We start from the raw sequence: 72,089 nt of genomic DNA, 5'->3' as shown, positions 1-72,089 counted from the left end.
TTCGAGATTTTCGGTAAGAATTACTTCTTGCTTCTTATTCCTTTGAATCAGGTTCTTATTCGAACTTGAATCATCTTATGTTATAAAGTTTACAGATGAAAAGTATGAATGAAAATATTAAGTGATTACATGCATTATGGATGGTTAATTGATTTAGTGAATCTTTATTACTATGTGTTATGTGATTGAAAACATTGTATGTCAATACTATATGATTTAAATTAAAACGAAAAGAGAATAGCAGAGAACAAAAAATAGACACTGTTATATGCATATATATTCATCTGATAATTTACACGTACACAGATTCAAATTCATGCACACAGTAATTCATATACACAGTAGACAAAATCAGATCAGAAATAAGAAAAAAAAATCACCAAAAATTGATCTATTTTCGAGTCGACTCCGATTGGTTCTCGCCGACGTCATTAACGTCACTCTTTTGCACCTCCCATCGCCGGAATTTCAAGACCAGCGCCACTCCCCCTTTTCCTTTTTCCGGCGTAACTCCCTTCCCCCTTTCCTTTTCCGTCGCGAACAGCCCATCAACGGGCCGGATCTGACCGGCGCTGTCATCTCCTCCCTTTTCCACGGCCGGATCTGGTCGGAGTTCAATGCCACAGCGGCGACAGCAACTCCAACTGGCTTACGCGTCTTCTCCGGTGAACCAACCGTCCCCGCACCGCCGACTTCCTTTCCCTCTTATCCCATGCGCCGGTACCAACTCCAGTCAGTGGCCATCACTAGTGAATAAACATAGCTATTGAAAAAAAACGCTGCTTGTTTTCGTTTATTCTTAAACATATGGAAGAGATTTAAATATTTACATATGTTCTTCCTTTACAGTGACTTTAAAGTGGCCTTAATAATATTAAATTTCATATGATGTCATACAACTTGACTATTTAAATATTATTTTTAGATAGCTTTAAGAAATTTGTGTTTTGCTTTCATTAAAAATTATTTTAATCCCTATCACTATGACATTAGTTTGAATTCTTATCATTTTAAATAATGATATTTTATTAAGATTTATGTATCATTACTTTTTTTTTCTTTTTCTACATTAATTTGTGTCCAAATTAAATTACTGGATTTTTTTTTATGTCTAATTTTATTTGATAAAAATATAATTTGGGTTAGAATAAATTTAAAGAGATTAAAACTTTTGAGGTGATATTCAATTTAGTATAATGTAGATAGATTTGTTTATTTTATTTATTTTATTATTTTATTATATAAAATTTGACAACTATTTATTAAATTAATTAATTTTTTTTTATTTTTATTATTAAGAATAAATAGTGTTTCGAATAAATAAAATTATTTTGAGTTTACAAAAGACAATTTAATACCTTTAACATTAGGTAAATTTTTAGGTTTTAAAATGTTCGTCTCAATTAAGAATGCGCTATACACATCTTTTTGGGACATTTAAAATCCAAGGATGCAATAATGCACCTTGACAAATTCTTTTCTAAAATTAATTTTCATTGATTTATTTAATGTAAGAGGCATAAACAAATGATTTTAGATATTTAAAATGAGCGATTTTAGGCCTTAACATAATTTATTAAATAATTTAAGTCAGGATAAGTCAATAAAAGCGACCGTGCTAGAACCACGGGACTCGAGGGGTGCCTAACACCTTCCCCTCGATCAACAGAATTCCTTATCCGGATTCCTAGTTCGTAGACCAAAAAATAAAAAAAAAAATAAAGAGTCATTTCCTTTTGAATAAGGATTCAATAAGGTGACTTGGAACATCCAAACTCAATTCCAAGTGGCGACTCTGTAAATAAAATAATCCCTTTTCAAAACGTCACTTTAATTGGAAAAATCCATTTTCTCTAAAACCAACTCCCTAGCGGGGTCGGATGCGGTGAAAAACAGGGGTGTGACAATATATGAACTAAACTGATATGTTTAGTTCATATACATATCAGAATGTAATATACATAAGTAATTATGTATAAGTAATAACTGTATATGTATATCTCATAAAGTTTTTATGATATTTTAGTATTTTTCTGTAGGATTTTATATGATTTTATTTCAGGCTATATTCATATAGTCAACCACCTGGACATTATTAGTATTGTGAGGTTATTTGATTTTTTATTTTTGAATATGACTGTTAGTTTGTGCAACATTTGTGTGATTTTTTTCAGGAATGTGATGATTTAGTAGTTGTTGACAGTTCATCATATACATAAGATTATTTATGTATATGATAAACATATACATAAATAATATTATGTGTATGAACTAAACAAATATGTTTAGTTCATATACATATCAAAATGTAATATACATAAGTAATTTATGTATATGTGTTATACTGATATGTATAGTCAACATATATCACATAAATTTTTTAATAATTTTTTTGTATGTTTCTGTAGAATTTTATTTGGTTCAATTCAAGCTATATAGATATTGTCAACCACCTGGACATTATGATGTTTTTATTTTTTTTCAGGATTTGAAATACAGGATAAAACAAGTCTCGGCGCATTCATTGCATTTCGACAATTCATGCAATCGTGATTTTAGAGAAGATATCAAAAACTATTTGGCGAAGATGTATAAAATTTATTCCGGCAATCAATTTTTGGAAAGTTTCTCGACATGCCTAATTGCAATTTTCCGGGACAAATTTTAAAATATTTGCTCATGCTTAAGATAGAGCGAGATAACCCCAATGAAATACATGTTTATGTGAAGGGGACTATTCTCAAATTTTTTATTTTTGAGTTTGCTCTCATAACCGGTCTTAAATGTATTAGTAATATAGAGGATTAAATGTATTCTGAATCATCCAAGTCCGTTTCGGTTGATAAGTAGTTTTCAAATGCGAAGAATTCGGTAAAAAATAAATGTTTGTCCAGCACTTTAAGATGAAAAACTTTGATAACATTACATATGCTTTGCACATGTCTATTTTGTATTTCATTCATATCTTTTTGTATTCACAAATACATGATGCTACTATTAGCAGAGCAGATTTCTTGATGGTGGAGGACGGATGATTTGATTTTGATGCGGAATCACATCGAATGAGATATACATTATCTTTCAAAATTACGATCTACGCAAGGCACATAAGCGCTATCTTAGTGATAACGATGACCCTCCAAGACCAAGGCCAATTTATGTGTTTCATACATATACGTATTTCATATACTTACTAATGTAATTTAGATTGTATAAGAAAAAAATTATGTATTCAACATATACATAACAAATAATGCATATGTATTTTAAATACACATCAGTTCGAATACACATAACAATATAAATGTATACAAAGCTTTGTATATGACAGTTAATGCACACAATGTATAATAGATTTGCATTTTCAACATTTTTAGGTATCCAACATATACATAACATAGCTTTGTATATACATACAATATGCATATATACAAACTACCTACGTAACTAACATATAATATAACTACGTACCTAACATATTTGATAGCTATGTATCTAACGTTGTTATGTATATCACAGAACATGTAATATACATAACAAATTAGTACTTATGTATGCATATTAAAAGCACAGTCGATGAAAAACATATAATAGTATGTCTATAAAAAGCTTTGTATATGACAGTTAATACAGAGAATAGATATATAAATATCTAGATGTCTAAGTGGTTCAAATGCATAACATATATATATATGTATATATATATATATAAATATCTAGATGTCTAAGTGGTTCAAATGCATAACATATATATATGTATATATGTATATATATATATAGACACACACACACACACACACACACACATACACACACACGTACATACATACATACATACATACATATAAACATCAGTTACAACAGTTAAATACATAATATATTATTTTCAAACACAATATAACCAGTTACATAATAAAATTTTCATATACATAACTAATCTTTACATTTTCACATAATAATCAATAAATTATTAGTTGAAGTCACTTTTTTTTTTCAAAAACATATTTACTTATAAATTATTGCCATTAGCATAGTTATACAATTACATGATTTTGATGCTCCATAAGTATTTAATAACATCAAAAATAAGTATTAATCACCAAAATATACATAACAATGCAAATAATTATATGCCATCATGATAATTAAGTTTGTAAATGAAAAAATCAAATTAAATTGTTCAAAAAACATTACATAAAAAGTAGAAAATGATAAACAAGTGATTAATCATCATAAGTAGAGGAAATTATAAGTCATTTCTCCTTCGAAAAAAAGTTACAGGAACGCATATGGTGACCCTCATGTCCGTATCATCCACAATAATTTGTGCTTGATGACAACGTTTTGCTTGATTTCTTTTTTCTCTCTTTCTTAGGTCTTCCTGGTTGTCTTTTATATATTGGTGACAACACTTCTTCCTCTTCTACACTTTTAGGAACATTTCAGTCCTTCTTATCTAGCATTGAAATAATTGAAAGTTTATAAATCTTCACCAAAGTGCTTGGCTTGTAGTAATCTGGGCAATATGACCCAAATTCTTCTACATGTTTAGCCTTTAAGACGACAATAGCATGAGGACAAGATATCTGGTCTATTTGAAACCTCCCATAATTGCACAAATCACTTTCAAGGTTGACAATGTATCTTATTTCAGTTTCATAAATCGAGTAAATATAGTTCGAGGAAGCCTTGACCTAAAATTTGTTTCAAACAGTCTAACATTTGAAGATAGAAAGGAATACAAAACCATAAGATAATACAAAGTGAATAAAATACAACAATTAAATTAAAAATAAAAAATATAAAATATTTTAGTACATATACTAAACAAATTAACTTGTATACATTACAGAACAGATTAGTATATATGTATATTTTGAAAAACAAATTGAACCCAAAAAAAATTCCTACACTACATAACAGTTTAACATATATACATAACATAGTTATGTACATTTAACACAATACACTTTACCTCGTTATGTATATAACATAAACTGATTGACACGATAATTCATAATTGTCACACCCCCTTTTTAACCAAAAAGATTCATTTTAAGTTTGAAAGGTTTTTTATTATTAAAGTGATAAAAGATGAAAATTTGTTTTGAAAAAGGATTCATTTTCTTTCAATTAAATTCAGAGTCGCCACTTGGCATAATTGAGTGTGCCAAGTCACCTTTAAAACTCCTTTTTCAAAATGGTTTGACTTTAAAATTGATCCACGAATAGAGATTCCAGCTAAGAAATTCTGTTGATCGAGGGGAAGGTGTTAGGCACCCCTCGGTCCCGTGGTTCGACCACGGTCACTTGGTGGAGCATATCGGCTATTGACACTACAAATGTGTAAACCACATAAAACAAGCAACGAACAAATCAACCAAAGTTCAGAACCAAAATAATGTCCAGTTCGAGTTATACAGTCCCCAAAAATAGAAAAATACAAAAATGTAAATCCTATTCTAAACTAATCCTAGACTAGGCTCCAATGCTTTACCCGATGCCTTGGGCCTTCATCACTAACCTCCTTTGCATACATGATACGTCGGGGCATTCCCCAGATAAATTAATATAAATCGCTCGGGGCATTTTCAATAAGATTTTAACTGAAAACGAGAAAGGGGTGGTTGTTCGATGTGGTTTTGGTCGGAATAGAGCCAAAAGTGTCGTTCTCCAGCGGGTTTCACCGTAGCAGTGACCTAACAGTGGTCGTCGGAGTACCTGGCGGCGATTTCGATGGGTTTTTGGCAAAGAACTCGCCGAAAATAGTCCGACCAACCTATTTTCTCCCTCTCTTTCTCGATTTTAGCTCCCCCTCTCTCTGGTCATAGATTTTACTCCATCTTCTCTCTTTCCAGTGAGTTTTTTTGTATGCGTATATGTATATCTCTCTTTTGTGTGGTGTGTGTGTTTTTTGTCTAGCTCTATGTATGTGCATCCATGACGTGTGAGTGTAAGGTGTATATGGTGGTGTTTTTCAGTAAAAATGAAGGAGTGTCCTTGTTCAGATATTGTTCTGTGTGTCTATTGTATTGTTAGTCGCTCTTGATTGAAGTTGGTGAGTGTGTATATACTGTGAAAGATAAAAACAAAAATTTGAGGGACGGGATGCACAAGTAGGGGTGTGTGGGTATGGGGTGGGGTTGGGGTGTGAGGTAGCGTGAGTGAGGTGTCAAATGTTGTTAGAAGTTTATTATTTTTGTCCTTCTGTGAAGAGATTATCACACGGGGTAGGACACATGGTAAGACAAGGGTAAAAATGGATAAAATGAGTTTTTGAAAGGGAAAAAATTAGGTGTCTACATCATGCCCCTTTTTGGGTGTAAACAAAAAGTGTTTTCAAACAAAAAAGTAGATAACGAGACCAAATTTTGACCCGACCATTATTCAAAGAAAGAAATAGAAGGAAGAAGGACAACCGAGTTAGACTTAGGACATCTTACCTACGCAAGTTATGAGAGAATCAAATCACAGGTATCTCAAATGGTTGGAAGGAGAGAAACTATACCGAGTTGGAGAGTCGAGTGAGGCCCTGTCAAGGTTCCGATCCTCAACTCTGTCATTACATCAAAAATTAAAATTACAAGCTAAAACATAAATGAAATTATAAAAATCCTATCTATATAGCTTCTTTTGGACTCTTAACTTGAGTTTCATCACCCAATTCTTTATGCGGACTCCTGACTTGTAATTTATTTAACTTGTTGCTTGGCTTTCAATTTCTTCACCCTGTTCTCTAGGCGGGCTCCTAACTTGCTATTTTTCAATCTGCCGACCTTGAATTTCTTCACCTTGTTGCTTGACTTTCAACTTCTTCACCTTATTATTTGACTTTCATCTTCTTCACCTTGTTACTTGACTTTCAACTTCTTCACCTTGTTGCTTGACTTTCAAATTCTTCTCCTTGTTCTTCAGGCGGGCTCCTGACTTGCTATTTCATCACCTTGTTCTTCAGGCGGGCTCCTGACTTACTATTTCATCACTCTGTTCTTCAGGAGGGCTCCAAAGCTGCTTCTTTAAAGTACGATCTAACAAGGAAGGATTTATGAGATTCAAAAAGATACGTTGTATACATTTGGGATTTCTGTACTTTGATACACAACAATAGCAATAGTTGAATTATATTACTCCCTCCTTTTCAAATAATTAAATTATTGTGATATTGCACACAGCTTAAGAAAAACATAAATAGTAGGTTACTTTTCACTATTACCATTTTAATTGTTCTTAAACTACTCTCCTAGAAAATGTAAAGTACTTAAGAACCCGATTAAATGAAAGGATAAAATAGGAAAAAAAATTCAACATATCTCTTGAACAATTCATTTATTTTGGACATTAAAAATAGCTCAATAATTCATTTATTTTGGAATGGAGGAAGTAGTATATACAACTAGGGTATATGACATATGAACTTTATATTCTGAAGGTATGTAACACACATATATACTACTAGGTATCTTGTAAATATCTTTCCCTTAATAGTGTAGTATTTTTTAAAGATAAAATGGATCGATGAACTCTTGTACTATGTCCGTTTTGTAATGTGAATACTTCTACTTACATATTTGTCATCTGGACTCTTGAACCCATTAAAACTCAACATTTTAAATACTTTTTTGGTGTGTGTAACACTCTCGCCCCACGTCAGCTGCCACGTCAGTTGTCACTTCATTTTAAAGTATTTCATTAAATTTTATGTCATTTTTAAAATGCCACATACGAAATTAAATATTAAAAAAATGAAAATTTTAAATTGAGAATTAAAAGAAAAAAGAAAAAGTAAAATGATGGGAGCTGGGGGCTCTTTCCTTTGCTGTTTCTTAGACTCTTCAATTTATCATATTTTTCTCCTTATAATTTCAACTTTGCTTCTTCCCTTTGATTTTTGATTTCTAATACACACAATTTTTTTCAAGAAAAGATTTTGCTTTGATCAAAAGAATACTCACAAAGTTTTAAAAAAAAATTATCAATGGAATTCAATGAATAATTTTGCGAACTTGTAGGGTAACATTTCATTTCACTCCTCACAAGTCACAAGCAATGCAAAGCAAAACAAAACAATTAGTTAATTACCGTCACTACAACTGCACCACTGTGTGAAGTTCCAATGAAATCAGCTCCACCATACCAAAATATTTTCTTGATGTTAACACTCATTTTAAAAAATAGAAAAAATTACCCATTTCATGAGTTGAATAACCCAATTTACCTTTCAAATGCTTATACCTAAATCTTAAATTCCTACAAAAAAAAAAAAAAAAAATTTCTCCTCGAATCACCCAACTTACCATTTAATCGCTTATACCCAAATCTTGAATTCCCACAAGGAGCATGAATTTCTCTTCAAATTAGGTTTATCAAATTCAGATACTTGAAAAATTTATGCACATTTAATGATTTACTTGGTACAAATAATGTGGGGGTGGTGGTGCGGGTGGAGGACAAGGGTGGGAATGGTTGGTTGATGTTTGTGGTGGTGCTGTTGGGTGGGGGATGAGGGACGACGGAGGGGGTGGCTGGATGTGGTGGTGGTGCTGCAGTGTAGGGGGTGGGGGACAGGGATGGCTAGATATGTTGTACTAAGTGGGGGTGGGGGTGGGGGGACGTGGAGAGGGGGAGGGGTAGATGAAAAAGACAGAGTTTTGGAAATTTTGTTTTAAATTTGGTGTTCCTTTTTCATAATTAATTTACCTATTGTAATTTTCTTTTTTTTTTAATTGTTTTGATATAAAATTGATCAAAAAATGTCCCCCACATGCGTCCATGCACGTGTAATAACGCGTTTCATCCAACTCAGCTAATTTTGTGCCACATAAGCTTGGTTAACAGTCAAAGGGTTTAAAATGTTGAGTTTTAATAGATTCAAGGGTGCAGATGACAAACATGTAAATAGGAGTATCCACATTACAAAACGGACATAGTACAAGGGTCCACCAAACCATTTTGCTTTTTCTAAAATACATATTTGTGGCAATTAACTTTTACCGAGCATTCCCGTTAAAGTTTGAAAAATATTATTTTGAACTTATATTACTTGATATATTTTTTCAAACAACATTTTCATCTCAAACTTCTCTATTTTCAAGTTAAAGTTGAAATAAACGATAGAACAGTAAAATAAACATTGATTTGCAAACACTATTTCAAAATTTACAAATAATATTTGGTTAATTTGAAGTTGTTCCATGCCTATTTATTTCCAATTTGGATAATACTTGGGAAGTATTTCTCCAAAAGTCCTTTGAAGAAAAGTTTTGTTAAAAAAAAAAGAGATTGGCACGAAAAGGAATATATAGATGTTAAAGCCAACATTAATTATTCTCATTCCAATTTCCAAACCAGCTAGCTAGTGTATTGTCCACAAACTGTACATCAACATCAAAAACATTTTACTATCATTTACTACCCCACCCCACCCCATCACCCAACCCCCAACCCCCACAACAATCTACATGAAAAAAAGTTAAAATCTAAAATAGCAATTTGATGCATAAAGCATCTCATATTCATAATGGGGTCCTAATCCAAGCAATAATACTGCTTTCACAAGCCGAACTTATGACTTGTACATCACGCGAAGACAACTTTTTCGTTGCTTTAGGATTCCCTTTAACAAAATTAAAGCCTAATGTATGTTCAAAATTCAAAAGACAAATCCACAAAATCAAGAGTTTCCACCGTCATATCCAAAAACTGGTGATGATTATTGCCAGAATTAAAGTTAAGTAGGACTGAATTAGAATCTTCATGATCATTTGGAGAATCAAATATCATTTGAGAAACTTTAGGAAAAGTTTTGCAAGTGTGATGACCATAATATGTTATACGAAACAGTGGTGGATTTTCTTGAATTCTTTGCACCTGTTTGCTTGCTTGGCATCCTTGATCAAATTTATGAGTGCATCTAAAATAGTTCCTGCATATTTTATTATATGTCAATCATTAATTTGCAAAAGTTATTTAAACAAAAAAAGAAAAGAAAGAAATTACAACTAATGTATTGAGTAATGAGTTTAAGTTGTGCATGCTGATAATATTTATCAAAGATCATTATACATGTAGGTTAACATGTTATACTAGGTTAGGTCTGAGCTAATATTTTTAATAGAGATATACATGTAATCGATCAATTACTTGATCAATTGGTTTCAGTTGATATGTCATCACTTGACTATGCACAAAGTTAAAAAATATAAGGGACATTTGAAATATGTAAGCTTAAACTAAAAGCGTGTGATGTACCAAAAATATGATTTGAATCCTTAGAAAAATCCACTTTTTGATTGTGGGCTCACATGAAATCATTGACTTCAATTTCACCCAAGATCAATATAAGTTAGCAATTTACTAAGTGTTGTTTGTTTTTTGTTTTTTTTTTAAAAATAGGGTAGCGAAAAGGGATTTAAAATAACTCTCTTCGGATTGAAATGACTTTCAAACTTTCAATGAGCTTTTAACAACTTTCAATAAGTTTATTGAGTATTGAGAGAATTTAATGGCCAACATAAAACAAAAAAATCAGCATAATTTGAATTTTAAAATAATCTAAAATTTATCAACAACTAAAAACAACCTAATCTAAAATTTAAAATTTAAATTCATTGTAACTAAAAAAGTTGATAAACTAAAATTACTGCAGTAACCAAATGCAAAACTCAACACTCCTACTTTACTTTAGTTACTGCAATTTAAAAGTTGTTCCTCCTCAATTTGTGATCTTACAATTGATCTGAATTTTTCTTGATCTTTTTCTTTTTTGAATTTGAACTTTCTTTTTTCTTCTTTTGGTTTTGCGCTTAAAGAATAACATCAACAATCTTGTCTTGTTTGAAAGAACTTTCATAAGCTTCATAAAAAATTGTAAGAATTTTTCTTTCATCACAACATCACATGAAACATAGATTTCAAGATATGATTTTTTCACATAATAAATTTAATTATTTTTATTTGTGAAATTTTTTAAGGCATTCAAAGAGAGACTGCTGCTTGACATCTTTTTGATTGAAAATAGCGTAATGCTTTGAAAATAAGCACGAGTTGAAAATGATAGCCCTGATGGGTTAAAATGGGGTAGCCTTGAGGGGTTAAAAAAGTGACCCTTACGGATTAAAAATGATATAATAGCACTTTGAAAAAATTCACAGATCTCGAGATCAATGAAGCTCTTGATACAACTGTTTTTTTTTTTTAAGAAGATGGGGCAGCAAAAAAGATTTAGAATGGCTATCTTGGGATTGAAATGACTTTCAAGCTTTCAATAAGCTTTTAACAACTTTCAATAAATTAGAGTATTGAGGAGCTTTAAATAGCCAACATAAAACAAAAAAATCAGCATAATTTAAATTTTAAAATAATTTAAAATTTCTCAACAATTAAAATAACCTAATTTAAAATTTAAAATTTAAATTTATTGTAACTAAACAATTTATTAAACTAAAATTACTAGAGTAATTAAATGCAAAACTCAATACTAAGTATTTATAAATATTTGACCGAGACACCAATTATTATGATATATATTAACTTGCGTCATTGTAGGAATTCAAAAACTATCCTAGATTTGTTATGTTAAAATCATATGACTTAAACATGTGAGATAGAAGAGACCAAATATGTAACTTCCCCTTCAATGAATGGCTTGGTCTCTTGATTATCAATACTTGGGAAGAAATAAATTAAGCTTGTGAGGTCAAACCTTGGAAATTTGGCATTGAGGATCTGTTTTTGACCATATTTTCTCCAACCATGGCCATCATCCACCAAAGTTGAGGTTTCTTTTATGCTTGTTTCTAAAGTTCTCCTGCAATCAGATTTTTGTCAAATCAATTGTTAGGAACTTTAATTAAACCATTAATTAACCTTTGTCCTAATATCATTCTTCACAACAATTATTAGAACGATGGGAAGATTTAAAATAACTGATAAATTTGTTATAATGTGATCAGAAAGTCACGGGTACAAGTTTTGAAAATAACACCTTGAAGAACTATAAGGTGAGATTGTGTACAATTAGACCTCGTGCTTCAATCCTTTCTCGAACCCCCCACCCCACCCCCAATCTCCGCTGATAGTGGAAGCTTAAGTGCACCAACTTCAAATTAACTTTTAATTACTTCATCAAGTACTATCATATAAATGAAACCAAAGTAATAAGGCCCGTTTGGCCATAAAAATCATAATTTTTTATAATTGGAGTTGAAATTGTATTTGATCATGAATGTAAATTAAAGTTATTTTTAGAACTTTGTGGAAGTAAGAGTAAAAAAATGTAAAACCTTGTTTTCATTATTTTTTTCCAACTAAAATGAAATAATTTTTTTAAAAAATAAAAAATTATGACCAAATGGCTACTAAAAATAATATATATAATCACCTTCTCTTGTAGCATCCTCGTCGATCTTTAAGTGACGAAGTCTTGCAACTACCACTTGAGTCTTCCATCGACTTTTGAGAAACTTCTTCAGTAGATTCTTCAGAGCTTAATATCGATAGAGACGCACAAAATGAATTCATTATTTTCCCCACCAAATCCTCAGCGCTAGACATATACGCATCTTCGTTACCCACATTTATCTTAGGTTTCTTTATTATCTCTCTTAGCCGGCGCGTAAATTTCTTGCCGCGATTCAACTCTTCCATTACCTTCTCCAGATCAGATATTGTATTTTGTAATAAAAACGACTCCATATTGCAAGGTCAGTTTACTACTCTATTAGATAATATTAGGTGAGAAATAAGTGATAGTGCTTTATTTATACGCAAAAGGAAAAATAATGAAGGAAAAGGAAAGTAACTAGGAAAATTCGTCCTTAGCTTGTGGAAAAATAAAACCCACGCGCATTGGTGATATTTTTTATTAGATATGTATATAGATAATGATTGAAAATGAAATATATTAGTATAATGCTTAAAAAGATACTTTATTCATTTCATTTTATGTGTTATAATCTAATTGAGTATGAAGCTTAAGAAATAAAAAACGACTTGATAGTTTTTACTAATAATTTTTTATTAAAAAATATGCTAATTAATTAGAATTTTGTAAGTGGGATCAACATGTATAAAAATAGAATTATGTTTTTAAATAGTTATCAAATAACAAAGGTAACATTATTTTTGGGACGAACAAAAAAAATGACGACACATAAAATGTAACGAAAGGAGTACTATTTATTTATTTTTGTTAATGTATTCAAATGTTTTAAAAATAAATTTACATATGTTACTGTCCTGTGCAATAGTTTTTGGGTTCGACTATGACTACATCTGCCTTTCTTTCCCTTCCTAGGAATATAGGATGTGTTTGGTATGAAAAAAATAAGTATTTCTCAGTATTTAAGTAAATATTATTCTAAAGTAATTTTAATTTATATCTTATTTTGCAATTTAAAATGGGAACTAAATTTTTTTCCCCATATATTTTACATAAATATTATAAAAATACTTAAAACATTGAAGATAAATCAATTAAAACATGCTCATAATCTAAATAAGTATTATGTGGAAGTGGTCAAATACATAAGGGTGGAAGATGTTGGGATATGAACTGTGAGGGTGTAGAAGACAAATAATATAGAATGATAATTATAAAATTTATTTTACTATGAAAGTTATTCATCTTATTTTGAAGAAATTTATGTTATTAAAAAAATATTTTAAAAAAATTTAACCAATTTCATTTTTTTAAAAAATTGAATCCACTATGGAAAACAATTTTTTAAAGGAATAACTATTGGGTCACTTTTGGATTTGCCTGGAAATGGGCAGAGATTGGATACGCGCTACAAGAGAGCGTTAAGCAGGTAAAACACGTGGGAGATGATGTATGCAAATGATGTCACCCTGATATCGTCATCAACTCCACGTCTCCAACGCTACTAATCAAATTTTATATGTTAACTAAAGTTTTTTTTTTAATCCTGAAATAAGTTATTCCACCCTTTGGTTGGTATAAGTAATCCCAACATATACTATCTTGGGATAAAGTCATAAAACGACAAAATTATCCTTCAAGTGCTTTGATTATAACTTTTCAAATCTTTCTCTCTCTCTATCTATCTATATAGAGACAAAATTCTTTTTGATTTTTTTAATTTTTTGTCATTTAATAATAAAAAATTCTTTCAAAATTAAAATTTATATTCTTTTTTGGTTAAAAAAGGGATGTGACATACACGAACTTCATAATTTAAACATATAATCTCTCATTCAACCCAAATTAATTTGTAACAACACAACCATGCCTCCAAGAAAATATAATTAAAGAGGCAATTAAATCAATATCAGTTCTATAAAAAAAATTATAGAACAAAAAATTTAGCCATGAAATTGTCTAAAGATTAATAGAAACAAACCTCAGGATAGCACAATTCCTAGGAGTTTTAATGGAAACAAAAAACTTAAATTTATAATTTTGATTTTGAAACTGTATTTGGATATTTGAATTATTATTAGTCGAATTCCACATCTGAATTCATATTCTCGAATCTTAAAATTGAGACCATGAAAGATCCAACATTTAGATTCTATCGAACATCTGCATCTGAGTCAAAATAATTACCATTGAGAAGTCAAAATCCTTATTAGTATAATAAATGATATATTATATAACAGAACAATTGGGTAGTCAAACGATTTAACCCTAAAATCAAAATTCAACTTACTTTATATTCAAGAAAACAAGCCTAGTATACTAATGTAGTTCAGGTTTTATAGTGATATAATAGTATACACCTAGTATTCTTTGGCAATTTGAACTATTACTTTGAATGGAAAAACATGCTTACAAGTTACAAAGCATCATCTATTATATAAAGTTATTTAAATCGATAATAGAAATTAAAATTACTTCTGAAAAAACTATTTGATCATATTTTGTTTGTATGGTAGCCATTAGAGCCTGTATAAAAAAAGAAAAAGAAAAAATAACAATCATTAAAGTCTATTAATAAACATAATGATGATATGCTAAATCTCATGATTTATTCACAATTATAATAATTGCTATCAACAAAAAGTAAAAGAGAATTCATATAACGGAGAAGACTAGAAAACCCTAAAGAATCCAAGAAGAGGATTTTAATTAATTATCAATAAAATAAAAATAAAAATAAGAAGAATAAGAAGATAGTGTAGAAGTAGAAGAACTATACATATTTTTCTAGTAAAATTTGATCAAATAACTACTTAAATAGAATTGTAAACATTTCTTTTTTTATATAAGGTAAAATTTTAATTGATTTAGAAGTATTAAATATTATAATTTTTTTAGCTAAATAAGATAGATTTTTTCTTTCTATGCATTTTTTTAAAAATATATTCTGGTTCCTAAAATTTTTTCCTCAAAAACTTGTTTAGGAATCTTTTTTTTCCTGCGTTTTTTTAAAGCTTATAAATTTGGTTCTTATTTTTTTTCTTTCCATAGATTGTTTTTTTTTCCCTAAAATATTGTGTAGGACTCGTAACCAAAAAGTTTCACACATTAGTTCCTTTTAGATACGAGATTCTTCCTTTTTCCCCTCTATCCTAAATATTTGAAAAATAATTTAATGATAATTATTTTTTTAAAAAAAATAAAAAGACGATTTTGTCTATTGCAGGTTGTTTTAATGAAGGACAAAAAGTTCAAACCACATTTCTAAGGGTCTTCGCACTTTTATTATATTATATATATATATATATATATATATATATATATTATATTATAGATTATAGATTATAGATTATAGATATAGATTATAGATTATAGTTATAGATATAGATATTTGCATGGATTAAAATCAACTAAAATTTTCACCTTAAATAAATCTTTCGAAATTCAATTAATTGATTGTACAACTTTTCCGTACGTTTTTTAGATTTTGGATAAAATTTTGTTCACAATTAATTTTATTTATAACTTCTTAGATTTTTAGTTATTTAATCTAGGTAAGTAATATTTAGCACTTCTAAACAAATTAGAATTCAACCTTATATAAAAAACGTCCTACAAGTTTATTTAAGTAATATTTTAAATTAAAATTTACATAAAATATATGCTCTATTTCTACTTTTTCTTCTTATTTTGGTATTGATAATAAATTTAAAAGACTATAATTTTAATTTCGGAACCATTTTTATGTTTATGGACAAAAAATCTATGTGACCTATTTTATTTTGTGATTTATTGATTCACATCGATAAAAGTCGTTGTGTGCCACATACATGACACGATTTCTGAATTTTCCTCTTAGCGATGAACAATTTGGCATACTTGTATTTTAGAAAATTAAGACATAATTTGTTGTTTGTTTTCATCTTTATATTTAGTTATAAATATGAAAATATATTAATATAGTGGGATAAAGAGAAGTATTAAATAAAAATAATTAATAAATAAGGATAATTTAGTTAAATTACCTTATAGTTAGGGGCGGACGTTCGGTATTCGATTTGGTATTTTTAATGTTTGGGTTCGGTAATTTGGTTGTCAGTATTTGAACATAGATACCACATACCATACTTATAAACATAGGTTCGGTAGTTCGACAATCGGTATATTAAACTTCGATTCGGTACGATATTTGATAATATCATATTAAAGTTGGAGATGTGCAAATGTACGTTTAAACTTCAAAGAGTATATTTAATAGAAATCCTTTTTAGTATTCTTTTTGTTGCTTTTTATGAATATATTATCAAGGTCCAAGAGATTCTCTGGGATGACTAATACTATTGTCTATTGGGTTGGGTTAGACACACATAAACATATATATATATATATTCGGTAAATATCAAATAACAAACAGTATTAATATCTTGTACCGAACCCAATTCCGAATACCAAAATATTAAAATTCTACTCCCAAATACCATACCAATACCGAATACCAAATTTTTTTAATTCGCTTTGATAATTCGATTTTCGATATTTTATACTCAGCCCTACTTATAGTTAATACTTTTTTTTAAGGTTAAGAGTATGCAATTTAAAAAAATCACAAGGAAATGATAAATTACAAAGGTTAAAACTGCAATATGTTTGTTGAAAAAAAAAAAGCTGCAATATGTGGAGGTTGAAAATCTCTGTTAATTGTTGACAGAAAATAGCGAAGACTTATTATTTCCGAGAATTACAATTTCAATCTCCCTACATTTACCTTTTTTCTTTTTGTAGTGAGTGAAAAGTAAATAAGAATGAAGAAAATATATATAAAATATATATTTTTTCTGTTTTTATTATGAAATATAAAGAAAGAATAATAAAAATAAATAGAGAGAAGAGGAGAGACTTCTTTATTTTTTGAGGGATGAGAGATCATCAGATTCTTGAGACATTTATAGAAAAAATACTCCTAGTTTCTCTCTAAAATATAAATACTTCATATCTTAATAAATATTAAATAGATCTTGATAGATCTTATTTATATTCTTGATAGACATTCACTATAATGTAAATACATTAATAACACTCCCCCTTGAATGTCTAACTGATAGATAATGTGCCTCGTTAAAACCTTACTAGAAAAAACCAAGTGGGAAGAAAATCTAGTGAAGCAAAAAGAGTACACATCTCTAATGATACGCATTTCAGCTGCCTCATTAAAAACCTTACAAGGAAAACTCAGTGGGACAAAACCTTGAAAGGAAAAAAGAGTACGATGCATATTTGCTCCCCCTGATGAGAACATCAATGAACTTTTTCATCCCGATCTTGTGCATCATCTTCTTGAAAGTTGTAGTTGAAAGAGACTTGGTGAATAAATTAGTCACATTGTCACTTGAACGAATTTGTTGCACGTTACTATCATCATTCTTTTGTAGCTCATGTGTACAGAAAAGCTTTGGTCAAATGTGCTTCGTTCTATCTTCTTTTATGAGTCCTCCATTAAGATGTGCTATGCATGTTGCATTATCTCTGTATAAAATTGTGGACACATTGTCATATTTCAAACCACATTATTCTTGATGAGATGTGTCATGGACCTCAACCATACACATTCTTGGCTTGTTTCATGAATAACTATTATCTCAGCATGGTTCGATGAAGTGGCTAGATAGATTGCTTTGTATATCTTCAAGATATGACAGTATCCCCACATGTGAACACATTACATGTTTGAGACCGAAATTTATGCGGGTTAAATAAATACCCAAGATCAGCATAATCAACAAGATTGGGACTGTATTCTTTAGAATAAAATAAGATCATGTGTTTGATCCCTATTTCGATGTCTCCTAGTAGGAGAAAAACTATAAATTTCTAACAAATTAATCGAAAATTATATTAGGCCTTATAGTATTTGTAAGATACATAAGTTCACCAATTGCACTAAGATATGATACTTCATAACTAATCCAAATTAAAGGATAATAAACAAGTTTCCTAAAAATTTTATATGCTTCAGACATTTTGAATCCTTTAGGGATTTTCACATAGATTTTTGTCAAGTGACAATATCAATATGTGTGACATCTTCAAGTGTCAGGACTGAAAATCAAATAAGTATTATGCTTACCAAGATACATCCTTTCATGTCACTTTATAAATGTTTCTACGTCAGTATACTTAAATAAATGTAGAATTTAGATCCTCGTAATCTTTTATAATATTACGCCAATATTGTATCAAAGATATTAATGATATATCATTTTGTATCGGTTCACAATGTGACATAACATTTAGAGATCTCATCACTTCATTATTTTCAGGTACCTGAACCTCTCATAAGATTTCATGAAGTGTTATGCCGTAGGCTCTTCAAGAGAACATTACCTTTTTATTATGAGTTTGCTCCTTATACTTTTCAAGGATTGTTTCATTGGGAATCGTTTGATCTACCACACTTCATGCATGCGTAGAATTTGTCCTTTAGGGATACAAAATGGATCACTTGCAGCTTATAATATGAGATGCTTTCGATATTTTACTTGAATTATCTTTTGAATGAGGATCTTATGATAATTTCTAATCTTATGATAATTTCTAACATATTTCATCGCTGCTTATAAGCTCCCCCTTATGTTAGGAAAACTAACACACATCCTCCATCTTCTTAATTGTATACCACACATCAGCTATTAGATGGAATAGTTGGTTCCTGACCTTGAACCAATTGAGAGGGAAGAAATAATCATAATTTATTAGTCTAATATATACAAGTGCTATTGTATGCAAAATATCATATTTCAGACCAACACATAAAGCTTTGTGCTCATTAGCAATGGTTTAGCTATTTATCGAAGACATTCATTGCCAAACCATCATCAAAATGAATTATTTTGATTACACAATCTGAAAGTTATGCTCTTAGCTCAATTTTATTGAGCAGACAACTTTATGAGTGTCATACTGCAGGTTTACTATATACGTACAAGTGACCTTAATAGACCACATGACAGGTAAACAAACCCATATTCACCTTTTATACTTTTTAGATTTTAAGGGATACGATCCCAATATTAGTTGATCCAACCAACTTATTATGAGAACAAACGACATAAATAATTTTTGAAGAATCTTCTAGTTCTTCAATACATGTCTAATACTCAATATGCACATCTTCGAGATGATACAATTGTCCATGTAAATTTATGAACTTTTATACTAGTAAACTCCAAGTTTACCATGCCATGTACCTTTTACTTTAGTAAATTTCAGATTTATTAGTATATGAATATATTTCAAATTTATTACTTTAGAAGTAGATTTCAAAATTATTTAACCTCTTTCAGAGGTGAGTTGTGATACCAGCCTTAAGCCAATCAAATTCTGATTGCTTATAACCTCTTTCATGATATTGCTACTTCAGGCACATTGAGACACATATCTTTCAGAATACTATCAAATTCTGATATCTTATAACCTCTTTCATGATATTGCTACTTCAGGAGCACATCGAGGCATACATATCTTTTAGAGTATATCATATATTGCTGCCATATTCACCGTAAGAATATATCAAATTATTATATTTCATATTTATCATATATTGATACCATATTCACTTCATGAAATGAAACAAATTTTCATCTTTCAGACTTATCATTTATTGCTACCATATTCACTTCATGGAATGGAGCATGTCACATACTTTTCACCAAATACACATTATTTTTGCCTTAGCCATCATAATATCAATATGGTGCATTGAGATTCATACTCAACCTCTTACATATATAAAGGCGTCTTATGCATAAATCGATGAAACTTGAACCCAACACCTTATTATCATGGTACTTCAAAACTTTAACTCAATATCTTACGATCTTACTGTGATATAGCATGAATCCACTGTACAATTAAACCTAATGGTTGTAACCTTAAACGAATTTAGTCATAAGACTTAATTACAAAAAATACCACTATCGGTGTCCATATACTATTTTCTAACTCGGGAATTCAAGTATAACAAACATGATGTATTAAATTTATAATACTGTTGTAGAATATATTTTACAATTATAAGCAGTATCCATTGTTAGCAATAAGAATTAGGAACTGTCAATAGTATATTTACCTTGATAGTTAGAAAATAGAAACAATATGCATGTTGTATGCAACTTACACATGAATTCTAAAATAATAAACTTGATAATCTTGATAAGGCTCCAAATTGATTTATAAATACATATGCACAAGTGATTATCCTGATGACTTTATTTTTAATTAGGCGTCTAAGTACTACTCTAATGAGTTTATATATTGACAGGTTGCCGATTGTACTAGTCTCATGCTAATAGCCATAGATTAAAGAGAAAGAAATAATACCTTAGCTTTGACACAGTAGAGTCTCGTGCTGATAACATATTATAAAATATAAAGAAAGAATAAAAATAAATAGAGAGAAGATGAGAGACTTCTTTATTTCTTTAGGGATGAGAGATCATCAAATTCCTGAGAATACAATGAACAAAACCCCTCTATTTATAGGGAAAATACTCCTAGTTTCTCTCTAAAAGATAGATACTTCATATCTTAATAGACATCTGTTGAGGAACTCAGTTATGGAATCACTAAGCAGAAAATGTTATTCTTATTGAGAAGCTTAGCTGAACAACTCAGCTTACTCTGTAAGCTACAAGGTCTATATATAGACCCACTAACTGTTTAACTAACTACTAATCTAATTAGCTAATTAGTTACAACTAACTACTCATAGCTCACTAATTACACCAGTTTACATAAAATATATTTACACCTTATTTTGCCTCATATGCTTCTACACTCCCCCTCAAGCTAATGGATGAACACAGGTTTTTGATTCTTAGCTTGTCAATCAAATAATCATGTTGAGGCTTGAATAAAATCTTTGTTTGAAGGTCAGCCATCTGCTCTCTTGTACCAATATGTTTTGTGGTGATGAGTTTATCCTGAATCTTTTCTCTAACAAAGTGACAGTCAATATCAAAGTGTTTGGTTCTTTAATGAAAAATAGGATGAGTTGCAATTTGTATAGCAGCCTTGCTGTTACAAAATAGTGTCACAGACTTCTCAATACCAGATCTTAGTTCTTTGAATAGACCAGTTAACCAAATTATCTCAGCCACAGTAGTTGACATGTTTCTAAATTCAGACTCTGCAAAACTTCTGAAAACTGTCTATTGTTTCTTAGACTTCCATGATATAATTGCTTCTCCTATCTTGATCACATAACTAGTTATAAATTTTCTTGTTTCAACACAAGAACCTCAATATGAATCAATATAGGCTGTAAACTTCATGTTACTATTTGAAGGCATCAGAAGTCCAAGACTTGGAGTTCCTTTAATGTACTTGATTACTCTGGTAGCTGCATCCATATGACTATTCCTGGGAGCATACATCTGTTGACTCAAATCTTAAACCACAAAGGACAAGTCAGGTCTAGTCATAGTTAAATATAGCAGCCTTTCAACTGTTCTTTGATACATGCTCTTATCTTCAAGTAGTTTATCATAAGACATATTTTCAGGATTAATAACTTTGTCATACTCAACTGATGTTAACTTCTGATTGAACTCAAATGGTGTCCCTGCAGGTTTACTTCCTGATAATCCCATCTCAAAAACTAGTTCTAGGGCATACTTTATTTGACACATATGAATTCCTTTCTCATTTCCCGCAAATTCAATACCAAGAAAGTACTTAAGTTCACCTAAGTCTTTCATTTTAAACTTGGATTGCAGATCCTTTATTACTTTCTGAATGTAATTCAAGTTGCTACCTATTACCAGGAGATCATAAACATACACCAGAACTATAATCAGATCCCCATTCATAACCTTAGTAAACAAAGAATAATTATAGTGGGACTGAGTGAATCCCATAGTAACAAGAGCCTCAGTCAATTTTAGGTTCCACTGTCTATGGGCTTGTTTTAAGCCATACAAAGACTTGTGTAGTTTGCACACACCAACACTAACTCTCGAGTACTTCTCCTGGCTTGAAAAGCCCTCATAAACCTACATATACACATGTTAAAGTAGACCCCCTTGAAGAAATGCATTGTGAACATCCATCTGAAAAATGAACCAATTGGAAGAAGCAACTAAGGCAATAATAACTCTCATAGTAACCATTTTTGCAACTGAAGAGAAGGTCTCAGTAAAGTCCAAACCTTCTTTCTGAGAATAGACTTTGGAAACAAGACTGGCTTTATACCTCTCTACCTCAGCTGAAGCATGATACTTGATTTTGAACAACCATAATGCAACCAATAGGGACCTTCCTAGGTAGTAAGGGAATAATAGACCAGGTCTTATTGGCCTCAAGAGCTAAAATTTTAGCCTTCATAGCCTCAACCCAAAGAGGATCCTTACATGCTTTCTTATAGGAATGTGGTTCAATAGTGGCAGAAAAAGAACAAGTGAAGCATGATAAGAAGACAAAAGATGATCATAAGAAACATAGTTTCTAAGAGGATAGACACAATCAGAGGATTTAGAGGTAACAACATAATCAAACATCCAAGCTGGTGGTTTAGAAATTCTAGATGACTTTCTAGTTGTAGTAATAAGAGCAGAAGCAGTTGGAACCTTTGTAGAATCGGGTATGTGATCAGATGAGGTAGGACCTGGAAGGATAGAAGTAGATGTAGGTAGAGAAGAAGTAATATGATCATCAGTACACAAGTGCAAAATAGGAAAAAAAGGTGAAGAAATTAAGGATAATTGTTTAAAAGGAAAAATATTTTCCTGAAAGATAGTATCTCTGCTAACAAAGAACAACTTAGAGCATATGTCATAAAGAATACATCCCTTTTGAATAGAAGAATACCCAAGATGTACTGCAGGGATGGCTATAGGACTAAATTTATTAGACTTAATAGGGACTGTGGCATAACATAGACTACCAAACACTCTGAGATGGTGCAAAGAAGGTTCTCTGGAATGTAATTTTTCAAAGTGAGATAGACTATGTAATAAGGGTGTGGGTTGTCTATTAAGAAGGTACACAGCTGTGGACACATATTCACCCCAAAACTGTAAGGTATACCAGCCTGAAATCTAAATGCTCTAGCCATATCTAAGATGGACCTATACCTTCTTTCAACTACCCCATTCTGCTGGGGTTATAAGTACATGAACTTTGATACTCAAATCCTCTAAATCTAAATAGATCCCTGATTTGAATATTGTGAAACTCAGTTCCATTATCTGATCTGACACACTTAATATTAGCATAGAATTGAGTTGTCACAGTCTACAAAAAATCTTTCAACACTACCACAATATCTGATTTATTTATAAGTAAGAACAACCAAATGAATTTAGAAAAATCATCCACCAATGTTAGGAAATATCTTTTACCATTATGAGTAGGCACTCTATATGGACTCCATACATTAACATGAATTAGATTAAATGCACAAGAAGAGACAATTTTGCTAATAGGGAATGCGAGTCTAGTTTGTTTAGTAATAGGACACACAGTGCATACATGATCAGTTAAATGCATATCCTATAAGCCTGCAATATTCTTCAGAACTTTTAAGAAGGCATGGCCTAAACTTCTATGCCACAAGGAGCCATTACTATATTCAGTGTTCTTGCTCATATTATGACTGGTATGAACATTGTTGGACTTGAAAATTTATTAGGAAAGCTTTAGCTTCTTGATCAATGCACATTCACTTTGGGATAGAGTTAAGATGATTTCTTCATTATGTGCATAGTCAGGCTTTAAGATGTAGAGCCCTTACTCTTTTTTACCAATCCCTATCACCTTCCCACTTGATATTTCCTGAAACACACAAAAATTAGGAAAGAAACCAACCATGCAACCTAGTTCCTTAGTGATTTTGTATACAGAAAATAGATTATACTTGAACCCAGGAATATAGATAACATTTTGCACTTTTCTTCCCTGTAAATTTAAAGCCTTTCCTTTATGACTAATAGCTATTTGATCTCCTGTAGATAATTAGATAGTGTTTGTCTTCAAGCTTGTTAATTCTTCCAATTTGTCAAGAAGATTCAAATTATGTACCTTGTGATTTGATGCACCAATGTCAATTATCCAGTTACTTGCAGCTATATAAGACATAAGAGCATAAATAGTATCTATAGTACTTGTTATACTTAAAGAATTACTCTTAGCCACATTAGCTACTACATCAGATTCTTTTCACTTCCTCTTCTCTAGCAGTTGAATTAACTGAGCATGTTGTTCATGAGTGAAAGTTGGAGCACCCTCAGAAGCACTGAAGCTATGTTGAGAGGATAACTGGTGAGTAGGATATGCCAAGTGTCCTGCATCATCGAAAAGGACCCTCTTGAAGTGGTGACATTGTTGCTGTAACCAGTAAAATTGCCTCTTATCTTTCTAGACTTATAATCTGTGGGATATCCATGGAGTTTATAGCATGAATCTTTGGTATGGACTTTGAACTTACATTACTCACAAACCAGACCAATTTTACCATAGTTACTTTTTGGTCGAAAAACACCATTTTGAGGGGAGCTATTATTTTGATTACTGAAGCTTCCTGCATTTGAACCACTACTGTAACTCAAGTTGAACGAGTTACTATTGTTCTCATGAGTATAAGAACTTTTATTCATAATAGCAGTTGAGTCATTGCACTCTCCAAACATCACATTTTTTCTTTGGCTTTCAATATTAATAATCATAGCATAAGCCTGGTTAACACTTGGTAGAGGTACCATCATTAGAATATGACTTCGAGCATTATCGAAGGACTCATTTAAACCCACAAAAAATTGCCACAATCTATTTAGTTTGAAATGTTCACTATACTGCTTGGATTCAGGGCAGGTACATGAAGGTGATGGAATTAGAGCACCAAGTTCATCCCACAACTCTCTTAGTTTGGAAAAATAGACAGACACAGAAGAAAAACCCTATGTTAGAGTAGCTATTTCCTTGTGCAAATAAAATGCCCTAGATGCATTCACCTTATCAAACCTTTCTCTGAGATCCTCCCACACACTATGAACATTCGTTCAGTAGATAACAATGCTTACCAAATTCTTCGACACTGTGTTCATAATCTAAGCTAAAATGATAGAATTACATCTATCCCACAATTCATGCAAAGTAGAGTCAAAGTGTTCCTTACGACTCGTTGCTAACACAAATCCTTGTTCGTTCTTTCCAAGTAGAACTATTTTCAGTGATTTACTCCACAGTGAATAATTCTCAGATCCTTGAAGTTGAACAAAGATGAGGATCAAACCTTGAGTATCTGAGGGATGAATATAGAGAGAATGATTGTGATGAATTTCTGAGCTCGACTGCGAATTCTGAGTTTGAGATTGACCGATGGCTCCAATGGTGGAATCGTTGTTGTGATCCATTCCTTCACACACATTGATTCAATTCAGCTAAAAGTGATGTTAATGTATAGAGAAACAATTGATTTCTCCTCAACAATGTAGAATTTTACTCAATTTTGGAGATTTGTTCAATTTCAGGACTCGCTGGGCCCAAAAATGCTTCAATCGTACCAGTTTTTTTCTTCTTCGAAGAACAGTTTGATTTCATAAGCTAGGTGAATTGAGACCTAAACCCGCTGTCTTTGATACCATGTTGAAGAACTCAGTTATGGAATCACTAAGCAACTGAACTTCAGTAAAATGAATGAAGGAGAAAAACAGAAAATATTATTCTCATTGAGAAGCTTAGCTGAACAACTCAGCTTACTCTATAAGCTACAAGATCTATTTATAGACCCACTAACTGTCTAACTAACTACTAATCTAATTAGCTAATTAGTTGCAACTAACTACTCATAGCTCACTAATTACACCAGGTTACATAAATTATATTTATACCTCATTTTGCCTCACATGTTTCTACAATATCAAATAGATCTTGATAGATATTATCTATATACTTGATAGACATTCACTATAATGTAAATACATTTATAACAGTTTTAAAATATTTGGTACTTTTTTCTTTCGAAACCTAATGACTAATTTTTGAAATTATATTGAATTTGATTGAGTCAATGTTAAAAAATCAAAATTTTAAATATTTAAAACTTATGCAAAAAATAATACTATGCGCTACTATTTGGGGAAAGGACAAAAATGACACTTCAAATTTAAACTATTTCCTTGAAAATGACTATGAAATTTAAGTTACACTTTCTAGCCATTTCAATTTACTGGCTTGTTTTATACCGTTTCTACACACCTTCTATACAGTTTTTATACTTATCGTATACATATAAATATTTTATACGAAAATTATATAGTTTTGATACATAATTTATACGATAACTGTACATTTTTTTTACACGTTTTATACAATAATTATATAATTTTCATACACTTTCTACATATTTTTTTATATATATATTTTATACATATGCATATTTAATAGAACTATACAATTTCTATACATATATCTTATATAAATATATATTCTATTTAACAATTATATCAGTTTTATATAATTTAATTATTATTTCTAAACAATAAAAAAATAGAATATTTGATCAATTAAAAAATTTATAACAAAAAAATTAAAATATTTTTAAAAGGGCCGAATTACCCAAGTTGAATACTTTATCAGTATTGTATATAGGCTGTATCAGTATTGTATATGGACTGTATATGGACTACTAGGCCAAAATGACCCATATTAGGAAATGACTATAAAACAGAAATAGTATGTCCGACTGATCACTTTTTATAAAGTTTTTAAATTTAGACTATTTATTTTAAAAAATAAGATAGAGTATCCTTTTTCCATTACTATTTTCTCATATCAATACAATGTAATTTGGTCTAAAAAAAAAGAAAAAGTGGATTAAGTACTGTGAATAGGGGAAGACCCCTCGTAGACGTTACAAAAATATTCCACAAACGAGAAGACAGTTCCAATGATTTCTTAGCCACTAATTAAATACTTATCAGGAAAGATAGAAAAAGAAAAGTCATGGAATTGTGGTCCTATATAATACTCACTTTTCAAAATACTTTTTTTTTTTTTTTTGAGAAAACTTTTCAAAATAGTTGCCCTAGCTTGACATTATCCTTAATAAAATTAGTATACGTATTTGTACAATGCACGAATGATATTGAAATAATATTTAAATTATTTTATATTGAAATATCTCATTCGAACTTGTTAAATTATATTATCTTAAAATAATTATTTATCATCTTATATTTTAATGAAATGAGAAAGTAAAATAAATTTTTTTTCTATCCAACTCTCCCCACCCCCAATCATTTTCTTTAAATATAAATATTTTTCTACCCTTTTTCCCTCACACGCCTCCACCCTCACCCACTCCACACTTAATTTTCCCACCGCGAATTAAATTTATAGGAAAAAACAATCATTCAACTGTAAACAAAAATTATTTTTCATTTTTTTATAATATTATTCACAATTTAAAAATGATGGATCGTTATAAGCCTCTACCCCTCCTACCTCAATCCCCCCCCCCTCCCCAAAAAAAAAAATCAAGTATATATGAGTAAAAATAATCATGTAATTGCAAAAAAGTTTTTATGTTTCATATTTTCTTAATTATATTTTTACAATTTAAAGATTTCAGATTGTTAAAAACAATTTGAATTTTATTCTGTTGTCTCTCCATCTCTTCCATGCAAAATTTTATAAATAGTAGTAATACATATATTATGATTTCTTCATTATATTCTCAAAATTTTTAAATTTCCTCCCTCCCCGCCCCCCTCAAACCTTCGTGTACATTTTAAAATTATATTTTGTGTTACACATACAAGCAATTGAGTTTTCTTCTCTTATCTAGAAATATTAAAATTAGAATAGATAAATATTGTTATGCATAACAAAATATATGAAATATAGATTAGAAGAAATTTCAAAATAATCTAATCTGTTAGAAGTGATTATAATTTAAAATTTAAGTAAAATATTTTCACATCTATCAAAATATAAATTTATCTCATATATTTAATTTTAAAAATTTCTATTTTTTCAAATCAAATTCAAAAAAATTATTAGCATGTCCTTATAACTACAATGAATTTCATAATGCATGTAAAATTTTTAGAATATGAATTTTAAAGGAGAAAATAAAATCATGAGTTTTATTCTAAGAAAAAGAATTTTAATATATAATCTATGTACATTATGTTTAATTAAACTCTAAGTTACATCATTAAATGTGTTTTTTAGATTGTAATTTAACATTCAATGATTATGACTCACTCGCATTTACTAAAAAATATTTCATTTAGTCTTTTAATTTTTAATTTTATTTTTTATACTACACATAATCAGTTAAATAAATAAATAGAGATGTAAATTTTTAAGTAAAATCAAGAAAAGAATAAAACCAATTGAAATATCTAAATACCTGCAAATTTTATTTTATAATCTTCCCAAAAGTTTTATTTCATTTTATGATAATAATGCTCCATAAAGTTTTCTTTCTATTTAAGATTGCATTTTTGAAGTAAGTATCTAAATAACTGATTTTACAAAATTTATATAAATTTTTTAAAAAAGAGAGAATTTTAAGCATCAATTCGAACTAAAATTAATACAATAATTACTTTTATTATCAAACTACCATGAAAATTATGATTTGAAATTTAATAAATCATTCATTCTCTTGGAATAAGAAAAACATGAAAAATAAGATGAAAAAAAAGTTATATATGCCATTAAATTTTAAGATAGTAAATTATTTAAATATTTTAAAACTGAAAATTCAAACTATTATTTTTTATCTTCAAATTTTAATAAACTAATATAGATATACTATCTTTTTCTCTTTTTCTAATAACAAAATTAAAAAAAAAAAGAATGAACAAAATTTGGTTTTTAAAAATAGTTTATATGCACGTGTAAATAACAATCATAGAAAATTCTTTTGAGATAAATAAAATCCAAATTTGAAAATAATTGTTGAATAAAAAAAAGAAGAAGAAAGTTGACACTGGTATACCTGTTACTAAAGGGTTTATATATAAATTTAAATATTATGAGTTTATGATTATGTTTTTGGTTTTGCTTAGTGCCCCGCAACAAATATGGATTTGTTGAACCATGGTGTTAGGCCATCCCTGGACTCATTTTTATGATTACTAGTTTAGGTGTACGCGCCTCGCACGTGTACTTCACTTTATTGACTTCAAACGTTAAAATATTTGTTTAAATAATAAAGATGAATATAATAATTAAATTCAACATCTTTTGAGGAATTTATTTAATTAAAACTTACTTTTACCAAAAAAAATTCTCAAAGCCGATGGACATTCATTTACCACCTGTAAACTGCAACAAAACAATACGATGATAGAGATATCAAAATAATATAATTAAATCTAACACAAAAATTTCCTCAAAGTCGTCCGACACTCATCTACCATCTGTAAACTATAATAAAATAATACGACAATAGAGATATCAAATAATACAACTAAATTTTACCTTTACACCAAGAAATTCTCAAAACAGAGATATAAAAATAATACAATTAAACATAACCTTTACTTAAAAAATTCCTCAAAGCCAACCGACATTCATCTACCATCTGTAAATTTATCTATGGCCTATAAATTACAATAAAATAATACAATAGTAATCACAAAGCTTCAGTTTTGATGAAATAATTCTTGTATGGGGAAATTTTTTGACACTAAAGAATGACTTGAATGAAAATAAAGAAGATATATATATATACACACACACGTTAAATTCTATTATATTGACAAAAATAGTCTAGTAAAAAAAATTACAACAACTAATGCCTTGTTAAAATAGGTAAGGAAAATTAATTTACCTAAATTGAAGAATATTACATGAGTTTTATACCTAAACTAATTTTATTCCTAATAAATCCTACATTCAAAAGGACTCATAAATTAAATTATTTAACCTAATAAAATTAAATAATAATTTTAAAAAAACAGTGAAAAGATAATTTTGTTCTATTAAGGAGATTTTTGATGAAGAGTAAAAAGTTCAAATCATTTTTCTAAGGGTTTTCACACATTTAATATATTATAGATTATAGATTATAGATTAGAGATTATATATTATAGATATAGATATAGATTATAGATATAGATATAGATTATAGATTATAGATATAATTTATAGATTAATGAAATGGCCTTGTGTTTAGCTTCGATTTTTAATATCGTAATTAAAAAAAATATTAATATGGTAGCCGTCTTTATTATTATTCCATATATTATTTATTAATATTAAAATAATATGAGTTCCAACTAAACTAAACTTTACTTATAGGAATTTTAGTTTTTTTTCTTTTCTTTTCTAGACACTAAAGTTCCGTTTTTAATTTGGTTCAATTTTCTATTAAACTTTACTAATTTGAATTTTAGCTTTCGTTTTCCTTTTTAATTTTGGACGTTAAAGTTGGGTTTTAAATTTGGTTCTATTTTGTCTTCTTTCTTTTTTTATTTCAATTCAAGTAATGAAATAGAAAGACCTATTTTAGGAATATTTTTCTATCCTATTTTAGGAAAATATTAATTAATTCTTCTTCCATATATTTTAGGAGTCTAGTTAATATAATAAAAATAATTAATAATAAATTAAAAAAACAGTGAAATGACAATTTTGTCTAAAGAAGAGTCTTTTAATGAAGGACAAAAAGTTCAAATCACTTTTCTAAGGGCCTTCACACTTTTAATATATTATAGATATAGATATAGATTATAGATGTTTTTGGTTTTGCTAGTGCTCCGCAACAAGTATATATATATATATTGGATTAAAGATTGCTTCTCTAACTTTTCTTGAAAAATGGATAGTATTTTTAGAAACTATAAAAATTTTGTATTAGTTTACGTAGATGAGATTTTAGTTTTTAGTAATAATATGAGAGAATATTTAGGACATTTACAAAAAGTTTTTAAATTATTTGTAGATAATGGAATAATAATAAGTAGAAAGAAAATGAAATTATGTAAAAATAGTATTAATTTCATAGTAGTAGTTATTGGAGATGGTAGAATAAGATTACAACCACACATAGCTAGATATAATATAATAGATAGGTATATAGACAGATAATAATAACAATACCAATGAAATAGACAAGTAGATATAATATAATAGATAGGTAATATAGACAGATAATAATAACAATATAGTAATAATAGAGAATATAATAAACAGATAATAGATAATAACAATAATAATTGATAGGATGGATAGATAGATATATTAATAATATATAAACAAAGCTAATAATAAATAGTAACTAGTATTTATATATATAAGCAATATATATATGTTAATAAGTATAAGCATATATATATATATATATGTTAGTAAGTGTATATATAAGCAGTAAATATATGTATATATATTATACTATATATGTAACACCCTGCATTTCGGGTCAGAACGAAAATCGTCATTTCTATGCGTAGATGATTCAAAAGCCATAAATTCTATTCAAATTTTTCATGTTAATCAATTATGTAGTGTGGAAAATTGAATGAGCTTTCCGTTGATATAAGATTCGCCCAAATCCGATACCCGGGAAAGATGTTGTGGCTAATTTAAGTCCTAGTCGTAAAACACCGTTATTTTGGTGCTTGGCGCATTGCGGAGGTGGTCTATTTAACAATTGTCAAATTCCAGTAGCCTAGCGCAACTATGATGCGTCGCGTTGAAGTTTCAGGTCCCAACCAATGGGACAATGCAATGGCTCTGCATCGCGGTGACCCCAAGAATCCCATTCGTCAATTTTCAGTAAGCCACCGCGATAGCGGAACGTCGCGGTGACCCATAAAATCGGGCTCCTAGTTATGTTTTTATTCCGTCTCATTAAGGATATATTGGGTAATTTTCACCCCCCTTGTCAGCTTAAACACAAGATTTTTCTCCCAAGTGACCTCATTATTCATATTTTCTTCAAAAATTCACAAGAATACTCTCTAGGGTTTCAAACTAAAAATCCAAATAACTCAAGATTCAACCGTGGATTTTCGAAACTGATTTAAGATTTGGAATCCTCAAACCGTAGGCTTCAAGAATCATCCATCAAATTTCTAAATTGAAGTATGTGAGGTTTATCCTAAAACTACATGGGCTTATTGAAAACACCCAATTATGATTTAAAAATCATCAAGCATGAATTTGTTAAAGGGGTTTTGAGATCCATGATTTTATTATGCCTTATGCATGTTTAACGATATTATTGTTTTGGCCTTTAGGCCTTATCCCTTTAAATTAATTTACATATATAAGTATATGTATGAAACTTGAAATTGAAGATTTGTTTGAGAGCACAAATAATGAAAAATTCCTCTCTTATTATAACCTTATGTTTATGATCTTATGGTGATTGATTGAAATGCATGATTTATGACTTGAAAATAGTTTACTCAAATACTATAGTATTTTGAGCACGATTTAGAGATTTAAGAGGGAGTTTCTTGACGAAAATATACAACAACAACAACAACAACAAACCCAGTGTATTCCCACTTAGTGGGGTCTGGGGGGGGGGGGGGTAAGATGTACGCAGTCCATACCCCTACCTCTGATGAAGTAGAAAGGCTGTTTCCGAAAGACCCCCGGCTCAAGGCACAAGGTATCACACAAACACATAGTAAAGCACAGAAGCAGATGACATAACATAAATACGGCACCCATAAGGAATATAAAACAGAGGAAAGCAGAGGAAAGCACACAGATTCGTAATAAGCATGGAACACTGAATACGGAATCATAACGGGAATAAAAAATAAAAAATAAAAAAAACCCCCACCAAGTAATTCCCTACACTAGCGACCCAATCTGGCCCTACTCTTCTGCCGTAATTCGCGTCTTCCAGACCTTCCTATCTAGGGTCATGTCCTCGGTGAGCTGTAACTGTTCCATGTCCCGCCTAATCACCTCACCCCAGTACTTCTTCGGCCTACCCCTACCCCGCCTAAAACCATCCAACGCTAGCCTCTCACACCTACGGACCGGGGCATCCATGCCCCTCCTCTTCACGTGTCCGAACCATCTCAATCGTGCTTCCCGCATCTTACACTCCACTGAAGTCACACCAACCTTCTCCCGGATAGTCTCATTCCGAACTCTATCCCCTCGAGTCAGTCCACACATCCAGCGCAACATCCGCATTTCTGCCACCTTCATTTTTTGGATGTGGGAGTTCTTAACTGGCCAACACTCCGCTCCATACAGCAAGGCCGGACGGACTACCACCCTATAGAATTTGCCTTTAAGCTTGGGCGGCACCTTCTTATCACACAGCACCCCCAACGCGAGTTTCCACTTCATCCATCCCGCCCCAATACGGTGCGAGACATCCTCGTCAATCTCACCGTTACTCTGGATCACGGACCCGAGATACTTGAACTTACCCCTCTTACATACCTCCTGTGCTTCCAGCTTCACTACTACCTCGTTCTTCCGCCTCACGTCATTAAACTTACATTCCACATACTCTGTCTTGCTTCTGCTCACCCTGAACCCTTTAGACTCAAGAGTTTGCCTCCACATCTCTAATTTGTCATTTACACCCCCTCGAGTCTCATCTATCAGAACTACATTGTCTGCAAAGAGCATACACCACGGCACCTCCCCTTGAATACGCCGCGTCAACACATCCATTACTAACGCAAACAAAAAGGGACTAAGAGTAGATCCCTGATGCAATCCTGTCCGGACAGTGAAATGCTCTGAGTCTCCTCCCGCCGTCCTCACCTGGGTTTTCGCTCCCTCATACATATCCTTAATTACTCTGATATATGCCTGCGGTACTCCCCTCACCTCCAAGCATCTCCAAAGCACCTCCCTGGGGACTTTGTCGTAAGCCTTTTCCAGGTCGATAAACACCATGTGCAGATCCTTCTTCCTTTCCCTATACTGCTCCGCCAACCTCCGTACCAGGTGGATTGCCTCCGTCGTCGAGCGGCCGGGCATAAATCCGAACTAGTTTTCCGAGATAGACACTATCCGTCTCAGCCTCACCTCGACCACTCTCTCCCAGATCTTCATAGAGTGACTCAATAACTTAATCCCCCTATAGTTATTACAACTCTGAATGTCCCCCTTATTCTTATAGAGAGGGATCATGGTACTCCACCTCCACGCCTCGGGCATCTTTGCCGTCCTGAAAATTTCATTAAACAATCCAGTCAACCACCTTACACCAGCCTCTCCAACGAACTTCCAAAACTCCACCGGTATCTCATCCGGCCCCGTCGCCCTACCCCTACGCATCCTGCGGACTGCCTGTCTAACCTCTTTTACCTTAAAACGTCTACAATAGCTAAAATCCCGACACTCCTCTGAGTGCTCCAGTTCCCCTAACACAATAGCTCTGTCCCCCTCGTCATTCAAGAGCCTATGAAAGTACGACTGCCATCTCTTCTTTATGTGGCCGTCCTCCACCAACACTCTACCGTCCTCCCCCTTAATGCACCTCACCTGATCGAGGTCACGACCCTTCCTCTCCCTAGCCTTAGCGAGTCTAAACAACTTTTTCTCCCCTCCTTTCCCCTGTAACCCTGCATACAAGCTCTCAAAAGCGGCCGTCTTAGCTGCCGTGACCGCTGACTTCGCCTCCTTCCTCGCTAGCTTGTACTCTTTCCTGTTTACCCGCTTCTCTTCTTCGTCCTTACTTTCCACCAACTTAGCATACGCCTCTTTCTTGGTCTCCACTTTCTTCTCCACCTCTTCATTCCACCACCAATCCCCCCGATGGTGACCGGCCCGGCCCCTAGAAACACCCAACACCTCCCTTACATTCTCCCTGATGCACCTTGCCGCCCTGTCCCACATACTATCCACGTCCCCCCTACACTCCCACACCCCCTTGCCCGCCAACCTCTCCCCTATCTCCCACGCATTCACTGGCGTCAAGCCGCCCCACTTAATTCTCGGTCTACACTCCTTACTCCTCCTCTTTCTATTCTTCTTTATACCCAAATCCATAATCAAAAGCCTATGTTGGGTCGAGAGATTCTCACTCGGGATGACTTTACAGTCCTTACACAACGCCCTATCCCCTTTCCTAAGCAACAAAAAGTCAATATGGGTCCTGGCTATCGCGCTCCGAAAAGTGATCAGGTGCTCGTCCTTCTTCGGGAAGCCCGAGTTCACCACCACCAGCCCAAAGGCCCTCGCAAACTCCAATAGGGTCGCCCCCTCTTCATTTCTCTCTCCAAAACCAAAACCACCATGCACATCCCCAAAGCCTCCCGGTAGCGCCCCGATGTGCCCGTTGAAATCCCCTGCTACAACAATCTTCTCCGAACTGGGCACGCCTCTCACCACCTCCTCCAAAGCCTCCCAGAACCGCATCTTCTCCTCCCCCTCCGCTCCCACTTGCGGCGCATAAGCACTACACACGTTCAGGGTAAACCCCCGAATGACCAACTTAATAGTCATCAACCTATCGTTGATCCTCTTCACCTCCACTACCTGACCTCTAAGCTCTTCATCTACTAAGATGCCAACTCCATTCCTACGCCTCTCGCTCCCAGAGTACCACAGCTTGTAACCATCCACATCCCTAGCCTTAGACCCTACCCACTTGGTCTCTTGGACACACGCAAGGTTGATCCTCCTCTTCCTAAGAATCTTCACAAACTCTACGGACTTACCCTGAAGGGTCCCTATATTCCAAGACCCAACCCTCAGCCTACCGTCGCTATCCACACGCCCCCCACTACCTTCCCCTCGGCCCAACCTTGGCCTCCCTCCCACTCCCGCCCTCTCCCCATCCCCCGCCCCCACCACGGCCCCACGCCCCAACCCCCTCGGACATGACCCTATCCACCCATTACCACCCACAGCCACAACTACCCGACAGTATAGGAAAATATAAAGATGAACCCGGTGACAGTATCAAAGCAGCAACAAGGAAATACAAAGCTCACACACATTCAAAGTAATATTCCCGAAATAAAACTAAGAAACGACCACAGCAACAGCAACAACAGACAGCAGACAAGGTACAGGGGCTACTACGAGCAAAATACTAAGGATGGAATATGAAATAATGAAATAAAATGCAATAAGGATGGAATATGAAATAATGAAATAAAATGCAATACGAAATAACGAAATAACAAAGGTTAGAAGTCACCGGATTTCGCTTGGAGCTGCGGCTGCTGGAGACGGCGTAGCGGTTGCAGACGGAGTTTCGGCCTGTTGGAGACCGAATTGGCGGCTGGAGACCGGGCGGCGGCAGGTTGAAGGCCGAGGTGGGGGGGGGGGACTGGTGTACCCGGGGGGGGGGGGGGGGGGATGAACCGGGGGGGGGGAGGGACCGACGGGGGGGTCGGGTCAGCGTCGGGGGACGGCGACCGGAGGTCGGGTCGGGTCAGCGCCGGAGGTCGGAGCCGGCGGTCGGGTCGGGTCGGCGCCGAAGGTCAGCGACGGTGCCAGGGACCGGGGGCCGGTGCGCTAGCGATGGAGAGAGGGTAGGGAGAGAGAGTTGCATACATGTGTTTACATGAGTTTTAGAGAAAGAGTTCTTTGCAATGATTTATTGATATGGTGGTCCCGAATTTATGTTTTGAAAACAGAGATAGGAATATGCTAAAAATCGCTTAAAGATGTGACTTGCAAGTCAATGGTATGACGATACCATATAAATGTATGCCATAACAGAGTTAGAGTTTTCATAGTATGTTTTCAGAGAATGCATGTCTTAAAGAGTTAAAAATGGGCATAAAGAGAGTTAGGTGGTTGCCTGAAGAGGGCTAGAGTTCAAGTAACTCTTAGCCTAAAACCGTGATTTACCAATTTGGATATATTATTTTTACGCTGGCGACGACCCTGTGGCGTAGCAGAGTCAGAGACTCTAACCCTTGCGGCATACTTGGGTTGGAGGCTTTTCCGTCGAGTCAATGACAGATTCCATATAGCCCGTAAAATTTCAGAGTTGTAGGGTATACCACCTAGCACAGAATTAAAACAAAGAGTGTCACAGAGTTCAGATGATTTTACAGAGTCTTTCGAAAATACCCATGAGATTTCTTACTAGATAATATGTTTATGAACTGTTTTAAATTGCTCTCATATATGTTGAATATAAATTATTATTTTGAATTTGTTCTGCACATCAGTACAATTGTATTGACCCCCTACCTCCCAGGTTCGAAGGCTCAGTCTAGGGGTCCAGCTAATCAGTAGAGTATCCAGAGAGAAGTGATCCGTGAAGTGGTGAGCCTTCTTTGTTCTAGTAGGCCTGTCATTTCAGATTATGTTATTCCTTTGTATTGGTCTACTGTGGGCCTTGTCCCAGCTTTTCAGATAGTTATCTTTAGATCATGTAGTAGAGATTTCGCAGACTGTTTCAGAAGTTGTTTAGTTGATTTCAGATTTCATTCCTTATGGTTAAACTGAATCCAGAGTATGACCATGTTTCTGTATTAGATTATAATTACGCATTTTATTTTATTATATGAATGTTGTGAATGATTGCCAGATCAGATAGAGTAGGACATCCGGGCCTTCATGGTTCGGGATGTCCGTCACGGACAGGCCGTAGTTCGGGTCGTGACAATATATGTATTAAATATTAGGTAATAATAACAATAAAGTAGATATATATATTATAACCTTATATATAGACAAACTTATACTACTACTAGTAATAATAATAGTAAGCAAGAATATATATTACTTATATATATATATATATATATATATATATATATATCCTTTAGTTTATGTATTATAATATATATCGTAGATTATATAGATATAATATATCATAGATTATATTGTTAGTGTAAAACTATACATAGATAAATATAGCAAGAAAATTATATATAACAAGTTATTAAAGCAGGTAAGTAATTTTAAGATATTAAAATAGAGTTATCGCGGTTGCGTTTTAATATAGTATAAAGTCCTACTCAGTACTCCGTCCTTCGTTGTCCTTAGTCCAGTGTAAGTGTCCAAGTCATAAAGATCCAAGTATATTTTCTCCCAAAATATTTTTTTTATACCCTGTTCATCTCTTTCTCTTCAGTTTTAGGTATTTTATCAATATCTTCTTTAATCACACCCCGGAAGAATAACAATAGTCCTTTTTTAATCTTCTTCAGACTTTTCAAGTCCCTAGGAATTTATAGATTAATCCATCATTATTGCTAAAATACTGAGAGAATAACCATATACTGAGGGTATTTTTATAAGTAATTTACAAATTTTACAAGATCAAAAAACTGACGGTAAACCGCCGATGATCCAGATCTTAATAATATTAAAATACATGTGAAAGAAAATATAAACTTTTTTTAATTCAAACATAACTTATAATCTTGGGAGAAAAATACAAAGATCTATGTAACTATTACTTACATGCTTTAAGGAAGAAGTGAGGTTTCCCTTTCGGGAGTCCCCTGAAAGTTGATAGTTACCGAAAATGAAGAAATAAGAAAATTTTTCACACTTTTCACACTCTCTCCTTTTTTTTTGAAAGTAACTTACAAACTTTAAAAACTAAGAAACTTAAAGAACCTAAGAAAACTAAAGAACTTTCTCACTCTTGATTTTTTCTTGCCTTTTTTTTTTCTCTTTGGTACATGTTTAAGTCTTCCATTAAGGGGGTATTTATAGGCATCCCTGGACTTCAAATCTTAACTTTTTTGTGAACTTCAAATTCTTTCTAAAGACTTTAGCAAGACTTTATCAACTTGGGTCAGCCCGGCGGCTAATGTCTTTCTTTAATTCTCCTTCGTCCATTTATTTATCTGATATTCCATACATTTGTTATTTTGTCTTTTGTAGATATCGTCATTTCTTATGTATCCAAATTATGTAAAGCTTCTGAATCAAACCCCATTCCTGAATCATCGTCTGGGTTTGGGTTTTGGGCAAATTGATCCATGGCTGAGTTGTATTCTAGTTCATACTCGTCACCATCTCCGTCTGATAATCCCAGTCTTGTTCCAGTTCTAGGTGATCTTGTTTCTTCTCTTGGAATTAAAAAAATTCTGGGTCTTTGCTCTGGTGGTTCTAGATTCATTGCTATCTCCTTAGGCAATTGTTCTGCTAACAACTTTTTTATTGAGTCTGCTACTATTTTTTCTATATTTATTTTTTTATTTTTCTTTTTTCTGAATGAAAAACCCTTCTTATTCTGAGAAGAACTTTCTTCATCTGGTGTCTGAATACCTGTGGTTTTAAAACTAGTTGGGAGTATTCTTCCTACACTTTTTGTCAAAAGTGTCAGCCATCAACAGATTTGATAAGTCTTTATCAGCTACCGTTTGAGCCGGACTAGCTGTATCATTACCCGATACAGTAGGTATTTTTGCATTCATTGGGGAATGCACACCCATTAATAGATTTGAGAAGTCTTTACCAACTACCGTTTGAGCTGGACTACCTGTATCATTACCCGATACAGTGGGTTTTTCCATTTTTGAAGAAGATGGAGAACTCTTTGGTTGGGTATCATAAATTGGCTGAGTCTATTGTGAAAGTTTAAAATAAAGGATTTTTATATGCTTTTGTAAAATACTTATATGTTCTAACATTTGTCCTTTTTCTTTTACAAGGTTTTCATTATCTTGTCTTAAAACTTAATTGGCTTGATTCAGTCTTTTAAAAGCTTCAGTCATAGAGGAACAATGATCACAAAATATAATTTTATCTATGTCTTTGTTAATATTATATTGAAGAATTTTTTGTGTTTCTAGTCTTAAGGCTAGGGTAATAAAATAATTTGGTCCTAAATTTCTCCGGACAAAGTCTAGAGTCTCTGATAGGTCATAAAAACCTTTAAAAAGAGGTATTTTATAATCTTTTATGGTGTCCATTACCTCTATCCAAGTCTGGAACACGCCTTTTTGCTGTCCTCTGATAACAACATAGAATTTAAACCAGTTAGTAGTATTTTTCTCAGTAAAATAATAACTTAATGTATTTAAAGCTAAAATAAATTAACTATTGTCTCTTCTATTATATGCTATCCATAAGTGAAAGAGAAGCAATATGCAGATCCTATTTTATTACATCTTAAGGAGAACGTTCAGAGTGGTGAGACCAAGGCATTTGAGCTTACGCGAGAAGGAGTACTTCAGTGCCAAAACCGATTGTGTGTGCCGGATGTAGACGGGCTAAGAAAGAAGATTATGACAGAGGCACATTATTCAAGGTATTCCATTCATCCAGGATTAAACAAAATGTATCAAGATTTGAAAGATATGTATTGGTGGAATGACATGAAGAAGAGCATTGCAGAATTTGTATCTGAATGTCCAAATTGTCAAAGAGTTAAAGTTGAGCACTAAATACCCAGAGGTTATATGCAATGCATTGATCTTCCAAGCTGGAAGTGGGACATGATCAACATAGATTTCATTATTGGTTTGCCTCATACATCTCGGAAGTTTGATTCTATATGGGTGATTGTTGATAGGCTTACCAAATCCACATATTTCCTACCAGTTAGGACCACTTACACAGTTGAAGAGTATGCAAAACTGTACATTAAAGAGATAGTCCAATTACATGGAGTGCCAATCTCTATTATATCAGATCGGGGAACCCAATTTACCACAAACTTTTGGAAGTATTTTAGAGGTGTTTGGGAACACATGTGAAGTTGAGTACAGCTTTTCACCCTCAAAAAGATGGACAAGCAGAACGTACCATCCAAATACTTGAAGATATGCTACGAGCTTGTGTAATATATTTTAAGGGCAACTGGGATGATCATTTACCTCTTATTGAGTTTGCCTACAATAATAGCTATCATTCAAGTATCAAAATGACACCATATGAAGATTTATATAGAAGGAAGTGTAGATCACCAATAGGATGGTTCGAAGTGGGTGAAACTCTTATTTTCGGACCTGATCTTGTTTATCAAGCCATAGAGAAGGTTAAAGTAATTTTGCAATGACTGAAAATAGCCCAAAGTCAATACAAGTCATATGCGGATAGTAGAAGGAGAGGGCCAGAGTTTTCTATAGGTGATTGGGTATTTTTGAAGGTATCACCAATGAAAGGGGTAATGATATTTGGAAAGAAAGGGAAGTTGAGTCCACGTTATATAGGCCTGTATAAGATCACTCGAAGGTTTGGACACATTGCATATAAATTAGAGCTACCCCAAGAGCTCTCATCAGTACATCTGATATTTCATGTGTCAATACTTCGAAAGTGCATCAGAGATCCATCACATATCACTTCTACTGAGGATGTGCAAGTTACGGAAGATCTTACCTATGAGGAAGTGCCTATTGCTATTCTAGATCGCCAAATTAAGAAGATGAGAAATAAAGAGATAGCATTTATGAAAGTACGTTGGAGAAATTGTCAAAGGGAAGAGATTACATGGGAAGCTGGGGAAGCAATGAAATCTAAGTACCCTCATTTGTTCAAACATGAAGAGGAAGTTCAAGAAACGGAGTTAGAATATTAACAAGTAAGTTTTTTTTATATATGCATAGTATTTATGTGATGATGTGAATATTAATGATGGACTTGAACTTGTTTCGGTTGAATAACTACGCTAACATTCGAGGACGAATGTCCTAAAGGGGGGAAGGATGTAACACCCCATATTCAAGTACTTGTATTGGCGTATTCAAGTATGTGTATTGGTCTTATTTATATAGAATCAATTTATTTTATTTTATTTTATTTATACCGGAATTTTCCCTTCGATAGTTCTATGCGAAGGTTATTGAATAAGCTTTCCAATGATATAAAGATTTCCAAAAATAGATAGGTTTCGGATATAATCGAGCACGTTCGAAACTATAAAATAGTTGCCGGGATATTTGGGAATAGTAAATGTGCAGGAAAATTTCCTGCACACAAACTACTGAGGCCAGCTGAATTTTTGGGTCAACTTCGAATGATCATAACTCCCTTAATATAATGAACTGGGAGAACTGAGACCTATGAAAATAAATATCTTTGAGTATTCTTTCCAATTCAATTGGTTTCATCCAAATCCAACATCTGAGTAAGGATTTATACTCGTTTTACTTAAGCCTATCAAAACAAATTTTTAGGGTCAACTTCAAATGACCACAAATCCTTGTATAGGACGAACTGGGTGGCCTAATTTATATGAAATGAAATACCTTTGAATTATCCTTCCAACGATACTAATTTTACCCAAATCTAATATCGTATCAAAGAGTTATGGTCGATCTACTTTAGCTTATCAAAACAGTCTACCAAAGGACAGATTTGACATTATTTAAATTTTAAAGCCATTTTGGTCATTTTCTATTATATTATGGACGGGAATATGTGTATATATACATGTATATGAGTTCAAAAACTTATTTTCATCATCCATCATTGAGAAAGAACAAACCCTAGACAAATTTGACCTTTAAATTGCTTTTGATTCAACCGTAGAAATTCCAAAGTAATCCGATAACTGCGTTTGTCATCTCGAGAGCTTCGAACGACTCCTATAATTTGTGCAAACAGGATTGAATAATCAAGAGGATAATTCTAAGGTATGAATATTGTTTGCCTTTATTCTTTTCCATATGTATATGTGTGATAGAGGATTATATGTATTGGTTGTTATTGAAAGGTGATGGAAATAGGGTTATGGACTATTTTCCATGGTTTGGTTTTATTGAATTGTGGAAGGTGGATATGGTAATTGAGTTATGGAAGGTGGATATGGTGATATACTATTGAATTGATGATTATTTATGTCTATGGCTCAATTTGGTTTAATGGATGGGTTGGAAGGATAAATGAATCCAAACTTGATATTGGAGGATTTTGTATGAATATGCATGGCATGTGAATGTAATTGGAGTATAAGAAGGTTAAAGTGACACCCTTTATGGTGTAATTAAGGCTTACTACTTAACCACTAGTTTGGTGAATTCAAATAATTGAATTGTGATGTTTGGTTGCTAATACTAGATTGCTATATATGTTCATTGTAGATAAGTAATCCAAAAAGACGGGAAGTCCATTTGGGACTAGTATTGAAGGTTGACAGTCAGGTATGTAAAGCATACGCTATACCATATCTTTGGCATAAAAGTGAACAATTGTTCTATTAAGAAAGTTTCCAAAGTTATTCAATAACATGTTATCCATAATGGTTTTGTATGATGTCCTACATTATCAATGAACTTGTTTCCACCCTACAAGATGTCAAGACATTCCAATACTTGCTTGTTTTCCAAATCTTACATGTTTATTGCACTAATGAATGTCAGAAGGTATCCGGTTACTCAAACAAGATCCATGTGCTATTAATGACTCCAAAATGTTTCATTGATATACCAATAAGTTCCTACTTCATTGTTATGGCATTGATGACTCCAAAACACTTCATTGATGTGCCAATGAGTTCTTACTTCATTGTTATTGCATTGATGGTCTATTTATATGTCTCTTATTAATGTATCATTTTTTCAAAGTATCAAAAATGCGATGGCGACCGAAATAACAATCTCAAAGATTAATTGAACTAAGTGATGGAAGTTATCTCTTATCGGGTGGTATCCCAGGGGCATAAGTCTATCATGGGTCGATCCCTATTTATGTGTTTATGGGTGGTATCCCAGGGGCATAAGCATATCATGGGTCGATCTCAGTTGATATGTACTGGAGGCAACCTAATGGTCATAGTACAGTACAGTAATGATTACAAAGATGATAAGAACGAAGGTAAAATGATTGAATAAATACAATGTACAAGTTGTCACAAGTTCCAGTAAGTGTGGTCTACTCCTATTACGATTTATTCACTTGTTTCTGATTTCTATTGAGCTCCTATGTCGTATGTGATTATCTACAGTTTTACATACTCAGTACATATTTTGTACTAACGTCCCCCACGGGGGACCTGCATTTTATGCTGCAGGAACAGGTACCTTAGCTCATACACCGTACAAGTAGGAGCCAGGATATCTAACTGCTTTTGGCTTCGAGAATTTCCGTGTCATATCCAGTTATTTTTGGTATTGTATAGAAGTTATTTATATGGCGGGGTATGTCCCAACCTTAGTTAAACTCTGTGTATTGTCTAGAGGCTTTGTAGACCTAAATTACAGTCAAGGTGGTGTTTTGTTAACAGACGTGATGACTCCAACAGCCAAGTATTGTATATACATATATATGTGTGCTCGAGCTTATACAGGTGATTATTTCCTTTTATATGCAACATGATGCTGTCCGAATTTCGGGTTGTCATAGAGGTATGCATGGGAAGTATAAGGTTATGAGCTGGTTCTCCCGGGCCTCCTCGGTTACGGGTGCCAGTCCACCCCAATAAGATTTGAGGCATGACAGGCTCTCACCATCGCACCTGGGTAGTTTTGACTACTTCCTATATTTCGGCCATAACTTTCTCTTTCGATGTCAAATTTTGACGAAATGGGCATCGATGGAAAGCTTATTCAATTTCTCCTTAAAAAAATGAAAAATGTTAAAAATTCTACATGTACAAAAGTTGATTCATCTTGCAAAGCAAGTTTCTAACATTCTTGGGGCGATTTCAAGCTAGGTAAAGTACGGGGTATTACTCTTCGCATCCACAAAGGGTGTACCTAGCAGCTCATTAATAGTATTAGCAGATAAAGTGATCACATGACCACATACCTCAACCTCAGAGTCTTTTGGGTTCCAATTCACATAGAATTCCCTCAGTAAGCTTAACTTGTATTCAGCTGGGTTCTCAAATAGGAAATTCATGTGTTTCAACTCTATTCTTCACACCATAGATGGATATTATTTCATCAGGCTTGCCCTATTAATGAATTGATCGGCTGAATATTTCAACTCTTTATGCTGCGAATACCATTTTCTCACTACTTCAACCACAACCTTGGTCCCGAACCTCCTTTGACCCCTAGGAACATGTGGGGCTGAGGGCATACGATAGCTTGGCAGCTCCTCTTATGCTTGGGCTCAGACGTACCAGCTATATTCTCCCATTGCTTCATTGTTGATGGCTACTCGACATTGTACCTATCAAACATAACAACCCACAAACACATAAAGCAAACACCTTCGGAACTAGCAACCACTAAGTGTGAAATTTACGCCATACTTGGTTGCTAGCATAGGTTCATAAAAGAGGGACTCAAGGTACTCAGATTTCCCTTGTTCAACACAATTACCATTATCAATGTTCTAGCATCAAACAAAAATTTCATCTCAAGGATATGGCAGTTTAAATAAATCTCATCATGCTAACCTAGTGACTACTAACTTGTATAGAGAAAATATGGATTCATTATTATATTACCTCTCTTTAACACTTTTACCTATGCTCCTTCATATGTCAACCCTGATCTCACGTCAATAGCACCCAATTAAGAAATAGCTATTACTAAGGTAGTGTAAGATTGATATCCACCCCACACTTAGTAGCTATTATGTTGTGAATCAAGCACATCCTAAATCATTGAAATTCAACACATGGTGCAGCAAAACACTCAATTATCTATCAATTTAGATCTCAGACCCTTAGTGTAACCAAATCAGTTAAATCAAGAATCCCATTTCATAGTACATTAGCTTCCCACCTGAGAAAGAGCAAACCAACAACAATAATATCTCACCATCACCCCCTAATATTCTCCAACTAGTTTGAATTAACATTCAATGAAAGTTTAAATAATTTGAACCCAAAATATTGGACACATAACTTTAATTCAAGCTAATTTTTATATCACAAATTTTAATAAAACCAACTTATGGCATCATGTAGAGCACTTGGATCCATAAGAGTAAAAATAACAAACTTACCTTGGTCTTAGTTGAAAGGATGAGGATGAAGTTGAATCTTGTTGTTATTGCCAAGAAAGGACAAGACTTCTAAAAGGAGAAAATTTAGGGTTTTGGAAAAAATGAGGCGGTGCGGCTAGGGTTTAGGGAGTGGGGGGAAAATGAGTGAGGTGAGGTATTTATAGTGGGGGTAAATTAGGTTTAACTTTTTACCGATGGATGCAGATGAAGCGACGCGACAGAAATTACATTGAAGAATCGATGCGATGCTTTGAGTCCACGTCGTCACACTAGAAGTTACCTCAAGTAATTATTCTAAGTGTTACCTGGATGAAAACTGACGTGACACGATGGGTAACGCATTGTAGGACTAACGCGACGCGTTGACATCACGTTAGTTTACTAGAAATAGCCTTAGAAAATTTTTCTAAGTGTGGGCATGATGGACATTGACGTGACGCATCAAGATAGCATTGATCCACTGGAAATTGCATCCAAAAAATTTTCTAAGGCTAAATTTTCCATATTTTACCCCTTACCTTTTTCTCACACCATGTATCACCTATTTACTTACTAAAAGGTCAATGTTCACCCTCTTCTCATCTTTTCTATCTCTATCAAGTTTCTCATTTCTGCACATCAACCAAAAATAACAAAATCATGTAAGAAAAAAATGGGTTACCTCCCACCCAGTGCCTTATTTTTGGTCGTGGCACGACTTATCTTTTTGTCCTTAACAACTAAAAAGTAAAATACCTATTACATTATATTTGTGGGTTTCCTCCCACACAATGACTTATTTTACTTCGTGGCACGACTTAGCTCAGTGTCACTCCTCAGCAAAAGTGATGAACACGTTGTGCTTATCTCCATGATCAGCCTAGTAATGCTTCACACATTGTCCATTCACCAGAAACTTCTCAGCTTTCTCCTTGTTCCATAATTCAATCACTGTATGAGGTGTCATTTGTACTACTTCGAAAGGCCCAGACCACTTAGACCGTAATTTGCCTGAAAACAACTTTAATCCCCAATTAAATAGCAAAACAAATTGTCTGGGTCTAAACACTCTATCTTGAATCTGTCTATCGTGCCACCTCTTAGTTTTCTCCTTGTAAAGATTTGCGTTATCATAAGAATCGAGACGAAATTCATCTAATTCAATGAGCTGCAACAATCTCTTTTCTCCTGTGGCTTTCATCTCAAAATTGAACTTTTTAACAACCCAATAAGCTTGATGCTCAAGCTCAATAGGTAAATGACATGCTTTCCCATAAACTAAATGATATGGGAAAGTACCAATAGGCATATTATACGGTGTTTGGTATGCCTATAATGCATCATTTAACTTCTCGGCCCAATCCTTTCGTTGCCCATTAACAGTCTACTGTAGTATTTGTTTAATCTTCTGGTTAGAGACCTCAACTTGTCTACTTGTTTATGGATGATACGCAATGGACACCTTATTCTTAACACCATATTTAGCTAAAAGAGTCTTGAACCAAGTGTTAATAAAGTGCGTACCTCCATCACTGATTATAGCTCTTGAAGTACCAAACTTGGAAAATATTTGCTTCTTCACGAAACTCAGCACTACTCTTGATCATTAGTAGGACAAGCTGCAACTTCCACCCATTTAGATACGTAATCAAGTGCCACTATGATGTACAAATTACCATTTGATGGTGGGAATGGTCCCATAAAATCAATCCCCCAAACATCAAATACTTCTACTTTAAGGATATTGTTCAGGGGCATCTCATGATGCCTTGAAATCGTTCCCAACCTTTTCATTGATCACAACTCCTTACAAAAGCTATTGCATATCAAAACAATGTTGGCCAAAAAAAGTCGGATTGCAACATTTTTCTTGAGGTTCTTTCACCCCAATGATGTCCACCATAAGGGGATGAATGACACTTTTGTAGTACTTGTGCAAATTCAAATTGCAAAATGTATTTTTGTATAATACCATCCGGGCCTTACTTGAAAAGATAAGGCTCATCCCATATAAAAGCACGAGAATCATAAAGCAATTTCTTCCTCTATTGAATTGTACTTTCAGGAAGATAAAATCTACTTGCCAACAAATTTACAATGTCCGCATACTAAGGAACTTTACACTTCTTTATAGACAATAATTTATCATTTGGAAACTCTTCCCGAATGCAGAGAGGGTTATCAATAACATGATTATGAGTTTCTAACCTTGAAAAATGGTCTGCAACTTGATTTTCTGCTCCTTTACGATCACGAAACTCTAAGTCAAACTCTTGTAATAACAAAATCCACCTGATTAACCTAGGCTTTGCATTCTTTTTATTGAAGAGATATTTGATGGATGCATAGTCTGTGTGAATAATAGCCTTTGTGCCCACCAAGTATGCTTTAAATTTATCAAATGCATACACCACTGTATAATTTATTTGGGCATCTTTCAAGACTTTACTAGCATAGTAAATAACGCGAAATACCTTTTTTTTTCTTTGCCCCAAAACATTTCCTACAACCATGTCACTAGCATCACACATCAATTCAAACGAAAATTCCCAATCCAGAGAAATCAAAATAGGTTCTTCAATCAGCTTCTTTTTTAGCTTCTCAAATGCTTCTTTACAATTTGCCCCAAAATTGAACTTGGCCTTTTTTTCTAACAGTTTGCACATCGGGCTTGAGATCTTTGAGAAATCCTGAATAAAATGCCTGTAGAAACCAGCATGCCCCAGGAAAATTCACACTCCTTTCACTATAACTGGGTGAGGCAACTTTTCAATCACTTCAATTTATGCCCGATCTACCTCAAGTCCTCTGCATGACACTTTGTGGCCAAAGACAATTCCTTTCTTTACCAAAAAGTTGCACTTCTCCCAGTTCAGCACCAAATTTGTCTCTTCACATCGAGCTAGGACTCGATCTAAATTCTGTAAGCATTTATTGAAAGAATCACCGTACACAGAGAAATTTTCCATAAATACCTCTGCAAATTATTCCACCATGTCATAGAAGATTGTCATCATACATCTCTACAATATTGTAAGTGCATTGCAAAGGCCAAAGGGCATACGTCTGAAGGCATAGGTACCATATGGGCAAGTAAAAGTTGTCTTCTCTTAATCCTCAGAAACAATGGTGATTTGATTATAGCCTGAGTAGCCATCAATAAAATAGTAATACTCCTGTCCTACCAACCTACCCAGCATCTGATCAATAAATGGAATAGGATAGTGATCCTTTCTTATGGCTTCATTTAGCATCCGATTGTCAATACAAATTCTCCATTCTGTCACCATACGAGTGGCGATTAGATCATTTGCTTTATTAGTAATCACGGTCATCCCACCTTTCTTTGGGATATTGTATTGGGCTTACCCACTTGCTATCTGATATTGGATAAACAATCCCATTACTGAGCCACTTAATGACCTCTTTCCGTACAACGTCTTTCATCACTGGATTCAACCTACGTTGTTGTTGCACTTGTGGCTTAAAACCTTTCTCCATATGTATTTTGTGCATGCAAAAAACTAAATTTATTTTTGTAATATCAGACATTTACCACCCGATCGCCTTCTTCCTCCTTTTCAAACTGTCATTGCTTCTTGTACCTGCATATCAGATAATCCTGTAGACAAAATAACAGGCAAGGTATCATTATCACCAAGGTAAACATATTTCAAGTGAGTAGAAAGAACCTTAAGCTCTAATTTTGCAGCTTTATCAATTGAAGCTTTGGGGGATGGACTAATTGGCCTATTCAATGGCTCAAAAAGAAATTTTCTTATTTCAATGAGCGCCGAATTCATGACTTGGACTAATGACAATGATTCTACGTCTCCATATAGATCATGACCTACCAAAGCTCTCTCTAAGGGATCATCTGACAATAGCAGCCTCTGATTAGATTCAAGATTGATAACAGATATAGCCGACAACTCCTCATAAATAGCTGGCAATTTTATCTTTTTATACACATCAAAAACCTCCACTTTATCATGCGCTTTCATTGTCATTTTTCCTACCACTACATCAATTAATGATTATCCTGTTGCTAAGAAAGGTCGTCTCGAAATAAATGAAAAAACAGGATCAGCTTCGAAGTTAAGAATTACAAAATCCACCGAAAAGATTAAGGATCCCACTTGCACTAAGAAATCTTCAATAATACCATCAAGCCTGGAAAGGGACCTATCTGCTAACTACAAAACAATAGTAGTAGGTTTAGGACTCCCAAGACCCATCTTTTGGTACCACGATGTGGGCATAAGATTGATGCTAGCTCCCAAATGTCACAATCCACGCGCACTAATGGTCTGTCCAATGGTAATCTGCAAAGTGAAACTACCTAGATCCTTCAGCTTTGTGGGTAATTTGTTTTGAATCTTTGATGTGCACTCCTCAGTAAGTGCAACTGTAGCATATTCAGTCAATCGATTCTTATTTACAACTATATCCTTTAAGTATTTTGCATATTTTGGCACACTCTGCAGAATGCCAACAAGAGGCAAATTTACATGAACTTGCTTTAAAAGTTCTAAGAACTTCTTATAACTCACCTCCTCTTGATGCTTCCTTGCCCTTTGAGGAAAGGGTAAGGGGAGAGTCTTCTTCTACATATGAATTCATTACTTTTTGCTTTTTTTCTTGACTTTTTTCTCTGCATTGTCTTTAGAACTATCATCAATGATTGTGGGTCTCACTTGGTCTTGAACTATATCCTTGGTTTGTTTCCTACTTTTTGTTGTAACCATATTCACATGGTTAGGATTTGTCTTTGTATCGCTAGGTAATGCTATTTGAGGTCTTTTATTCTGTGCTCCTACAATTTAACCCAGTTGCAACTCTAGATTTATAGTAAGCAATTGTTGTCTCTTTAACTCCGTTGCAAACTTTGCTTGTTTAGTCTTTATTTCTGCTGTAAACTGTGCCTGTTGAGTCATAAACTGCTTCATTAACTCCTCTATATTTCTGTCTTGAGTAGTTGCCTGAATATTTTGAGCTGGCTATTGATTTGGTTGCACTGGTCCCTTGAACTGGTTTGCATTTTGCGCCTGATTTTCACTCCATGAGAAAATAGGATGGTTTCTCCAATTGGGATTAAATGTGTTACCAAAAATTTGCTATCCTTGACAATTTATATTTCCTACGTAGTTGACAAAATCCGGATTAGCTGTACAAACATCTTCTACATGCTCACCACTTCCATAAATCTCACACTAAGAATTCATTATTTGGACTGCATTAGCTGTGGTTGCTGTTTGTGTAACTCCCAACTTTATGTTATTAAGCTGAGTAATCATATGATTTTACCTAGCTGCAATCTGTGCTTGTAATGTAGTGAATTGGTCTACCTCCAATACCTCTGCAACCTTCCTAGGAGTACTCCTTGAATCACCATGCCAGTCAGGGTTCCTTTGTGAAGTCCGATTCACCAGTGTGTATAATTCTTCATACATCTTCTCAAAATCATATCCACCTACTGCTGAATCTAAGAGAATCTTTGTGTGTGGCTCCAATCCCTCAATAAAAGTATGAACAAGAACATCATTGGACTAATGATGGTGAGGGCAATTTTTGAGCATACCCTTAAATCTATCCCAAGTTTAGAAGAGATTCTCTTCTTTTTTTCTTTCAGAAACTCAAGATCTCACTCCTCAAGCGTACAGTCTTCATAGATGGAAAGAATCAAATAAGGAACTTCTGAGCTAGATCTTCCTATGAAGTAATGGAGAGTGGTGGTTCAGCATATAACCACCTTTTTGCTTCCCCCATTAGAGAAAAAGGAAAGAACGTCAATCTGACATAATCAGAACTCACCTCTTTAGGAATGTAAGTATCGCTTATTTTCAAGAAGGTCTGTATGTGCTGCTGTGGACCTTCGTATGAAAGGCCAAGGAATTGCCCCGCTGAATTCAACAATTGCACCATATTCTTCTTCAATTCAAATTGACCACATGGTTCTGGCTTGTGAATACTATTTGTCACATGGTTTGTGAGTGGGATTTCCACTTCACGAATAGGTCTAGCAGCTAGTTGAGTATGAACAATTGGAATAATTAGAGGTGGGACATTTCTGGTATTTGAATCAACTAGTTCATTTCTTTATTCAGCCATTCTTCGCCTTTGTTGAAAGATCTGTTCTGGTTCTGCAAAAGGCTCTACCAATTCTTTATCTCTCGCCAGTCCTTTATTCAGCTATGCCTGCAAAAATTCAGCCATTAAGATCAAGTTGTTAACACTTAAACTTAATATCAAAAACAAAAAATTTAGCAATTTACTAATTATATTAGTCCCCAGTAATGACGCCAAAAGGTTGTTGCAACTCAGACGCACACGTAAGTGCACGTGGTCGTACAAGTAATATAGTGATTTAGATAATCAGATATCGTTCCCGCGAGGACTAAGCAACTAGAAATTTAGCCAACTTTTAGTTTTAGACAATGAATAGTAAGTGTTGTAAAGTATCCATATGGTTTTGAAATTAAGAATAAAAATTTAAATTATTAACTAAGAAATAAAAGTTTATTACTAGTGCGAAGCAAGCAATGGTTGTAAACAGTAATGATAAGAATTCCAGGGTTGAGGCTTTTTGAACAATCATACAAATCGCTATTCTATTAGTATTCTAATTGGTAATCGGGTTGTTGGTTCGCAAGGTTTAGGCTATGATCTTGGTCTCCCAACCTCAAATCTTCTATCTATTGAATATTGCAGCTACAACTCCCGCAGATATACAACAATTCTTCTAGATTCATAAAGTTATCTTCTTGCAATTGAACCAAACAAGGTGTCTAGGTATATCCCTATCCTAGATGCTAATTTACACCCCTTATTTTATAAAAAGGCAAGAACCTTGCTTCTTAATTTGTTCGTTCTATCCCACAATTCTCCTCCCGGATCCATATAGATATATAAATTTATTCTAATGGTGGCCACTCATCAGAATAGTAAGCTCAAGAAATTAAGAACAACCCAGATGATAATCCTAAAAGAAACTACTATAAAGAATATCAAAGAGAAATCATGTTCTTGACCGCAACCCCAGAACAAAGGTATTTAGCCACTTATGTTTAAATTAAACATCAAAAATAAGTAATTAATCATACCCAAAATTAATCTTAAAGTAAGAAAGTTCAAAAGAAATAATAAGAACCCTAAAAGAAAGAATTCTATGCTTTTCCACCGCTGCTATGCTTGCCAAAAGTGTTTGAAATTGTGCTCACATGTTTAGAATTCTATAGAACTGAACTGAATTCTAAACTGAGACTAAAACTGAGACTATGGGAGGTAATCATCTAACCGACATGCCCTAAATCCAAGTTGATAGGGGTCCAATCCATGACCCCAGTTGGAAGGGTGCTAATACCGTGCCACGGTTACTAACACTGGAAAACTAGGATGCCAAGCCTAACTGATGGGTGACACCTGGACGGAGTCAAGCCTAATCTAACGGGTGATCCCTGGGAGGTAGTCAAGCCTAGTCTGACGGGTGACTCCTCATCCTTTGATAGCTACACAATACTGGAGTATAAGGACTGCTTCTAAAGATTCTGCCTCTCTGACAGGGAAGCCATCATCCCTGCACTCGCTCGGTGCTAAATCCTACTCCCAACTGAAAGAAATTGAACTGAGTATACAAAACTGGACTGGACTGATACTGAGTTTTTTTGAGTTTTTGTGAGTTCTGTAACTGACTAGATTCTACTAATTGGGAAATGACTAATACTATTCTGTAACTGACACTGGCTCTAGGTACACAACTAAATTATCGGGTATTAAATACCCCCAGGACTCGATAGCATAAAAAGAAAGACATATCATGAACATAAAGCCATAACAATACTTGCTTGCTAACAATGCACTCATTTAGGCATTTTGTCAAACACTTGATATACATGAACTTATGCATAAATGGGATCACATAATAACATGTCATGCTTTCACTAGTCGAATCACATAAGCATTTCATCAAACACTTGTAGGGATTAATCTTGTACATAATTGGGACCACATAATAATATGTTATGATTCCACTATTTACTTCTCATAGGTAATGTAGCAAATACTTGGGGAGCATGAATTATTTACATGATAATGGTCAACACATGAACATCATAATTAACTACTAAATTTAAATTTCAAGGGTTTAGCATGCAATTTATATATTCCATCACATAACTATCTTAATTTCATGAAAACTTATAATTAAACATGAATTGGATACCAATTTCCATCATGAACATAAATACATTCAATTCCAAGCATGAAAATCATAAATCATAAATCTTGAAGTTTTAAAAATGGATTCTTGGAGTCTATGGGTGAAAGGGGCCCATAAATGAACACCTAACATACCTTGGATTATTAGTTTTTCAAGACTTTTGAAGGATTTCTTGGGCTATGTTCTTGATTTCTCTAACTAGAATTTTTGACTCTTGAGAGAGAATGTTTTAAATCTTGAGAAAAGTGAGTGAATAATGAGATATTTGGAATGTTTTAAATCTTGAGAAAAGTGAGTGAATAATGAGATATTTGGTTATTTAGGGTATAAATCCCGTGTTTAGGCTGGTTTGGAGTTTTGAGAATTAACCAAATAGCCCCTGAAATTAAATAACGAAACCTGAAAATCCCGATTTTTCCTGCTAGCGCGACGTGGTATACTCGCGCTGGCTCACTTCAAAGTGGACAACTGGGAACTGGGCTGATGGCGCGATGCTTCACTGGATGAAAAACTAGGCCTTGGCGCGACACGCTATTATCGCGGAGCAACACTGGAAAAGTGATAATTAGGAAATTGGCTGGTGGCACGATGTGGTGGTATCACGTTGGCTCACTGAAAAATGACAATTGCCATTTGGACTGCCTCTGTAATTTGCTAAAGTACCAGGTGGTATACTGTTTCACAAAAATGGCTTTAACTCTTCGCCCGGGTATTGGATTTGGGAGAATTTTATACCGTTGGAAGCTGACTGAATTTCCTACATATTGGTGAGCTCTAAACTGAAAAATACTGATTTTTTTGAAAATTTTACTTAGATAACTCATGGACTGATGTTAATTTTTAGCTAGAAAAATATGGGGTATTACAATATCTCCCTCTTGGGAACATTCGTCCTCGAATGAGACTGATTAAGCTGAGGAGCACTGATAGATTGAGTTTACACATTGAACATACACGACTGAAGCAAGACTACCTAATTGAAACTACTGATACGCTGAGTTTACATACTAACCATTCATATCTAATGTATGAATTACATGATTCAACAGATTCATGAATGCTTGACTGGATATATAACGGTAATGGATACAAAGTCTATAACTGTAACTGGACATGGAATTGAGTAAATCTAAGGAAGACTGTCACCTTAACCCAAGAATACTGATGAACCTGAGATCATTTACTAAACATACATGAATGGGAATATGAGAACATGACTGAATCTGAAGCATGATATATGAACTGAATATCATGAACTGAACTAATTTCTTGAATACATATCATGCCATGGAAATGGCCATACGACTGAGATTGGAACGAGAGAGTCAACTTATGAGTACCCGTTACTTCAAGCTAGATCTTATTATGTGAAGAAAAATTGAAAGGTTTAGGACATAAAAGCTCGAGGGTTATAGTGCATCTCCCCCTTGGGACATTATGTTCCCCGAAGAGTGCTGACTTGGTTGAGATACTAAGGAAAACTGAGACGATGTATGGGGTATCTACAAACTAAATCGTGACTGAATACCTAAGATTTGAAATTGAAGCATGATAAATGAACTGGGTTAAACTTGTAACTACTAGGATGCTCTATCTTGGAACAGTTATATTCACAAAACTTCAGATAGTACGACTGGGTGGAAAGATGGGGAAATCGTACGAACTTAACCGCCTGACTACTAAACTGAATTCCTGGCTTTATGGACTAACTCATACTGAAAACTTATACTCAACTGGAGCATCTGTTGACAATCTTTCTATAAACTTCTACTGACTTTAGGGAGCAAGGAAATCTTGGCATGATCTGAATGAGACATCTAAATAAGAAATCACAACATGGCTAGAATTCTGTAATATGAGCACTAATAACTCTACCTATTGAGGTCTGACCTGGACTGAATTCTCCCACTATGTTCAAGCCTACTCAAATCTCTGATATGAATTTAACCACTTGGACATCAACATGACATTCAAGCCTATATTCATAACTACAACCTCGTGTAAACTAGCATGTAACAATATTTTCTTAACATGAAACATTTACTCTCTCCCTTCTAAGCAACTGCTTATCACTACATCATTTCATAAGGAGAGTTCACTAAAGTTTAAAACATAAGGACCTGAAGCATGAATGGCACTATACCAAAATTGACACTTAACTGAGGCCTAAGGAATAGAACATCAATATCCTGGATTTTATCAAGAGATCTAAACTGAGAATATACTTGACGAAATCTGAATTCAGCTGATCATTAGGAGTATAGCATAAGTCATGGAAACTGAGCACACTTTAAGGCATGAGTGCATGAGTCATGAGTTGCATGACCTGAGTTTGGATTTTCTGTATTCATATAACATGATTCATTAGACTGAGAAAACTGGAACTCCTTATACTAGAAATTGTAAGCGTACATGATTTTTGATAACGAGCACAAATAGGAGCTATAATCATAGTGCTGACATGTCTGTGTGAGTAGATATCATGATAGCTGAAGTGCAAAACTTTGCACTGAGGTAAGGACGAGTTGAACATCAACCTTTCCCACTGCTTCTCCACACCTACTGACATTACTAATAAAATATGAAAGTATGACTTGGTTACTTGTTCTACCATCTCTCCCTTATCTTAAATCCATTATTCTAAGTCTATAAACCCATAAATAAATTCTAAATCAAATTGAAACCACTTTACTCTAAATTCTAAGATATGACAATGGTCATAATCACCAAACTCCTTCTGAAGGACTACTCCTGATAATGTAAGGTCCACTTCTAGTACTTCCTTTTGATATATGATTCTTAGCTTTCTATTACCCCAATAATCATCATATAGCAACCTCAACACTGACTAACTTAGAATTCTCAACTTCTCTTTCTACTACTTCATTTTAGAGATTCAAACTTAAATCAACTAAAACTGAGGTACTGCCCCTTCATTTAAGAACTGCTTCATCAAAAAACTGAAATGGAATAACTTTATTACTGAAATTAACTGAAAGAATTTTCTGAAATACTGCAACCAAGCAATTTCTGTATACTCGTCTGGCTGGAATAGATTTACCTACTGAGGTAAGCACTAAGAAATGTTCTGTTAAAATCTTTAGTCTGACTTGAAGTTAACTACTATGCAAGGATTTACAAAAGAAAGAGAAGCTCTTGGATCTAATAAGGCATGAATATGTAAATGAAAGGTTTGTAACATACCAGAAACCATATCAGGAGAACTTTACTGATCTTGTTTGGACTAAAGTGCATAAATCCTATTTTGGCGTTGCCCACTGGTGGCACTGAAAATGGTACCCTACTGGTGTGAGCGACCATCCTGAGATGAAAGATGGTTGGACTGACCCTGTTGGCACAAATCCCTTCCCCTCTGAGCCATTACTCTACACACCCATATCTTGTAGCCTGGCTTAATATAACGCCTCAAATATGATACCCAGAATGCTACATTGTGCTCATGACCCTGAAGGACCACAAGCTAACCCATGACTGATATCTGTACCTATATACTGCATAAAATATTTTAAAATGAGAAAACATGAACTGAAAGACCATAAGGTTCAATACTGAACATAATTTGAATGATATAAGGGTAGTGGAATACCCAAAATAGAACTAAAAATACTGAAGTCTAAAACATGATAGTCTAGAAAGCCTCTAACTGACTGAACTGTCTGAGTAAGGAGCGGATGAGATATATCCCCAACTAAGTCCAACTAATAAACTAATTAATAAGATAATAGGGAATAATCATGTCCTCGAATGATGAAGACTCACTTCTAACTCTAACTGCTAAAATTGGAATCTACTACTGATCTGGAGCTCGTGTCTCTAAACCTATGGTATAAGACACCATAGCGCAAATGCGTCAGTACTTTGAATATACAAGTATGCATGTGAGGTAGGCTGAATACATGGGGTTCATATGAATGAACAATAATAATAACTGACTAGCTATCATGAGCATGAGAATACATGCATGAGACATAACAACTGACACTAATACTGTGATAACATAATTACTGAATCTGAATACTAATAACATGAGTGACTGTATCTGACAGTCCTAAATTTGGTGAAACTATCTGAGTTCCATACTGTGTTTGAGTTGATTGTATCTGTCAGTCCTGAATTCTGAAGAACTATCTAAATTCTTTTACTGAGACTGTGGGAGGTAGTTATCTAACCGATATGCCCCAAATAATGCATTATAGATGAATTGGGGTCCAATCTATGCCTCATAAGAAGGGTGTCAATACTGCACCACTGGTAACGACAACATGTGAGTGACCCTAATATAACAGGTAACTCTAGTGAGAATGATGGGAACCCTTATATAGCAGGCTAAGCCACCTCATCTACCCTCATATAGCAGGCTATGATGTCTTAACCTATGCTGGATACATAGTTCTGGAACTCAAGGATGACTTCTAAGAATCACACCCTCATATAACAGGTGAGTTCCCATTCTTAGGTTCACTTGGTGCTAATTTCTACTCCCATCTGAATAGACATTGAACATAATTTACTGAACTGAACATGGACTGAGTTACTAAATTCCATTGACTGACGAAATATTACTAATATCTGACAACTGACTGAGATCATGATATCGTGGAGATTTCCTGAGTCATAAGACTGTCTGAAGTCTAAGGATTCATAGCTTGACAAAGAGTATCGTGGAAACATGACGTGGCTCTAGGCACACAACTAATATTTCGGGTACAAGTACCCCCAAGACTCGATGGAAGGAAAACTGACCAAGCATAACTTACTTGAACATATAACTAACATTATAATCCATAATACATTTATAGAAACATTCCATAAAAATATATGATAGGCATAACTTGCACATACATTGGGATTTCATGATATCATTCTAGTTGCGCGTTGTTCCTTCATCTAGGCATTTAATCAAACACTTGGTAGACATAGTACATGTAGACAACATTATACAACAATTAATCATCATGATTTATCTCTAATTTCATCATCTAGGGTTTATTCATAGGTTCACATGAATATACATTTATACAAATCAATTCCACATAAAATTGATCACCCAACATGGATTTGAATTCAATTGATCATTCTCAATATAGACAAAACAAACCCAACATGAAATTCATAAAGAAATCCATAAAATTAAACTTAGAAAAGAGATTCATGGGCTTCATGAATGAAAGGAGTCCATGAATGAACACTATGCATCATTGGTTCGTGATTTTAGTGAAGATTGACGAAGGAAATTCTTGATTCTGAATCTTCTATGAAAAGCCCTAGGTTGTTCTTAAGAGGTTTTTGAGAGAAACTAGTATATTTTTGGTGAAAAGTGGCTGAATCACATGTTAAAGGGCTTAAATAGAGGTGGGAAGTTGACCCTTTTAACCCTGGATGCGTTATTTAATTTCAGTAAAAATTTCCCGAATTGAACCCCAGGCGCGATGCGACGCTATCGCACTGTGTCACTGGAATTCGACAATCGAGAAACTGAGGGATGGTGGGACACGGAGCCATCGTGTTGTCCCTTCCTTTGTGACCTAGAACTTTGACGCGACGCGGGGGAGATCACGCTGAGACACTGAAAAGGGATAATTCTGAACTTGGGCCCTGACGCGGTGCCCCATAATCGTGGACCCCTATTCGAATTTTCCAAATGCCATTTTCTCTTGTGGCGCGGTGTGCCACTGACTAATATGGCACTATTTTATGATGGGAACTTAAAATAGTCGTAATTTCTGACCCGGTTATCAGATTCGGGCGAACCTTATACTGATGGAAAGCTTATTGAATTTCCTACGTGACAAAATTAAAAATCTAGAAAATTCCTTGTGGAATAGTCATCATTTAATTTAAAAGCTAATACTAGACATTCTTGAGAAAAAATTAGCTAGGAAAAGTACGGGGTATTACAATATCTCCCATTTGAGAACATTTGTCCTCGAATGAGACTGTCTGAGAGGGGAGAAAAGGAAACTGACGTACATACTGAACATGAACAACTAGAACATGATATCATGACTGACATGACTGATAAGCTGAACATGTAATACTGAACATGCATATCTGATTCATATGTAACTGATTCATGAATGCATGACTGAGTGTTCTGAAGAACTAAGTTTCTCATAATGAGAATGATGTCTGATGCATAATTACATAACTGAACTGATACATGAGTGCATGACAGAATATGCAATGGTACTTGATACCGAGTTTATAATGGGAACATGAGCATGAAACTACATACCAAGTTTGTGATGAACACTAAACATGAAACTGAGTAAGCTTAAGGAGAACTGTTACCTTGAGCTTGATCCTAGTTGGCAAAGAAGAGGTGAGGATACTTGGTACGCATGTATTCCTCTGCTTCCCAAGTAGCTCCCTCGACGGACTAATTTCACCAAATAACCTTAACTAGAGGGACTTCTTTGTTCCTCCATTTACGAGTCTGATAGTCTAAGATTTTGACTAGAATCTCTTTATAAGAGAGAGTGTTCTGAACATCAATGCTCCAAATAGGGACTACAATTGATGGGTCACCTATGCACTTCTTGAGCAAAGAGACATGAAAGACTGGATGAACTGAGGCTAGATCCTAAGGAAATTCAAGCTTATAAGCTACCTTTTCGAATCGACTGAGAATCTTAAAGGGACCGACATATCGTGGACTGAGTTTCCCTTTCTTGCCAATCCACTTCACTTCCTTCATAGGAGAGATCTTTAGATAGACATAGTCACCAATCTCAAGCTCGAGATATTTTCTACAAACATCTACATAAGACTTCTATCGGCTCTAGTAGCCCGGAGTCTTTCTCTAATCAACTAGACTTTTTCTAAGGCATCGAATACCAAGTCAGGACCTATAACTGAGGCCTCACTAACTTCAAACCAACCAATTAGAGATCTACATCTCCTACCATAGAGAGATTTGAATGGAGCCACGTGAACAATGGAATGATAGCTGTTTTTGTTTGCAAACTCAATCAAAGGAAAGTGGTCATCCCAACTACCCTTGAAATCAATTGCACACGCCCTTAGAATTTCTTGTAGAGTCTGAATGGTCCTTTCTGCTTGACCATCTATCTGAGAATGGAAGGCTGTACTGAGATGAACTTGGGTACCACTACACTTTTGGAATGCTTTTAAGAAATAAGAGGTGAATTGGGTACCTCTGTGTGAGATAATAAATAGTGGAACACCGTGCAATCTAAACAACTCCCTGATATAGAGTTTGGTGTAATTCTTATCTTAATAAGAGGTATGAACTGGAAGGAAATGAGCTTATTTGGTAATTCTATCTACAATGACCCAGACTGAATCATGCTGATGATAAGTTCGAGGCAAACCCATCACGAAGTCCATGTTCACTACTTCCCACTTCCAAGTAGAAATACTGAACACCTGCATGGACCCACTAGGCTTCTAATGCTCTATCTTAACCTGCTGACATGTAGAGTACTTAGCCACAAACTTTGCAATATCTCTCTTTATACTATTCCACCAATAGATCTCCCATAAGTCGCGGTACATGTTTGTGGTCCCTGGATGAATAGAGTAGCGCACACCATGCGTTTCTACAAGAATTTACTGCCTTAAGTCATATACACCTGGAACACAGAGACGACCCTGACAATGAAGAAAACTATCTCTCCCTTGGGAGAAAACCTTTATTTTCTGATCCTGAACTAACTCTTTCAACTTGACAAGGCTGGGATCTCTATCTTGTTTTTCTTTTACCTCATAAACTAGAGATGATTTTGAACTACTCTGAACCCATATATCACCCTCATCTGTATCGACTAAGCGAACGCCTAGTCTAGCAAGCTGATGGACTTCCTGAGCTAACTTCTTCTTACTGTTCTCAACATGAGAAATACTACCCATGGATAGTATACTGAGAGTGTCGACCACTATATTGGCCTTGCCTGGATGATAGAGGACACTCATGTCATAATCTTTCAAGAGCTCTAATCATCTTCTTGGATGAAGATTGAGATATTTCTGAGAAAAGACATACTGAAGACTTTTATGATCTGTGAACACATCTATATAAACACCATATAGATAATGCCTCCAAATCTTTAAGGCAAATACTACAACTGCTAACTCAAGATCATGAGTAGGATAATTTCTCTCATGGGGTTTAAGCTGTCTAGAGGCGTAGCTATGACCTTACCATACTGTAGGAGGACACAACCCAAACCTACTCTAGATGCATCAAAATACACTATGAACCCATCTGAACCATCTGGGAGAGTTAAGACTGGAGCTGAGGTGAGTCGAGTCTTCAACTCCTGAAAACTCTTTTTGCAAGGATCTGACCACTGAAACTTGACTTCCTTTTGAGTCAATCTATACATAGGGGATGCAATAGAAGAAAATCCCTCAACAACCATCTGTAATATCCAGCCAAACCTAATAAACTCCTAATATCTGATGGAGAGATAGGGCAAGGCCTGTCTCTTACTACTTCAGTCTTTTGAAGATCTACTCTAATTCCATCGCCGAAAATGATGTGACTAAGGAATGGTACTGACCTTAGCCAAAATTCGCACTTACTGAATTTGGGGAATATCTGATGATCTCTAAGAGTCTAAAGTACTGTTCTGAGATGGTCTACATGATCACTCTCACTGCGAGAATAGATCAGGATATCATCTATGAAGACTATGACGAACATGTCCAAGTATTGCTTGAACACACAATTCATCAAGTCCATGAAAGAGGATGGGACATTGGTATGACCAAATGACATAACTAAGAATTTGAAGTGACTATACTGGGTGCGAAAAGCTATTTTTGGAATGTCACATTCCCTAACTCTGAGCTGATGATAGCCGGATTTGAGGTCTATCTCAGAGAAATAACTGGCACCCTGAAGTTGGTCAAACAAGTCATCAATTTTGGGAAGAGGATACTTGTTCTTGACCGTGACCTTGTTGAGTTGACGGTAGTCTACACATATCCTAAGAGAGCAGTCTTTCTTGCACACTAATAATATTGGAGCACCCCATGGGGAAATGCTAGGCCTGATGAATCCCTTATCTAAGAGATCCTTTAATTGTTTTTTTAGTTCTCTGAGTTCTACTGGTGCCATTCTGTATGGCGAAATAGAGATAGGCTGAGTATCTGGAAGAAGATAAATACCAAATTCTATTTCCCTTTTGGGAGGAATTACTGGAAGATCTTTAAGAAAGACATCTAAATATTTACCTACAACTGGAACTGATTCAAGGCTGGGAGTTTCAGAAATAGTGTCCTTAACTCAAACAAGATGATAGACATATCCTTTAGATATTATTTCCTTGCCCGAATGTAGGAAATAAGCTGACCTCTAAAAGTGGATACACTACCCTTTCACTCTAGGATGGGTTCATTCAGAAACTGAAACTGAACTATTCTGTTTCTGTAGTCGACTATGGCATAGCAGGAATGAAGCCAATCCATGCCGAGAATGACATCAAAATCAGTAATTTCTACTAAGTCTGCTGAGGTAACTTTCTGAGATATCATAATCGGGTAGTTCCTATATACCCACTGGGCTATGATGGTTTTACCCACTGGGGTAGAGACTGAAAAGGGCTCTGCTAGAATTTTAGGATAGATTTTGAAATTGACTGCTATATAAAGAGTAAAAAAGACAAAGAAGCTCCTAGATCTAGCAAAGCGTAAACATGCACATAAAAGATTTGTAACATATCGGTAACCACATCAAGAGAATTTTCTTGATCTTGTCGGGACTAAAGAGCAAAGAAATAATTTAGGTGTTTCCCACTAGTAGCACTAGTGGTGGCACCCTATTGATTTGGGCAACCAAACTGAGTTGAGAAGTAATTTTGTTGATCCTGAGGACGTGGTTGAGGACAGTCTCTAAATCTGTAGCCTGGCTTACCACATCCAAAACAAATTCCACTGCCAGCTCTGTAAATACCCTGATGGTGCTTGCCACAAGTCTGGTAAAAAGGATAGGTGCAGGCACTGCTAACACTGCCCTGGGACTTAGAGCCTAGTGCTCTATCTTTGTTACCCTCTTTGAACTTAGGAACTGGAGCACTAGCTAAAGAAAAAGCTGGAACTGATGACTTAGGATGAAAATGAGAACAGTTTCCTCCTTCTGACTTAGGCTGAGCGAAGTTGAAACTACCTGTCTTCGCCCTCTTTTTCTATTTCTCCCTCATCTTAATCTTTTTCTCATCAATCTGCTGAGCATGAGTCATAACCTTAGCTAAAGTTATGTCACTATTCAGTATGGCAGTTCTGCACTCATTAACCACACTATCATCCACCCCTAAAATGTACTTACTCATCCTTGCCCTGCTATCTGCAACCACATGAGGGGAATATCTAGCTAATTGAGTAAACTTAAGAGAATACTCTTTCACTGTTATATTTCCTTACCTAAGGTTGATGAATTCTAACACCTTATCTTCCCTAAGCTGTAGGGGAAATAATCTATTGAGGAAAGTAGATGCAAACTCCTCCCACTCAACTGGACCTGCATCGTCTGCCCTCTCTGACTTCCATTTCTTGAACCAAGTGTGAGCAACATTCTACAACTGATATCTAGCTATCTCAACAATCTCAACATTAGTCACCCTCATGATGTCTGTCATCTTATGCACTTGATATAGGAATTCCTGATGGTCCTCATCTATCTTAGACCGGAGAAAGGGCAGAGGATTCATTCGGGTGAAGTCTCGAATCCTAGCTATGACTGAGTTGGCCACTGGGTTGGATGTAATGGTCGCTGGCCATTTATTTTGAGCAGCAACTGACTGAGAAAGAGTAGTGAATGCGGCCTTTAACTCCGCATGAGAAACATATCACCCAAAGAATCTTCGGGCTGAGGGGTTGACTGATTTCCATTTCTTCTTTTAGGAGGCATATTCTATAGAAGTAAGGGAGAAACAGATTAGAATGAGAGATTTACTTGAGATTAAGCTCACTGGCATGACATGAACACTGAAATAGGGGAAACTATTCCTAAAACATCTTATAGCCTCCTGTACATAAATGTGGTGCGCAACACACCCATGTACAAGACTCTACTAGATGTGGCTTTAATACTTCTTCGGACTCTATTGAACCTTAGGATCTGATGCCAAGTTTGTAACACCCCAAATCTAATACCGAAAATGCTACATCGTCCTCATGACCCTGAAGGACCACAAACTAATCCATGACTAATATCTGCACCTGTATACTGCATAAAATACTTTAAAATGTCGAAAGATGAACTGAAAGGCCATAAGGTTCACTATTGAACATAATCTGAATAATATAACATCTATGTGGGGTAGTAGAATACCCAAAATAGAACTGAAAATACTGAAATCTGAATATGATAGTCTATACAGCCTCTAACTGACTGAACTATCTAAATAAGAAGCTGGTGGGACATGTCCCCAACTAACTCCAACTAATAAACTAATTAATGAGATAATAGGGAATAATCATGTCCTCAAATGATGAGGACTCACTTCTAACTTTGATTGCTGAAACTGGAATATACCGCTGATCTGGAGCTCATGTCTCTAAACCTATGGTATAAGACATCATAACGCAAATGCGTTAGTACTTTGAATGTACTGGTATGCATGTGAAGTAGGCTAAATGCATGAAGTTCATATGCATGAACAATAATAATTACTGACTAACTATCATGAGCATGAGAATTCATGCATGAGACATAACAATTGTCACTAATACTGTGATAACATGATTACTGAATCTGAATATTGATAACATCAGTAATTATATCTGACAGTCCTTAATCTGGTGAAACTATCTGAGCTCTGTACTGTGTCTGAGTTGACTATATCTGACAGTTCTAAATTCTAAAGAACTATCTGAGTTCTTTTACTGAGATTGATATTGAGACTGTGGGAGGTAGTCATATAACCAATATGCCCCAAATGATGCATTATAGCTGAATTGGGGTCCAATCTATGCCCTAATTAGAAGGGTGTCAATATTGTGCCACTGGTAAGGACCACATGTGAGTGACCCTAATATAACAGGTAATATATAACAATTAAATCTAGTAAGAACGGTGGGAACCCTCATATAGTAGGCTAAGACACCTCATCTACCCTCATATAGCAGGCTATGATGTTTCAACCTATCCTGGCTACATAGTTCTAGAACGCAAGGATTGCTTCTAAGAATCACACCCTCATATAACAGGTGAGTTCCCATCTATGGGTTCATTGCTTCTAAGAATCACACCCTCATATAACAGGTGAGTTCCCATCCATTGGTTCACTCGGTGCTAATTTCTACTCCCATCTGAATAGACACTGAACATAATTTACTGAACTGAACATGGACTGAGTTACTGAATTTTGTAGACTTATGGACTATTACTGATATATGATAATTGACTGAGTTCATAAGATCATGGAGATTTCCTGAGTCATAAGACTGTCTGAAGTCTAAGGATTCATAGCTTGACTGAGAGTATCGTGGAAACATGACATGACTCTAGGCACACAGCTAATATTTCGGGTACAAGTACCCCCAGGACTCGATGGAAGGAAAACTGACCAAGCATAACTTACTTGAACATATAACTAACATCATAATCAATAATACATTTATAGAATTATTCCATCAAAACCTGTGATAGGCATAACTTGCACATACATTGGGATTTCATGATATCATTCTAGTTGGGCATTGTTCTTTCATCTAGGCATTTAATCAAACACATGGTTGGCATAGTACATGTAGACAACATTATACAACAATTAATCATCATGATTCATCTCTAATTTCATCATCTAGGGTTTATTCATAGGTTCACATGAATATACATTTATACAAATCAATTCCACATAAAATTGATCACCCAACATGGATTTGAATTCAATTGATCATTCTCAATATAAACAAAACAAACCCAACATGAAATTCATAAAGAAATCCATAAAATTAAACTTAGAAAAGAGATTCATGGGCTTTATGAATGAAAGGAGTCCATGAATAAACACTATGCATCATTGGTTCGTGATTTTAGTGAAGATTGACGAAGGAAATTCTTGATTCTGAATCTTCTATGAAAAGCCCTAGGTTGTTCTTAAGAGTTTTTTGAGAGAAACTAGTATATTTTGGGTGAAAATGGCTGAATCACATGTTAAAGGGCTTAAATAGGGGTAGGAAGTTGACTCTTTTAACCCTGGATGCATAATTTAATTTCAGTAAAAATTTCCCGAATTGAACCCCAGGCGCGATGCGGTGCTATCGCGCCGTGTCACTGGAATTTGACAATTAGGAAACTGACGGATGGCACGATGCGGAGCCATTGTGTTGCCCCTTCCTTTGTGACCTGGATCTTTGATGCGACGTGGGGGAGATCGCGCTGAGACACTGAAAAGGGATAATTCTGAACTTGGGCCCTGGCGCAACGTGCCATAATCGCGAACCCCTACTGGAATTTGCCAAATGCCATTTCCTCTTGTGGCATGACGTGCCACTGATTAATATGGCGCTGTTTTACGCTTGGAACTTGACATAGCCGTAACTTCTGACCCATTTATCAGATTTGGGCGAACCTTATACCGATGGAAATCTTATTAAATTTCCCATATGACAAAAAGTGAAAATCTTGAAAATTTCTCGTGGAATAGTCATTATTCAATTTAGAATCTAATACTAGACATTCTTGAGATGAAATTAGCTAGAAATAGTATGGGGTATTAGACTTACCACATCCAAAAAATACATCACTACCAGCTCTACACGCAACTAGGTGATTTCTACCACATTCTTCGCAAAGTAGATGGGTACGACCACTGCTCACACTACCCTGGGTTTTGAAGCCTAGTGCCCCATCTTGACTATCATTCCTAAACTTTGGTACTGGTGCACTAGCTGAGGATAGAGCTGGAACTGAAGACTTTGGGTGAAATTGGGAAGAATTACCATCCTCTGACTTAGGCTAATTAAAATTAAAACTACTTTTTCTAGCTCTCTTATTCTCTCTCTCCTTCTTCTTAAGCTTCTACTCCTCAATCTGTTGAGCATGGACTATAAACCTAGATATGTCCATCTCCTTAATCAACATTGCAGTTCTGCACTCCTTAACCATATTATCTGACACCCCAGATATGAACTTGCTCATTCTGGACCTATTGTCTGCTACTACATGGAGAGCATACCTGGCTAACCAGATAAACTTAAGGGAATACTCTTTCTCACTTATACTACCTTACCTGATATTGATGAACTCTAACACCCTGGATTCTCCCAGCTCTAAGGGAAAGAATCTATCTAGAAAAGCTATAACAAACTTTTTCCACTCTACGGGCTCGGCATCTGTGCCCCTGTCTACCTTCCACTGATTAAACCATGTATGAACTATATCTTATAGCTTATAGGCAACTAATTCAACACTCTCATTGGAAGTTACTACCATAATATTTGTGACTTTATGAACTTGATTGAGGAACTCCTGTGGATCCTCTTCTGACTTAGATCCTGAGAATAGGGGAGGATTCATTCAGGCAAAGTATTGAATCCTGGCTGCAGCAGTATTGTCCACTGGGTTGGCCTAAACAACAGCTAGCTATTCATTTTGAGCTGTTACAGAATTGGCTAGAGTAATGAATGCAACTCTGAATTTTGCATGGAAGACATGCTCGTCTAGGGGATCAGTCTGAATAGGTTGAGGTGCCAACTGATTTCTAGTTCTTCTTTCGTTAGTCTTTTTGGAAGGTATGTTCTATAACCAAAAGGAAGAAAAGGATTAGACTAGAAATTTAACTTGAGCTTATGCTCACTCACATGACATGAATACTGAAAAAAGGGAAACTTTTCCTAAAATATCTCATAGCCTCCTGTCCATAAGTATGGCGTGCTACACACCCATGCACAAGACTCTACTAGATGTGGCTTTCAGGCTCCCTAGGACTCTATTGAACCTTAGGCTCTAAAACCAAGTTTGTAACGCCCCGAGAGTACACCCTGGATGTCCCGCGGTACTACAGTCCAGAGGGACCACAAGCTAACCCATGACTAATATCTGCTGTGAGCACTAAATAATAATACTGAAATAAATGCAAAATTAAGTTGAATTTCCATAAGGTTCAAAATGTAAATACTAATAAATAATATCATCTGGTAGAAATATCTGAGAACTAAACAATGTCTAAACTGGTCTAGTCTGAAAGCCTCTAACTGAACTATCTGAATATAGAGTTGATAGGACAAGCCCCCAACTAACTCCGACTACTGAATACTAATAAAATTAAATACTTAAATAAAGCATATCATCAATAGATGAGGACTAGTTACTAAATCTGTGACTGCTGACTGGATATACCAAAGAGTGGTCGGGAGCCTGAGCATTTGAACCTATGATATAAGACATCATAGCACAAAGAAAGAGTATGCGTTAGTATGTGGAATGTACTGGTATGCTAGATGAGGTAAGGCTGAATGTAAGGGTTCATATGCATGAACAATAACTGACTAAATGATATAGAGTAACTGAATATGAGAGTACATAGATAATTGAAACTATTGTAAATACTAAGAATGTAATACTGTGTATATATGTATACTATAACTGAGCTTTTCTGAAGCTAAGTACTGAGTTCTGATAACTGAGTAACTGATGTCTAAAGTTATTGATAACTGATTACTATACTGAGTGACTGTGTCTGATAGTCCTGATTCTGTAAAACTAAACTGAATTCTAAATTAAGGCTGAAACTGAGACTATGAGAGGTAATCATCTAACCGACATGCCCCAAATTCAAGTTGATAGGGGTCCAACCCATGAACCCAGTTGGAAGGGTGCTAATATCGTGCCACAGGTAATAACACTGGAAAACTTGGATGCCAAGACTAACTGATGGGTGAGACCTGGGCAGAGTCAAGCCTAATCTAATGGGTGACCCCTGGGAGGTAGTCAAGCCTAGTCTGATGGGTGACTCCTTATCCTGTGCTGTCTATGCAGTTCTGGAGTACAAGGACTGCTACTAACGACTTTTTCTCTGACGGGGAAGCCATCATCCCTGCACTCGCTCGGTGCTAAATCCTACTCCCAACTGAAAGAAATTGAACTGAGTATACAAAACTAGACTGGACTGATACTGAGTTTTTTTGAGGTTTCTTAAGTTCTGTACCTAACTGGATTCTACTGATTGGGACTTGACTGATACTATTGTGTAACTGACACTGGCTCTATTTACACAACTAAATTATAGGGTATTAAATACCCCCAGGACTCGATAGCATAAAAAGAAAGACATATCATGATCATAAAGCCATAACAATACTTGCTTGCTAACAATGCACTCATTTAGGCATTTTGTCATACACTTGATATACATGAGCTTATGCATGAATGGGATCACATAATAACATGTCATGCTTACACTAGTCGAATCACATAAGCATTTCATCAAACACTTATAGGGCATAAGCTTGTACATGATTGGGACAACATAATAACATGTCATGATTCCAATATTTACTTCTCATTGGCAATTTAGCAAACACTTGGGGAGCATGAATTATTTACATGATAATGGTCAACACATGAACATCATAATTAACTACTAAATTTAAATTTCAAGGTTTTAGCATGCAATTCATATATTCCATCACATAACTATCTTAATTTCATGGAAACTTATAATTAAACATGAATTGGATTCCAGTTTCTATCATGAACATAAATACTTTTAATTCCAAGCATGAAAATCATAAATCATAAATCTTGAAGTTTTAAAAATAGATTCTTGGGCTCTATGGGTGAAAGGGGCCCATAGATGAACACCTAACATACCTTGGATTATTAGTTCTTGAAGGATTTCTTGAGCTTTGTTCTTGATTTCTTGAACTAGAATTTTTGCCTCTTGAGAGAGAATGTTTTAAATCTTGAGAAAAGTGAGTGAATAATGAGATATTTGGTTATTTAGGGTATAAATCTCGTGTTTAGGATGGTTAGGGGTTTTGATAATTGATCAAACAACCCCTGAAATTAAATAACAAAATCTGAAAATCCCAATTTTTCATGTAGACGCGACGCGGTAAATTGTACTGGCTCACTGGAAGGTGGACAACTGGGAACTGGGCTGATGGTGCGATGCAGCGCCATTGCGGTGCCTCACTGGATGGGAAACTGGGACTTAGCGTGACTCACCATTATTTCAGAGCAACACTGGAAAAGTGATAATTGGGAAATTGGCTGGCGGCGCGACGCGGTGGTTTCGCGTTGGCTCACTGGAAAATGACAATTGCCATTTGGACTGCCTCGACGATGCGCTGAAGTACCAGGTGGTACACTGTTTCACAAAATGGCTCTAACTCTTCGCCCGAGTATCGAATTTAGGTGAATTTTATATCTTTGGAAAGCTGACTGACTTTCCTACGCATTGGTGAGCTCTAAACTGAAAACTAATGAGTATTTCAAAAATTTTACATTGGATAACTCATGGACTGAGATTTAATTTTTAGTTAGGGAAATACGGGGTATTACAGCTTTGTACATCTACCATTCTGCATGCAAGGAGAGTAAGTCCTAGCAGAACCACGTGGCCCATGCATCATGATTCATGAATAACTGCACTGCTCTATAATAGTGAGGATCGGCCAATTCATCTAGTATTTCTGATGAAATAATTCTAATAATATTCACAGCAGCAAGATACTTATTTTGCTCATGAAGAAAAAGTACAATATGAGTATAGGCAATCCTCGCTTTTTAATTTCAATGGTATAAATCAC

General features: G+C 34.5%; 2 protein-coding genes, 2 long non-coding RNA genes and 1 other non-coding gene across 5 annotated transcripts in view; 2 read left to right on the top strand and 3 right to left on the bottom strand.

Moving 5' to 3' along the window:
* LOC107844949 overlaps nucleotides 1–2,927 on the top strand; it is a 3,102-nt gene extending 175 nt beyond the window's left edge. The window contains exons 1-2 of the long non-coding RNA XR_001666638.2: nucleotides 1–13; nucleotides 2,486–2,927. The exon at nucleotides 1–13 is cut by the window's left edge and continues 175 nt beyond it. This is a non-coding gene — a long non-coding RNA (uncharacterized LOC107844949). The remainder of the gene's footprint in view (nucleotides 14–2,485) is intronic.
* A 6,372-nt stretch (nucleotides 2,928–9,299) lies between these two features.
* LOC107843395 (WRKY DNA-binding transcription factor 70) lies at nucleotides 9,300–12,738 on the bottom strand. Its single transcript, XM_016687667.2, has 3 exons — nucleotides 12,380–12,738; nucleotides 11,702–11,806; nucleotides 9,300–9,922 (listed from the first exon to the last, which is right to left on the bottom strand). The coding sequence occupies exons 1-3, from the start codon at nucleotides 12,691–12,693 to the stop codon at nucleotides 9,643–9,645; spliced, it is 699 nt and encodes a 232-aa protein (XP_016543153.1). The 5' UTR covers nucleotides 12,694–12,738; the 3' UTR covers nucleotides 9,300–9,642.
* Nucleotides 12,739–23,902: 11,164 nt separating this feature from the next.
* Nucleotides 23,903–26,158, bottom strand: LOC124888065. The gene is made up of 2 exons (XR_007045993.1): nucleotides 25,665–26,158; nucleotides 23,903–24,208 (listed from the first exon to the last, which is right to left on the bottom strand). It is a non-coding gene; the product is annotated as an uncharacterized LOC124888065 (long non-coding RNA).
* Nucleotides 26,159–47,006: 20,848 nt separating this feature from the next.
* LOC124887842 lies at nucleotides 47,007–47,435 on the bottom strand. The gene has a single exon (XM_047397759.1). The coding sequence runs from the start codon at nucleotides 47,433–47,435 to the stop codon at nucleotides 47,007–47,009; it is 429 nt and encodes a 142-aa protein (XP_047253715.1).
* A 4,241-nt stretch (nucleotides 47,436–51,676) lies between these two features.
* Nucleotides 51,677–51,784, top strand: LOC124888234. Its single transcript, XR_007046365.1, has one exon. It is a non-coding gene; the product is annotated as a small nucleolar RNA R71 (small nucleolar RNA).
* Nucleotides 51,785–72,089: the final 20,305 nt, after the last annotated feature.

This window comes from Capsicum annuum, chromosome 10 (assembly GCF_002878395.1).
Source record: "Capsicum annuum cultivar UCD-10X-F1 chromosome 10, UCD10Xv1.1, whole genome shotgun sequence".
Classification (NCBI taxonomy): Eukaryota; Viridiplantae; Streptophyta; class Magnoliopsida; order Solanales; family Solanaceae; genus Capsicum; species Capsicum annuum.
This window is presented reverse-complemented; position numbering and strand designations above follow the sequence as displayed.

What these genes read in the sequence shown, in the direction of transcription:
- LOC107843395 (XM_016687667.2), bottom strand. Translation starts at nt 12,693, where the DNA reads ATGGAGTCGTTTTTATTACAAAATACAATATCTGATCTGGAGAAGGTA. An exon ending in CGAGGATGCTACAAGAGAAG is followed by an intron (nt 11,807 to 12,379) that starts GTGATTATATAT and finishes ATCTGATTGCAG; the next exon opens with GAGAACTTTAGAAACAAGCA. An exon ending in CTCAATGCCAAATTTCCAAG is followed by an intron (nt 9,923 to 11,701) that starts GTTTGACCTCAC and finishes TAAAATATGCAG; the next exon opens with GAACTATTTTAGATGCACTC.
- LOC124887842 (XM_047397759.1), bottom strand. Translation starts at nt 47,435, where the DNA reads ATGCCTATTGGTACTTTCCCATATCATTTAGTTTATGGGAAAGCATGT.